The sequence below is a fragment of the Phocoena sinus genome, chromosome 8 (genome assembly GCF_008692025.1).
Source record: "Phocoena sinus isolate mPhoSin1 chromosome 8, mPhoSin1.pri, whole genome shotgun sequence".
Taxonomy (NCBI): domain Eukaryota; kingdom Metazoa; phylum Chordata; class Mammalia; order Artiodactyla; family Phocoenidae; genus Phocoena; species Phocoena sinus.
Genome location: NC_045770.1, coordinates 30,308,794 through 30,380,882, shown reverse-complemented (window position 1 = coordinate 30,380,882; position 72,089 = coordinate 30,308,794). Strand labels below are relative to the sequence as shown.

The 72,089-nt window shown below is 37.6% G+C and overlaps 3 protein-coding genes across 3 annotated transcripts; 1 reads left to right on the top strand and 2 right to left on the bottom strand.

Annotated features, from left to right (window-relative positions):
- Positions 1-3,047: 3,047 nt before the first annotated feature.
- Positions 3,048-9,837, bottom strand: LOC116758766 (stromelysin-1-like). Its single transcript, XM_032641924.1, has 10 exons — positions 9,677-9,837; positions 8,657-8,901; positions 8,418-8,566; positions 8,164-8,292; positions 7,618-7,782; positions 7,287-7,431; positions 6,258-6,391; positions 5,587-5,746; positions 4,381-4,484; positions 3,048-3,450 (listed from the first exon to the last, which is right to left on the bottom strand). Exons 1-10 carry the CDS (start codon positions 9,785-9,787, stop codon positions 3,350-3,352), a joined length of 1,443 nt encoding a protein of 480 aa, XP_032497815.1. The 5' UTR covers positions 9,788-9,837; the 3' UTR covers positions 3,048-3,349.
- A 6,735-nt stretch (positions 9,838-16,572) lies between these two features.
- LOC116758767 (nucleoside diphosphate-linked moiety X motif 6-like) lies at positions 16,573-21,402 on the top strand. The gene is made up of 2 exons (XM_032641925.1): positions 16,573-16,621; positions 20,742-21,402. Exons 1-2 carry the CDS (start codon positions 16,576-16,578, stop codon positions 21,137-21,139), a joined length of 444 nt encoding a protein of 147 aa, XP_032497816.1. The 5' UTR covers positions 16,573-16,575; the 3' UTR covers positions 21,140-21,402.
- A 204-nt stretch (positions 21,403-21,606) lies between these two features.
- Positions 21,607-34,824, bottom strand: LOC116758288 (fibroblast growth factor 2-like). Its single transcript, XM_032641127.1, is given in 4 exon segments — positions 21,607-22,368; positions 32,858-33,058; positions 33,570-33,641; positions 34,696-34,824. Coding segments are annotated over 4 exon segments (1,164 nt in total).
- Between the last annotated feature and the right edge of the window lie 37,265 nt (positions 34,825-72,089).

The window sequence follows — 72,089 nt, the reverse complement described above, 5'->3', positions numbered from 1 at the left end:
CGTGAGATCTCCAGAACTTACTTCCCTACCACAACTGAAAATTTTTAAGCTCTGACCAAAAACTCCCCTAATTCCTCTACTCACCTAGCCCCTATCCACTATTCTACTCTTTGATTTTATGAATTGTGTTTTGTTTTTTTTTAAGTTCATGTATCAGTGAAATTATGCAGTTTTTAACCTCTCTGTGTCCGGTTTATTGCACTTAGCATAATGGCCCTCAAGTTTCATCCATGTTGTTGCAAATGGTAGGATTTCCCTTTTTTTTTTTTTTTCACTAGGGCTTAATAATGATCCATTTGTATACATGCCCCATTTCTTTATCCATTCATCCATCAACAGACACTCTACGTTGTTTCCATGTCCTGGTTATTGTAATGTTGTAGTGAAGATGGGAATGTAGCTATCTCTTCAAGAATCTGATTTCATTCCTCTGGATATACACCCAGAAGTTGTATTGTTGGATCATATGGTAGTTCTATTGTTAACTTTCTGAGGAATTGCCTGTAACTGTTCTCCATAGTTGGCTGCCACCAATTTACACTCCTACCAACAGTGCACCCAGGATTCCCTCTTATCCACATCCTCACCAACACTTATCTTTTGTCTTCTTTGATAAACTCTTTTATCTTTCTAAGCCAGTTGGAACTTTTTGCTACCTGTTAGCCAAAAGTATCCTCGGCATCAATATTTCAATTCACTTCAATCAGAATTCAACTCCACCACTCCACCAATACTGCCTGTTGTAAATAGCATCCAATGGCCCACACACTGGAGAATCCAAACGAGTTTCCCTGCTCCTCCATCTCTGCTCAGACTTTTGAAGTTTAAACTTCGACAGATATGCAAGTGTGTTCAATGAAATTCATTGTATCATTGGGAATAACAATAAAATATTTTAAGTAACCTACTGAATACTGAAAATAATACTGATACACACAATTTTTTTGACTTAATTTTCATTATTTTTATTTCAAGTATATTACATATTTTTCAAGTATATGTTTTAAATATTATTAAATTATTTTAATATATTTTTATTTTAAATATATTTAATTTATTATTTTAATTTTTAAATTTTATTTCTTTGATGTATACATTTATTTAATCACTAATTTAGTGACCAATAGGAGACTGAATAAATAAATTATATATTTATTTCATAGAATGGAGCCAGTGAAATGTATTAATGTGGAATTGTTGCCAAACTATAGTAAGTGAAAATAGCAAAGAGCAGAGCAGTGTAAATTTACATGCTACCATTTTAACTTAAAAAGATAATATAATATTACTGTTTGTATATGTATAAAATAGCTCTGAAAGGATTCCTAGAAATCTACTTGGCTGCTCTGAGGAAAGGAATTAAATAGTGATGAAATGGGTGTGAGGAAAATTAACTTTTTATACAAAATGTTTTTTACTTTTTGAATTTGTGCCGTGGCTACATAGTACCTATCAAAAAAAAAATAAACCAAATAATTTAGTTAACTTTTAAAATAAATAAGTGTTCAATCCCCTGCAAAATATTGTTATTTATTAGGGTTCCATCTTAAAATCTCTCATATGGTGTGTCTTATACTCATGGTTTTAAGAACAATCTAAATGCCGAAAAATCCCATATGTTTATATCTTCTCTCTCTTTTAAAAATATTGAGATATAATTGACATATAGCATTGTATTATTTTTGGGTATACAGCATAATGATTTGCTATATGTATACATTGCAAAATAATTACCACAATAAGTTTAATTAACATCCATCACCAAACATAATTACTATATCTTCTCTTTTGAGTTCTAGACTAACTTACCTCATGGTCTTACTTGGAAATCTCTCAGACATTTCAAAAATTGGCAAAAATGAGCAATTCATCCTAACTCTTACCCTTTCCTCACAAACCTGCTTCTCTTCAGGTCTTCCCCCATCAACCCTTATGCTCAAGGAAGCTATCTGGGAATTATTTTGGCAACTTTTCCTCTCTTAAACTCCATATCTAAGCCATCATAGAGTTCTGTTGTCAATCATTTTATATATATATATATATATATATATATATATATATATATATATATATAATGTATTCCTGTCTCTGACTCTCCACTGTGACCACTTTAGTCCAAACCATCATCTTCTCACCTAGTTTTCACGTCTTCCTTCAAAACCTTCTCCAATGCCATTCCCCCAAAACTTCTTCTAAAACCACCCAGATCAAAGTAGATCCTCCTATTATTCTATCAAAGAAGCCTAATTTTTTTCCTTTATAACTCTTACTAAAATTACACTTACATGTTCATGTTTGTCACTATTTGCATATATTCTTTCTTGCTGGATTATAACCTCAGTGAGGCAGGGACTGTGTCCATTTTCTCAGGCTCCTATGCCCACAACCTAACACAATGCCTGACACATGGAATATGATTAAAAGATTATTCTCAAATGAATTAATAATTTACAGCATGAATGAGCTCTTACTGTGTAGCAGATGCCATGCTACATTTATTACTTAGGAGTGACAAACCAATTTTAGGATATGCAGTTGTCCATGGGCTTGTGGGCATGGACAGATACAAAATGAGTACAGGAGGATATTTTCGTGTGTGAATAGGGGGAATATGAGCACATTTGTTTGCTAGGGCAGGGAAAGGGACTCCATTGATAGAATATATAAGTAAAAGCAAAAGATGAACAACAGGTTTATTTCCCCACCTGAATAATGAAGTGTGTGAACTAGGTGATTTGCTATAATTATAGGATTCTGCTTCACAACTTTTTTCAGAGCCTGCCCTATAAGGTGACAACTTCCCTAGATCTTTCTCCTTAGGTATGTCAGGAACACATATGATGCCTGGTTGGTGGAAATAGCATCTCTTTTGTAGGGTACCTGGGGAGGGCAAGTGGCAGATTGTTTCCAGTTCTGGATGAGCCCATTGTGGGGCTCCAGCTGTGGAGATCCTAATCCTGTCACCTCTACTGTTTCCTGCTCAGTCCACAATGCTCCCACTAGTGAGGACAACTAGTCCTTGAAACAAACAGAACAATAAAATAAAATAACTGACAACTCCTCTTTATTAAATAATAAGAAAATATTCTCTATAAAGTCACTTGTGTGTTGCCCAAGTGCTTCTTCCTTCCCCGTGAGAGGCTACCCCATGTGAGCAAAGTGCAAACACACAGCCCATTTGAATGCCCTGTAATTTGTGAAGCTAAAGGGCAAGACACACCAGCTCACACTCTCATTCTCAGTCACTGCACACACAGGAGAAAATGAACCATTTCAATTCACAGAGACTTAGGTGAAGAGTTATCAGCTTCATTTAGAATTCCCATGTTATGCCTTCTAAGCATCTCTCCTAACAATTCAACCAGCTGTTACTCTTCAAAACATGTGTCACTTTCTTTGCATTTGGGTCAAACTCCAACTGCGAAGATCCACTGAAGAAATAGTAAAACCCTGCAAATACAGACAGGGGAAATAGTGAGATATTTTTTCTAATAAATAAATTTGGCAAAGTACAAAACTCATATTAATAGATACCTAAAAGCAGAAAGTGTTTATAGAATTATACTACTTGGCAGGGACTATGTTAAACATTTTACATGATGTTTTTTCATTTATTTCTGCAACAATCCTAAGAGGCATGTATATCTAACTCCGTTTTACAGATGAGGAAGTTGAGGTTCAGACAAATTTAGATGCTTGCCCAAGGTCACTCAACAAGGAAAGAATGGAGATGGCACTCAACTTCAGCTCTGTCTGACAGCAAAATCATGCTCTGAGTTATTAGGTTATTCTGCTTGCAGTCAGATAAAATTCTCTGCATCTTTGGAAACTGTGGTATCTTTAAGCTTTTCTTTCCCAATACTCCTCCTCCCCTTTCCTCATGAGGCAGCCTGAGGGGCATTTCTGGCCTCAGAGAGGCACAGGGACTCTTTCAGAGCCTGATGATCCTTTATGGCTCTGCCATCATGGTGCTTAGATTACCTTTCAATAAAGATCATCTATCCCTCCACCCATCTATCCCTGAGGAGGAAAAAATCTTTTTTTAGACTTTGGGCTCATGGAAATTTAAATATTGGCAACTGACTGACTACCCAGGAAAGACAGAGAAAATCTCCCTGGGAATTAGTAGCAGCAGTGGGATAGAGAAAGTCAGCTGGTCAGTGGTAAACTTGGCCATACCACTTGAGGTAATTTTTATGTAGCTTATTATATGAGGTAGTCATATAATTGATATGAAATTCATAAGTTGAAATTTAGGGTTGAGAGGAGGATCCTGGTTAAAGAAAACTGTTATGAAATATTATTTCAATTTTCCTCTTCCCTCTGATACTATAGACTGTTTCAAGTGCCCCACTGCCAATAAAATAAGTGTCCTCTTACCAAATGCTTCAAAAACAGCATCCACCTCTAGGTCAACCCCTGGGAAGTCTTCCACTATTTGCTTGGGAAAGCCTGGCTCCATGGATTGTCTCTTCTCATCAAATCTGCACCGAGTAAAAGAAACAAAGCTCAGGATTGCATGGAGGTCATGTTACCAAAATTCATAAATCATGTTAGGTTTAATGTGGAATTCTAACAAACTTTCCAAGTACTGCAAATAAATGTCAGACATGTTTAGTGCTACAGAAATGTGTGACTTTAATGGTACTGCAAACTTAGATTTTAAAATCTCTACCAGAAACAGAGGTAACATCCTGATCTAGCAGATGCTGTTTGTTACCATATTTCTTAGGTCTGGACAGAAAGAATCTTAATCATCCTTCTATCACAAAGATATGAACATAAAGTGAATTCAATCATTCATCTAAAATACAAATTTGAAGTTCTCTATCATACTTTGTACATATATGTTGTCCCTACCCTGCACATCTGGATTTCCTATGGCAGTCTCCTATGAAAAGGGATTGGGACAAGAAGCAAAGCACAGTAAGTGCATCTTTGATTGTTGGCTGGACCTTGGTTGGTCCACCCAGATCTCAGAGTCTGGGCAGATAGCTCAAAAATTAGCCCCTCTGAGAGCCTTATACAGCTAGACTGTTATTACCTGTCATCCTCTTAGGCAGAGGTAATGAATGGGTTAGGCTAAGGGAAACCCTTGAGAATCACATAGTACAGTTGGGAAATCAAGACAAACACTAACAATGAGTGGACTATAAGACAAAGGGAAAGGAATGATTTCTCCTTGGCCTGGATTTGCAGGGCTTCTTTCAAAAAAGAAAAGCCCAGTTGGGTTTGGAATGCAGCAGGGAAAGCTTCATGGAAGTAGTGGGACTTGAGCCAGGACTTGGAGGATGGGCAGGGTTTGTGTAGGTGGAGGAGAAAGGAGCACACTCCAGGCGGATGGGGCTATAGCACAAAGGGAAGCTCCAGCTTATTGTACATGGGACTCAAAACAGGAGAGCTTAAGAAATGCCTGTTATCAGGCACTGCTATATTTGAAAGTAAGCACTTCCCCACAGTTGTCTAAAGCCCCACCACTCCTACTGTGAGGGACTCAGGTCTAAGAGTAAGGCGGGGGATTTCCTTAGAGAAAGAAAATAATTTCCCTAATTAGGATCATACAAAGTCATTCCAATCAAATTTTACCTCCAGTATTTGTCCTCTACAAAGAAGTATGTTTTCTTCCTTTCCTTATCAGAAAAGGCTGCATCTATTTTCCTTATTGTTGAAGGAAAACCCAGGGTATGGATGTTTCTTGGGTAACCTGCTAGCACCTCGTTTGCTCTGATGGCCCAGAACTGATTTCCTGTGTTTTTTTAAAAAAAAAATCACAATCACATTGAATCTATAACAGATATCTTTGGTTTTAGAAATACTTCTTAGCACCTTTGATTTTCATAGTAAAAAAGAAGCCAGGGGGCTACCCTGGTGGCGCAGTGGTTGAGAGTCCGCCTGCCAATGCAGGGGACACGGGTTCGTGCCCCGGTCCAGGAAGATCCCACATGCCGCGGAGCGACTAGGCCTGTGAGCCATGGCTGCTGAGCCTGCGCGTCCGGAGCCTGTGTTCCGCAATGGGAGAGGCCGCAACAGTGAGAGGGCCGCGTACCGCAAAAAAAGAAAAAAAAAAAAAAGGAAACCAGAATTTTAGTCACCAGCTCAAAATAGACATTAAACAAAAATTTGCAACTTGAATGAATGAACACAGACCAAATGAGGGAATTTACAACTCTGGGCAATTTCCCAGTTAAAGTCTTAATCAATTTTCTAGTGAGAGGCTTTATTTCAGCAAGTTAAAGAAATTATTATATAACAATTACCTTTAAAAATGAAAACCCTGTCTTTGCTAATAACTTCATATGCAGCATCTATGCCTGAAGGAAGAGATGGCCAAAACAAAGAGATCAAATGAAATTCAGGTACAAATGTCCTGGAGGATTTGCGCCAAAAATGTCTGAAAAACATGTAAAAAGAAATGAAAATTGAAAGAAGTCTTTCACCTTTCAGCATATTTTCTTCATTGTCCTGTCTCACCCATCTTCCCCCATTCCCACATCCTCTAGGCTCAATGACAGACTGAAATCAGGCATGTTGTCACTGGGGAAAAATCCTTCCTTTTTTTTCCAGAAGATTGCACTGGACCTGTTGCCATAGGATTCCAGAGTACTGTCTTCTGTGAAAGGAAAGTTATCTTACAATGCAAATTAATCAGCTGACTGTAACCTTTAAATACCTACAATTCATGCAAAACAGTATATATATTATACCATCATTTATATTTTCAAAAAGATAGGCAGATGTGTGTGTATGTATACATGCATGTAAGTATATTTTTATATATACACAGAACAATTCTGGAAGGATATTTAAGAGTTCATCACTATGGATGAAGATAGGGAGAAGTGAGGAACTAAGAGTCAATGATGTGGTGATGACTTTCTTTTAACTTTCTTTCCACTTGTGCAGTTTTATCATGTGCATTTTTATCCAGCAGTGAGTAAATTAATTGATTAAATGTAATGGTATCCTGGTATCATTTTTAAAGGAAGTAAAGATAAAATTCTGATTCTAAAGTTCTAATTGTGACTTTTGAAAAGCAACTGTAACTTATAACACTTGGGAATGACAATTACAGGGTTAAAATCAAATCATCCTAAGTCTTTGAAAATGAACTTGACAATTTTAGGAAAATATGGAACGTGAAGCATCAGAAAGATTCCAAGTTCAGAGCAAAATTTTTTGTTTTAAATATTTAAAAATCCTTATCACGTTTCTGTTTGTTTTCCTCTCTAAGCATTGTATAGATACATAAAAAGAATAGATAGGAAAATATAGTTTTCTGGTCTGACCTGTCTTTAAAGAACAGAGTTTCTCCCCTCAGAGTGCTGACTGCATCAAAGGACAAAGCAGGATCACATGTGGCTGGTGTGCCAGGTTCTGGAGGTACAGATTCTGTGGGCACCACAGGGTCATCTCGAGAAGCTGTGGGAGGTCCTAAAGGGAACAGATATGAGGATGCAAACATTAGAAGAAATGTGAGTCTTCTGTCAATTTATATCCTTTCCAAACATTCTCAAAGTGCTTTGAGTTAAATTACAAATGCTTTATGCAGCATTTTGAAGCTTTCCTGAAGACCATCATTGCAAAGTTACAATACCTAATTTTTCCAGCATCACTTACCATACAGGGACTGAATGCCATTCACATCATCTTGAGAAAGGTGGAACCGAGCCAGGTCTGTGAATGTGTTGTAGACTGGATACATCAAAGCTTCACTGTTGGTCGAGTGTTGGAGACCCAGGGAATGGCCAAGTTCATGGGCAGCAACGAGGAATAAATTGATCTCTATTTAAGAAATCATAAGTAATAGTTACTCATTCCTTAAATACATGTACATTACACAGATCAGCTGTGTATTATATTTGTTTACTTCCTGGAAGCACACAGTGCTTCACCCCCTCTTTTTTTTGTTTTGGTTAATTGATCAATTGACTGAGTACACTTAATGGAAAGCCAAGTGTTTTTCAAGGCTCATTCTTGAAATCAGTCTCTGGGACAAAGTACCAGCCATATCCAATTACTCCCATCTCCAGCCTGATTCTGCTGATTCTTGACCCACTGGGAAATCCATAACACCCCATTTCTTCAGTATTCTTAGCTATTAAGAGTTCTCCAAGTTAAAACAAAAATCCACACTGAAATCATTCTGAGAGATGTATAACTAACCTGATGTATCCTTTGTCCATTTTTCATCATCATCAAAGTGAACATCTCCAGCAATCCCTCCTGACCCAGGTGCATAGGCGTGAGCCAAAACACTTCCAGGTCCATCAAAAGGGCTAAAGTCTCCATGTTCTAAGAGAGAAAAAAAAAATTATTGGCAAGATTAGTAATTAGGATCTCTCTGGGATCTTTTCTAATGAAACAACAACAGATAAAATTTTGCATGGGTTTTTTTTTTTCTTGTTTCTGTTTTTTACCTCGAACTGCAAAAATGATCTTTATGTCTGCCTCTCCTTCATTGATCCTGGAGAATGTTAATGGAGTCACCTTCGCCCAGACTGTCAGAGCTCTCTCAATGGCAGAATCAACAGCATCTCTTGGCAAATCCAGTGTATAATTCACAATCCTGTATGAAAAAAAATTGAAGATACTATTTCTCCTGTGACAGTGATTTATAAATCTCAGTATTATGTCAAAATCTCTTTGGACCCATTACCTGTAAGTGAGGTGAGTTTTCCTCCACTTGGGCATGCCAGGAAAGGTGCTGAAGTGACCAACGTCAGGAATCCCACATCTGGGCTTGCGTATCACCTCCAGAGTGTCAGAGTCCAGCTTCCCCGTCACCTCCAACCCCAGGAACCTCTGCATTTCTTGTATTTTTTTAACAACAGGAACACTGTCCTTTCTTCTAACAAACGGTTTCACATCCTTTTCAAGGTTGTAGTAGTTTTCGAGGTATCGCTAGCAGAAACATAAGTATAGTTTTTAGGTCATTCTTATGATTTTTAGTGGTTTATGGTAAACTTGTACAGTTGCTCACTTAATTTATTTGAAATATTCCTCTAGTTTATTGAAATCAAAGTAAGTGTCATATTTGTTTAATTCTTCAATTGCAGACTCTTCCTCACTTTCGTCTTATCTTTGTAACAGAATATCTCTGCAGCTTATTTTACTACCAAAGCAATGAAAATTGCAATGAACTGGAAAACCAAGATAATTATCCGGGGAACTTAATGGAGAAAAACAAAACAAACTTCCTTGTGCCTAATTGTATATTTCAGCTACATTTATTCAATTTTCCACTTTATGCTTCTCACAAGGACCTGGCTTAAGAAAAAAAACTTAGACAAATCTCTATGTCTAAACATGACACCAGCAATAAAAATATCCATCTAACTTTATATTGGATTAAAATACCTACAGAAGTCCCAAAGCAAGATATATTTCATACACTCTCCACTTGTTAATCATGTGTCTTAAGCAGTGCTGTCAAAGCAGCGCTGCTTTGATCTTAGGAAATTACCTAATATCTCTGGCTTTTGTTTCTCTGGCATAAAAAAGAGGAGTCCAAATAGATGATACTGAGACCCTCACCACATACAACACTCTATAACTCTCTGCCTTTGAACTTCCTATACATTAAGTTCAAACAATTCTGTGAGTTTTATAAATAGAAAGCAGAGAAGGTTTCCACTTGGCCCTGTCAGGGAGCGTGAGGGCTGGGTCCCTTAATTACCTGAACAAGGTTCATGCTGTCATCCTCGTCCTTTGCAGCTCTGTCCAATGGATAGGCTGAGCAAACTGCCACAGATAGCAATAGCAGAACTGGAAGATTCCTCATTTCCATTGACTTTTCACAGCTCTCTGTTGTCTTAATGCCTTGCTCTCTGTGTATCTTCTTCTAGATTAACGGTCTGGAGTCCGACTTTTATAGGGTGACAATGTTTGTTTAGATCACCCACACACAGCTTGACTCATGATTGCTTTCCTATGAATGGCAGCAGGCCCATTTTCAAAAATTCCAAATTCAAAATAGGATGATACAACCCACTTTACTAATTTCTCTCAACCTTTCCAATTTTGCAAGTCTAAAGAGTGATTAATCTCCAGGAAATTCTTCCTGTCTTGGTAAGAAGAAAGCTGGGGCATTTTCTTTATTCTGGAAAAAAAAAGTGACTGGAATTTACTAGGTAGTTTATGTTTGTGGATTTGAGAAGTAGGCTGACATGGTAAAAAAGTCAGAATTCTTTTAAATGTAATTTTATTTTAAGAAGAACATACTTAAAATCAAATGTAATAAGATATAAGTAAATGCAAATCTGTACATAAATAGCTACAGTCTATACTATTAAATTCTGTAAAAACAGAAGAAATACTATCTAGAATAAAATTGAAAGGGAAATTCACTTTTTGAGCCTTGACTTGAAATACCTACTGTCACATTCTGCTTGGACTTGTTAGTCCTTGAGGAGGAGATGCTCATGGGAAGGATGCTCATTCCTCAAGATTTTGAGGAAGAAAGACACATATCCATTTTCTTTTGGTTGGTCTTAATTCTGTACCCAATTTATTAATGGGTGATGGACCTGTAATAGCTACTCCACAAATACTCAAAGAATTGATATGAATTACTTTGTTCATTAGACTGAAATTCTCCTCTGTCTTATCTTCTACTCTTTTCTTATTCTCTTTCAATCTCTTTTCTTTCTCCCTAAATTCAAATTTGTAGATATTTTAAAGTTAAAAACAAGCCATCCTAAATTCTTGTCCCTTGCTTATCATTCTTCTCTTCTCTTCTCCTCCTTTTTTTTCCTTTTTCTTTTTTTTTTTTAACATCTTTATTGGGGTATAATTGCTTTACAATGGTGTGTTATTTTCTGCTTTATAACAAAGTGAATCAGTTATACATTTACATATGTTCCCATATGTCTTCCCTCTTGCATCTCCCTCCCTCCCACTCTCCCTATCCCACCCCTCCAGGCTGTCAAAAAGCACCGAGCTAATATCCCTGTGCCATGCGGCTGCTTCCCACTAGCTATCTACCTTACTAGGTTTGTTAGTGTGTATATGTCCATGACTCTCTCTCGCCCTGTCAAAGCTCACCCTGCCCCCTCCCCATATCCTCAAGTCCGTTCTCCAGTAGGTCTGCTTCTTTATTCCTGTCTTACCCCTAGGTTCTTCATGACTTTTTTTTTTCCTTAAATTCCATATATATGTGTTAGCATATGGTATTTGTCTTTTTCTTTCTGACTTACTTCACTCTGTATGACAGACTCTAGGTCTATCCATCTCATTACAAATAGCTCAATTTCGTTTCTTTTTAAGGCTGAGTAATATTCCATTGTATATATGTGCCACATCTTCTTTATCCATTCATCAGATGATGGGCACTTAGGTTGTTTCCATCTCTGGGCTATTGTAAATAGAGCTGCAATGAACATTTCGGTACATGATTGTCTTTGAATTTTGGTTTTCTCAGGGTATATGCCCAGTAGTGGGATTGCTGGGTCATATGGTAATTCTATTTGTAGTTTTTTAAGGAACCTCCATACTGTCCTCCATAGTGGCTGAACCAATTCACATTCCCACCAGCAGTGCAAGAGTGTTCCCTTTTCTCCACACCCTTTCCAGCATTTATGGTTTCTAGATTTTTTGATGATGGCCATTCTGACTGGTGTGAGATGATATCTCATTGTAGTTTTGATTTGCATTTCTCTAATGATTAATGATGTTGAGCATTCTTTCATGTGTTTGTTGGCATTCTGTATATCTTCTTTGGAGAAATGTCTATTTAGGTCTTCTGCCTATTTTCGGATTGGGTTGTTTGTTTTTTTGTAATTGAGCTGCATGAGCTGCTTGTAAATTTTGGAGGTTAATCCTTTGTCAGTTGCTTCATTTGCAAATGTTTTCTCCCATTCTGAGGGTTGTCTTTTGGTCTTGGTTATGGTTTCCTTTGCTGTGTAAAAGCTTTGAAGTTTCATTAGGTCCCATTTGTTTATTTTTGTTTTTATTTCCATTACTCTAGGAGGTGGGTCAGAAAGGATCTTGCTGTGATTTATGTCATAGAGTGTTCTTCCTATGTTTTCCTCTAAGAGTTTGATAGTTTCTGGCCTTACACTTAGGTCTTTAATACATTTTGAGCTTATTTTTGTGTATGGTGTTAGGGAGTGATCTAATCTCATACTTTTACATGTACCTGTCCAGTTTTCCCAGCACCATTTATTGAAGAGGCTGTCCTTTCTCCACTGTACTTTCCTGCCACCTTTATGAAAGATAAGGTGTCCATATGTGCGTGGGTTTATCTCTGGGCTTTCTATCCTGTTCCATTGATCTATCTTTCTGTTTCTGTGCCAGTACCATACTGTCTTGATTACTGTAGCTTTGTAGTATAGTCTGAAGTCAGGGAGCCTGATTCCTCCAGCTCCTTTTTTCGTTATCAAGATTGCTTTGGCTATTCGGGGTCTTTTGTGTTTCCATACAAATTGCGAAATTTTTTGTTCTAGTTCTGTGAAAATTGCCAGTGGTAGTTTGATAGGGATTGCATTGAATCTGTAGATTGCTTTGGGTAGTAGAGTCATTTTCACAATGTTGATTCTTCCCATCCAAGAACATGGTATATCTCTCCATCTATTTCTATCATCTTTAATTTCTTTCATCAGTGTCTTATAATTTTCTGCATACAGGTCTTTCGTCTCCTTAGGAAGGTTTATTCCTAGATATTTTGTTCTTTTTGTTGCAATGGTAAATGGGAGTGTTTTCTTGATTTCACTTTCAGATTTTTCATCATTAGTATATAGGAATGCCAGAGATTTCTGTGCATTAATTTTGTATCCTGCTACTTTACCAAATTCATTGATTAGCTCTAGTAGTTTTCTGGTAGCATCTTTAGGATTCTCTATGTATAGTATCATGTCATCTGCAAACAGTGACAGCTTGACTTCTTCTTTTCTGATTTGGATTCCTTTTATTTCCTTTTCTTCTCTGATTGCTGTGGCTGAAACTTCCAAAACTATGTTGAATAAGAGTGGTGAGAGTGGGCAACCTTGTCTTGTTCCTGATCTTAGTGGAAATGCTTTCAGTTTTTCACCATTGAGGATGATGTTTGCTGTGGGCTTGTCATATATGGCCTTTATTATGTTGAGGAAAGTTCCCTCTATGCCTACATTCTGGAGGGTTTTTATCATAAATGGGTGTTGAATTTTTTCGAAAGCTTTCTCTGCATCTATTGAGATGATCATATGGTTTTTCTCCTTCAGTTTGTTAATATGGTTTATCACATTGATAGATTTGCGTATATTGAAGAATCCTTACATTCCTAGAATAAACCCCACTGGATCATGGTGTATGATCCTTTCAATATGCTGTTGGATTCTGTTTGCTAGTATTTTGTTGAGGATTTTTTCATCTATGCTCATCAGTGATACTGGCCTGTAGTTTTCTTTCTTTGTGACATCCTTGTCTGGTTTTGGTATCAAGGGGATGGTGGCCTCGTAGAAGGAATTTGGGAGTGTTCCTCCCTCTGCTATATTTTGGAAGAGTTTGAGAAGGATAGGTGTTAGCTCTTCTCTAAACGTTTGGTAGAATTCACCTGTGAAGCCATCTGGTCCTGGGCTTTTGTTTGTTGGAAGATTTTTAATCACAGTTTCCATTTCAGTGCTTGTGATTGGTCTGTTCATATTTTCTATTTCTTCCTGATTCAGTCTTGGCAGGTTGTGCATTTCTAAGAATTTGTCCATTTCTTCCAGGTTGTCCATTTTATTGGCATAGAGTTGCTTGTAGTAATCTCTCATGATTTTTTTTATTTCTGCAGTGTCAGTTGTTACTTCTCCTTTTTCATTTCTAATTCTATTGATTTGAGTCTTCTCCCTTTTTTTCTTGATGAGTCTGGCTAGTGGTTTATCTATTTTGTTTATCTTCTCAAAGAACCAGCTTTTAGTTTTATTGATCTTTGCTATCGTTTCCTTCATTCCTTTTTCATTTATTTCTGATCTGATTTTTATGATTTCTTTCCTTCTGCTAGCTTTGGGGTTTTTTTGTTCTTCTTTCTCTAATTGTTTGAGGTGCGAGGTTAGGTTGTTTATTCGAGATGTTTCCTGCTTCTTAAGGTGGGCTTGTATTGCTATAAACTTCCCCCTTAGAACTGCTTTTGCTGCATCCCATAGGTTTTGGGTCGTTTTGTCTCCATTGTCATTTGTTTCTAGGTATTTTTAATTTCCTCTTTGATTTCTTCAGTGATCACTTCATTATTAAGTAGTGTATTGTTTAGCCTTCATGTGTTTGTATTTTTTTACAGATCTTTTCCTGTAATTGATATCTAGTCTCATGGCATTGTGGTCAGAAAAGATACTTGATACAATTTCAATTTTCTTAAATTTACCAAGGCTTGATTTGTGACCCAAGATATGATCTATCTTGGAGAATGTTCCATGAGCACTTGAGAAAAATGTGTATTCTGTTGTTTTTGGATGGAGTGTCCTATAAATATCAATTAAGTCCATCTTGTTTAATGTATCATTTAAAGCTTGTGTTTCCTTATTTATTTTCATTTTGGATGATCTGTCCATGGGTGAAAGTGGGGTGTTAAAGTCCCCTACTATGAATGTGTTACTGTCGATCTCCCCTTTTATGGCTGTTAGTATTTGCCTTATGTATTGAGGTGCTCCTATGTTGGGTGCATAAATATTTACAATTGTTATATCTTCTTCTTGGATAGATCCCTTGATCATTATGTAGTGTCCTTCTTTGTCCCTTTTAATAGTCCTTATTTTAAAGTCTATTTTGTCTGATATGAGAATTACTACTCCAGCTTTCTTTTGGTTTCCATTTGCATGGAATATCTTTTTCCATCCCCTTACTTTCAGTCTGTATGTGTCTCTAGGTCTGAAGTGGGTCTCTTGTAGACAGCATATATAAGGGTCTTGTTTTTGTATCCATTCAGCCAATCTGTGTCTTTTGGTGGGAGCATTTAGTCCACTTACATTTAAGGTAATTATCGATATGTATGTTCCTATTCTCATTTTCTAAATTGTTTTTGGTTCGTTATTATAGGTCTTTTCCTTCTCTTGTGTTTCTTGTCTAGAGAATTTCTTTTAGCATTTGTTGTAAAGCTGGTTTGGTGGTGCTGAACTCTCTCAGCTTTTGCTTGTCTGTAAAGTTTTTAATTTCTCCATCAAATCTGAATGAGATCCTTGCTGGGTAGAGTAGTCTTGGTTGCAGGTTTTTCTCCTTCATCACTTTCAGTATGTCCTGCCACTCCCTTCTGGCTTGTAGGGTTTCTGCTGAGAGATCAGCTGTTAACCTTATGGGGATTCCCTTGTGTGTTATTTGTTGTTTTTCCCTTGCTGCTTTTAATATGCTTTCTTTGTATTTAATTTTTGACAGTTTGATTAATATGTGTCTTGGCGTATTTCTCCTTGTATTTATCCTGTATGGGACTCTCTGTGCTTCCTGGACTTGATTAACTATTTCCTTTCCCATATTAGGGAAGTTTTCAACTATAATCTCTTCAAATATTTTCTCAGTCCCTTTCTTTCTTTCTTCTTCTTCTGGAACCCCTATAATTCGAATGTTGGTGCGTTTCATGTTGTCCCAGAGGTCTCTGAGACTGTCCTCAGTTCTTTTCATTCTTTTTTCTTTATTCTGCTCTGCAGTAGTTATTTCCACTATTTTATCTTCCAGGTCACTTATCCGTTCTTCTGCCTCAGTTATTCTGCTATTAATCCCATCTAGAGTACTTTTAATTTCATTTATTGCGTTGTTCATCGTTGCTTGTTTCATCTTTATTTCTTCTAGGTCCTTGTTAACTGAATCTTGCATTTTGTCAATTCTATTTCCAAGATTTCAGATCATCCTTACTATCATTATTCTGAATTCTTTTTCAGGTAGACTGCCTATTTCCTCTTCATTTGTTAGGTCTGGTAGGTTTTTATCTTGCTCCTTCATCTGCTGTGTGTTTTTCTGTCTTCTCATTTTGCTTATCTTACTGTGTTTGGGGTCTCCTTTTTGCCGGCTGCACGTTCATAGTTCCCGTTGTTTTTGGTGACTGTCCCCAGTGGCTAAGGTTTCAGTGGGTTGTGTAGGCTTCCTGGTGGAGGGGACTAGTGCCTGTGTTGTGGTGGATGAGGCTGGATGTTGTCTCTCTAGTGGGCAGGTTCACGTCTGGTGGTGTGTTTTGGGGTGTCTGTGGCCTTATTATGATTTTAGGCAGCCTCTCTGCTAATGGGTGGGGTTGTGTTCCTGTTTTGCTAGTTGTTTGGCATAGGTTGTCCAGCACCGTCGCTTGCTGGTCATTGAGTGAAGCTGGGTGCTGGTGTTAAGATGGAGGTCTCTGGGAGATTTCCGCCATTTAATATTATGTGGAGCTGGCACTCATACAGAACTTATCACATTAACCAAACAAAACCACTTCTAGTTCCTGAAGAAAAAGGTGGGACAAGTTTTCCCAAGTCACCAGTTATCCCTAAAAAGAAGGGAGGCGTGAGGAAGGAAACTGAAAAAAATTTGCGTATAATTAACCAAAAAATAAATTCTCAACCACCTTGACTAATTATGAGTAAATTTTGTGGCATCCGTGTGTGTTTGTGAATAAAAGGTATGTTAACTTTATTTTTTGATTTTATACGGCAGTTGAAAAATATGTGGAAGTTTCCAGGAGGCCTGTCAGAGCCTGGAGAAGATATTGGGGTGTACATTACATATCTTTAATTGACTTGAAAATGTTGAGGAAATTCATATGTTTACTTTCTTGCTGTAGAGCTGAGAATAAGATTTTAACTTTTCTAATTGGTTTAGGCTAAGTCAGAAAATTTCAGTGAAGTTACTTCAGGGATGATATAAAATTAGCAGCAAAACTTCTAATATTACAACTTATTTCATTGTTATAAATAATACCATTAGGAGCATAACACCTGTTTTTCTGCTTAGGACTGCTTCTAGATTAATTTGCTTGAAAATGAGAAGCTTTGGATGTACATCAGTCAAGTTTAGCATTAAGGGTTATTTTGAATATAACTAAAATTGTTGGAATTAAACTATGATAAAACAAATTCTTAAGCATTCTATCACACAAGGATGAAGAGTAACTTTTAAATGAATTGTGAAATAAGAATTATTTATAAAGTCAATTATAGAACAGTGGTGACATAATTCTTCTGTTTATGAAAATTTTATCTACTGTTTATTTTGGATAGTCAGAAAGCCAAAGCATAGTAAAATGTCTCAAATGAGAAAGTCTGAAATGAGAGATAACTTCCTAAAACAATTTACTGAGCTCATTATGTCAGGATTTTACAGGAAGGAAAGAATAGAAACTGAGTTTTCCTACCTATTCCTTAAACCATTGGGTCAAGTGCAGTCCCTATCATAATAAATCAACTCATTTCATATCAGTATTATTTGTCTATGACTTTTTCCTCAATATGTATGTCCCCTAGTCTCTTTAGCCATCATTTATATGAAGGCAATGTCCTAAATTATTTTTAAGTATTTTTTAAGTATTTTAAATATATATATATATATATACTTGAAACGATTTTTTTTAATGTTCCACAAATTAAAAATGCCGTATACATAGTAGAGAATCAACTCCTAATATCCTATAAGTAAATTCACTACATTCAGATATATCCATAGCAAATTTTGTTTTTTAGGTACTTACTGACCTTTTGCTTAGAGTTTGCTAGGCCTTCTGTTGAAATAAAAGGGATTTTGTAGTGGTGCAAGTGTTGAAAGAGAAAGGTATTTATTCTAGAGCTCCTGATTATCTCACACTATCCTTATGTGATATGACATCATGTGAACAAGTTAAGTTTATGTTTTACATCCTCATCCAGTTGATACTGGGCAAACAGCAGTCTACAGGAGAAGGTTTGTGTAGCTTCCTCTTCTGAGTCTTGCCTTCTCAAATGAATTGACTTTTCTCATTTGAGTTTTTATGGATAGTCTGAGTTTCAGATATATTTAAATGGAGAAACACATTTCCAAGCCAAATGTGTATAATTGTAGGTTTGAGTATACTCCAGAACACTTCAAGTCCATATTATTAGGAATTCACTACTTTTTTTGTGTGTTTGTGGTTGTCACAACAACCCACCTATTCAGAGATTGTATATACACCTCACCATGTGGAAGAAAGAAAAAAGCAGCAATTGGCATTCACCACACTACCTAGGAGTAGTATAAATTGAAGTTTTGCCTCAGAACTGATAAAACCCTGAAAGCAGCTAGAAATGATAACTGACAGTAGAGATCTGGAAGATTATGTATAGAGGGCATTTTTATTTTGTAACAGTACAATAATAGATTATTCTTAATGATGAAGCCAGATCATCCAGGAATTATTTAAATTATTTTCTTTAAGCTCTGTTTTTAGGAAAGTATGTAATATACTTTAGGTATACTGCCATCACAAATGTGCAAACATTCATATTGGCTCTTAAGCAGTAAACAGTAGTTAACTGAGAAGCACATTTGTTTGGAATCATTCATTCTTTGATACTACTAGGTAAATGAAGCACTATTGTCCGTAGTGCTTAAAAAAAAAAAAGGAAAAACATTAAGGGGGCGTATACAAAATAGAATGCAATCCTTAGGTTTTCATATAATATAATACCCTAAGAGTACAATACATGTACAAGGTTAAAAATGGAGAAGCTGCCTTACTGAAAAAGAATCTCATTACCACTGACAGGAAGAGCATCCCTGCATAGCCAAAGGTCTTTAAAGCAGGGGGGTCTGATCAGAATTCATCAGTGTACCAGAGTCAGAGGGAAACAAACACCAGAAAAACCCATATTCTGCACAGTTTTTCCTTTTATTTCAATCTAATCCTATTAAATATTAGAAAACAGAAATAACAAATATAAATTCCATTTCATTACTGTCCTTTAACTAAACAAAGCACTATAACGTTTTTAAACATATCTTTCAACCAGCAAAAATAAAAACAAAACCCTCTTGGTTTTTCCTATGTTCTTCAAACCTATAAAACAGTTATTTCAATTTAGCTTACAGTACATTAAAATAATAAAGGTACACGAGAATAAAGCACTTTATCTAGATAGAAAAATTCATGGTAAAATCTTTGGAGAAGAGATTTCAATCTTAAGATGGAAGGGGTTCTTCTAGATACAAAAGCGCTTATTTGCCCATTCAGTTTTTAGTCTAGTCAATATCATGGATTCAAATTAAACGGATCAAACTACCCAGGCAGCACCAATTTTGAATCAACTGCTGTGGTGACTGCTGAGCAGGGCAGATTTCGCTCACCAGCCCTGTCCTGTGCTTCCATAACACACCAACAGGCCAGACTCAGGAACTAAATGCCAAACTCTTGATTAGTGTTGCTAAAAGCTAAACAAGACCCCCATGGTCATCTTTCAAAGTGTTTAAAGAATAAAAATAAACATTTAAACAATTAAGTCAGATCAGCAAATGACATGTAAAATTTAAGACTACTGCCACAATCTTTAACAAATTTAATAACAAACATGTATACTACTAAAAATTAGCTTTCTTATTAAGGCAAGTTTTCCTTTTCTTAACATATAAATTCTTCTTTTATGTTTTCAGTTTAAAAATATAATTTCTAACCATATTTGACCTAAGGCAAATCTCAATTATAAGGGAGGTCCACATATAATTCAAGTATGGCAGACAAACGTCTTATATATTAAACACTTTTCCTGTGCATATTTCCAGAGCTGTTTATCAGAAAAAACATTTGAGACATTTTTTTTTCTTTCAACGACTTGCTCCTCCTTGCCTATTCCTCACTAGTAGGACTACTAAGAAGACAAATATAATTGACAATTTGACAAACAAGAAAATGGAGGCATTAAAGGGTAGTTGAACAAAAATTTGTACCTGTGGCAATTGTGAAGCTTCCCAGCAAATAGGCAAGGAAGGCAGCTTTTTTAGGGGCTTCTCATAAACACTTTGGGAGACAATGACAGAGCATGATAAAATTAGAGAAATCCCATGTAGGAGTTTCATCTGGGTATTTAGAAAAAGCAGCCACAAAAATAAGTTATAGGCAATAAAAATCCTGTCCCAGAAATTTGCATATTATTGAAAAATCAACCTTATAAAATGTGAAAACCCTAGTTGTATTATAAAATTCTGTAAATTGCAAGTTTTTTGAAAACTTCTGATGAAACGACTACAGCATTTTGCTGTTGGAGGAATGAATCCAAGTTCTTTGAAATGCAGGAAACAAAGAAAATGCCAAAAATTAACCATGGTGAGATTCCACTCACAGCTCTATGACTTCAGAGGCTTGACAGTCCCAGCAGAGACCAGGGGAGAGTTGAATCATTTCATAGTTCAGTACCTTCTGTAGCTCTCCAGACTTTTATAAAGAAGAGTGGATCACTTTTTCTCAATTCTGATGTTTATAAATTTAGGCAGTTTTGATGGGTAATCAGGAACAGGATAATAATGAAAAAATACGTAGGAATATTAACTGCAGCTTTGCAACCTATGTTTTCGCCTCTGGGGAAATAAAGCAGGAAGAATTTTTTAAAATGTGACTCCTAAAATATATATATATATAAGTGGGTAAGCCTGCAAGTAGCAGCCAAAGAAATATTCAGTATTTCAAAAGCTTCTTAGATATACATTGGTAAGAAAATACTTCGGTACTTCAGGATGTCCAGTAAGGCAAAGAGTTTACATTGAAAACTTTATTTTCTTAGGGTAAAGTTGTGCTTTTTGAGCATTTAGAAAATGCTTCTTGAAAATCTTTGATGATTAAATTCCTAAAAATGTGATCCTTATTGATTTGTACATTTTCTTCTATGTAGGAGATACAGCAGTTCGAGAAGTTTTTGAAGAGACTGGTATAAAGTCAGAATTCAGGTCCCTCCTGAGTATTCGGCAACAGCACACCCATCCTGGAGCTTTTGGAAAGTCAGATATGTATATTATCTGCCGCCTAAAGCCATATTCATTCACCATAAATTTTTGCCAGCGTGAATGCTTAAGGTGTGAGTGGATGGGTCTCAGCGACCTAGTCAAGACTGAAAATACAACTCCGATCACCAGCAGAGTTGCTAGGCTGCTGCTGTATGGATACAGAGAAGGGTTTGACAAGATTGATCTGACCATGGAAGAACTTCCAGCAGTTTACACAGGCTTGTTCTATAAAATCTATCACAAGGAACTGCCAGACAGTTATAAAACTATGACAGGCATGGATTAGATTTATATTTACATGGTTTTAAAATGTTTAAATTGTACCTGTAGATTAATGTGTGCCGTATTATAAGAAGTAGTGGACATTTGGGTTAACTAAATATCTGACTCAAATTTTCTAATGTCTATGATTTCCGTGAAGAAAACTTGTTTGTACGTATGCACATTTTAAAAGCCTCTTTTCAAATGAAGCAAATGTATGAAAAAGATTGTAGCTGTAAGTAAGCTTCACTGGATAAAGGCAAATTCTATATAAAAAGTGGAAGTCTATGCATTTTCCAGGAATTTTTGTTGTTGTTGTTTTACTAAGGCAATGGTTAAATATTTTACTGTTAGATAAAAGGTTATCTGACCAGTTACGTAAACTGAGCAGATAGCTGTATACATTTTTCTTTTCCTTTCATCAACAAATTTCTAAAATATACCTCTTCTTTCATGAGGTATATGAAATGAGATCAGATGCTGCCATTAAGATCAGCTCTTAGCAGACATTGGAAGAAAAAGTATAGCTTTCTGCCCAGGTCCTGTTTTGGGTCCAAGTTTATACTGCCCAGTTCGCTTCAGTGCCACATACCAACTGGAGTATTTCCTTGACCGGTAAGTATTGTAGTTATTAGATTCCAGTCGTTCAAAAAAGAAACACTCGTCTGTAACACATTTAGAAGCCAGTAATCTTCCATCTTCCTTCATAGCAAGGTAACGGTTCGCACACACTCCTTTGATAGACACAACCCCTCTCTCTTCTGCTCGAAGTTGTAGTTTGACGTGAGGGTCGCTCTTCTCGCGGACCCCGTCCACTCGGCCGTCGGGGTGGATGCGCAGGAAGAAGCCCCCGTTTTTGCAGTACAGCCGCTTCGGGTCCTTGAAGTGGCTGGGCGGGAAGGCGCCGCTGCCGCCGTCCTCCGGCAGGGCGGGCAGCGTGGTGATGCTCCCGGCTGCCATGGCCCCGCCAGCGCCCTGCCGGGGTCCCCGAGCCCCTGGAGCCGCACGGGGAGTCGCCGCGCCCCGGCCCCGGCCTCGGACGCGCTCCGGGGCGCGGCCCCGGCCCCGGCCCCCCAGCCTCCCTCCCCGCGGCACGAGGCCGCGCCCGCGGGCCCCCAGCCTCAAACTGTTCCGCCGCTTCCCTCTCCGTCGGCCCTAGAGCGCGGGGAGCCGAGCGGCCCGGGAGCTGGGAGTGAGGGCTGGGTGTCTCCTCGGCCGCCGCTCTCGGGAGGGCCGCCTCCCGAAGCTGCAGCGCTAGGGATCCTTTTGCAACCGCCGGCACAGCGTCCGCTGGTCTGGCCTCCGCTGGTCTGGCCTCCTTTTTCTTTTCCTTCCCTTCCCTTTCCTACCTTTTCTTTCTTTTTCTTTGTCAACTGGAGTACTGCTCACATCACTTGTGTGAAATAAGTGCTTGTAAGGAAGACCCTAAACCTTCCCAGAGGAAGAAACTTTGTTAAACACTTTACATACAATCCTCCTGCCACCTGCCACCCACCTATCTCCCCACCAACCTCACTTCCTATATCCTTAGAAAAATAAATTAAAAAAGAAATTCAAAAGGGATGCAAGTGGGAGGAAGAAAAACTTACACTTATTAAACATTTACTAAGTGCACAAACTTTTATTTATCACCACACTTTATTTTTTTCTTTGTTTGCTTGCCTATTTGTTTACTAAAGAGCAGAATATCCTGGGAGTGAGAATTAAATAAAATGATGAATAAAAATGTGCATTCAATGAACATTTAATAAGTGTATGTTTTGATTTCTCCCACTTGCATCCCTTTTGCATTTTCCTTTTTTGCTTTAATTTTTGTGCATTTTTTAAAGAAATATTGGAGATGTTTCACTCAATATTTATAGAAGATGTAATAGAATTCCTCAGTGGTTGTAACCTGTAGCTGTAGGTTTCCAGATGCCTAATGACCACTTGGCAGGGTGTTATATGGTACATTTAAGCATCCATTTTTAGGCTAGATTCTGTTCAAAGACACTCAAAACTAGAGTTCTATATTCCTTAGTGTCTTGTTTCATTTTGACTGAGATAAAGGTAAAATACTTGTTTACACTGATGTCAGGGAAGCTAAGGGGGTTGGAGTGGTAAGGGCTTGCACCAGATACAAATTCCAGGAAGAAACAATGAAGTCAGGCAGAAAAGGTAGTGAGAAATTAAAAGCAGAAGAGCTGTGACATCCACAATTGTCAATTCCTTCTAAGTTAAGGGTTTTTCTTTGTAAATTTTCTCTGCTAGCATAATTTATAAAACATTTTTTAAATTTAGAGGGAAACGACAGATTTTATGTTTATTTTCCCAACTGTTCAAAAGTGATTGACAAAAGAGGCCATATTTTTCCTGAGAAAAACACAAGTTTTCCAATGCAGAACTTTGTCATCTTTTAAAACAGACTTCTCTGAAAGGTGTTCCTTGAGCCCCAAGAAGAGTTCATTACTTATTTCTTAACAGTATCTGTACCTGCCTGATTTTTCATACTGAACTGTAGTGTAATGGTTTACTTATCTGCCTCCCCATATTACTGTAAATTCTTGAGGGTAGGGACTGTTTCCCATTTATTTCTGTACTCCTAATACTTAGGGTGGGGCCTTGCATACAGCAGGAACCTCAAAATTGGGTAGAGAATTAATTAATATATTAATTATGAATGAAAGGCTCACAGCAAAAGTCAAAGAGGTAAATGAAAAATCAAAAATTTCACAAATGATGCATATCTAAATTCCCAGATCTTACATGTCATATTTACTAAATACCCTAATAACTGATTTATTTTATTTTCATAGAAAAAGTTTCAAGCTATCATCTTGTCTCTCTAATAAGAGAATAAATAAAAGACTTATATATTTAAAATCCTTACTCCTATATCTATTGAACACCCAAACTAAGACTGGAATCAAGGAGTTTTCTGACAATGAATGAGATAGTTTGAATTTTGTGGATTAAATTTTAAAAGGGAACAGATTAATGCAAAAGAATAGGCAAATTACAGAGTAACTGAGTGGAGGAAGGAAGGGAGGGAAGAGGAAGGAAGGAAAGAGGAAGGAAAGACAAAATGGAGGAAGGAAGAGGGGAGGGAAAGAGAAAGGGAAAGGGAAATAAGGAAAAAAAGAAGGAAAAAGAGTAAGAAAGAGTAAATATTGGCTTGGCCAAAAAGTTCGTTCGGGTTTTTCTGTCGAAATTTTTGGCTAACCCAATGCATCAAATGTAGAGGGGAGTTATGAACACTAGGGAAAAAAAATGGGCTTTTTCTGCACAGGAAGGAAAATGACTGTTCCACAGAACAATCATTTGTCATATGGTGAAATATATACAAGGGTCAGAATGAGTGCTTTTGTAAATCTAACCTCCAGGGATCAGAGGTCTAGAAGTAAACTTAAATCTGATCCAAACTTAGATTCAAAAGCAGGCAGTTAGTCCAAGTAACATTCTGTTTCATAACTTTTCACTTTTGTCTTCCTGTTTATCATGATTCTCCATGACTAATCAGATGATCATTAGCAATGATCATGATCGTTGCTACCTCCAGCTGATATATCATTCTTTTAGCTATTCATTAATTTCTCAAGTGTCTGAGTCTTAAATGCTTCAGAATAAACAAAGTAAGACTGTAGATTTGGAGATAATATTTAAAAGAGAAATATAGAAAAAAAGTGACCAAATTAACTACTTAAAAATAGGAAAGAAGGAAGGATGAGATGACAGAATGAAAGAATGAATACAGGAGAAAAGGGTATAATCTAGTAGAGGAGATGACCTCTGCATAAGATTTTATAAGAAATAAAGAAAGAAGCTGTACAGGAAATATGCAGAAGGAAAGCTGTTTAGTTTAGAAAAAGCCCAAGGTAAAGCCACAAATAAGTGAAGCCTGAAATGATTTGGACATAGAGGAAAATCCAGGAACGGGATAAACAACCATACAGAGTCAAGAAAATTTAGTCTATATGTAAAATGGCAAAGGGTTAATTTTTTATTGAAGTGAAAAATGTGTGAAGGGGAATAATGAAAAATGAAAAATAAAGTTATGGGAAGCCAGATTGAAGCTCATCGTGGAAGGCCATTAGCCTGCAACTAATATGTTTAGTTTATTTTACAGCAAGTCCCCTACATATGAACCTTCAGGCTGTGAACTTTCAAAGATGCGAACGTACATTCCATCAACGTCCGGCGTGAGTGAAATTTCAACTTGCCCTCCATCTCCTATTGCTGACCATCTTTCAGCTCTACCGTCTCCCACTTCCTCTCCCTCCTCCAGTCAGTAACTCTTCTTGCCCATTCACTCGAAGCCAGCCCCTGTATGCCAGCTGTTGTACTGTACTACTGTACTTTCCAAGGTACTGTACTGTAAGATTAAAAATGTTTTCTTTATTTTTTGTGTTTGTTTGTTTTTTATGTATTATTTGTGTGAAAAGAATTATAAACTTATTACAGTACAGTACTATATAGCTGGCTGTGTTAGTTGGGTACCTAGGCTAACTTTGTTGGACTTATGAACAAGTTGGACTTATGAACGCACTCTCGGAATGGAACTCGTTAGTATGTAAGGGGAATTACTGTAGATGTTTAGTTGATTTTGTTGGTGATGGAAAGCCATGTTTCTACAAAATACATTCAATTAAATTTTTTACATTTCAATAAAATTTTGTATTTTTACTCTAGAAAATTTAAAATATAAAAAAAGTTAGAGGAAAATAAATCATTTACATTCAAGCTGCTAGGAGAAAAACACTATTAACACTTTACTGTACTTTTGATTTTTTAATACCTGTGTATACATTTTTACATCATGCTGATCATGGAAAATTTATAAAATGTTATCTATTTTTTTCCACAAAACTGAATCTCATCAGCCAAAAATAAGTACTAATAAGGTGATATATTCCCTCTGCATAAAATAAAACATGTTGCCTATGGGTTTTTTAAAATGTACATTTTTCATGGTTGAAATAAGATCATATATGCTAATTTTTATGTCTGTTTTCCACAGAAACATTCAAACATTTTAGTTGGAATGTGAACTACAGTAGAAATAGGGAATTGAGAACAGATAATACTTGCACGTGGAATGACTATCTTTTTCATTTATAAAAGCCTAATGACTCAGATTACTCAACAGGAGTGGTAAATGTGTTGAAATCCATCATTCAAATTCCTTGGCAATGACAATGGCCATTATGTGACTCCAGGCAACTCTGATTTTATGGAAAGAAGGAGAGCATTTTGTAATATTTTGGCATAATTATTTCAATTTTGCAAACAAAGTTTTTAGTGGTACTCCAATGGGCAGTATATTTCATCTGATTGTAGGATATAAAATGTTGCTTGAGAAACACTTTTTCTCATATGATGATTAGAGTAGAAGCAGAAGAGAAATAAGTGTGAGAAGCATCATGGACCAAGCATAACCCCATACTGCCAAATCCACCTAAGTCACCTTTCAGTTAGAAAACTGCAAACAAACCGAGAAAAGATAGCTCTGTTAAACTTTTTAGAGCCTGAACTATGCATTCTGGAATTGTTCATTTTGAGTCAGTTGGCAATTGTATGTCTTTATGTAATTTTCCAAGGGTGGTTCAGGAGAAATTTACTGATTCTACCATATCTGAGCATCTCTTTTGTTAACCTCTCTTATGGAAGATATCTTGGATGGGTATGCAACTCTACGGTCACAATTTCTTTTCTCTCTTCCAGAATCAACAACCATCCGATAGAGATGTGGCTTCAGTGTTTTCTCATTCATAGAAAAATAAATGTCCTTGTCTCTGATCAGACATTTGAGGAAAAAAATATATTTCTAGTTCTTTCAAATGACCATAAGTTCCTGAGATTTCATATGATAAACATAGATAAGGAATCTTTTGTTTTATCCAATATAGCTTCCCTGTCCTTATAAACAGTGGGAAAATGTATTCTAAAACGGCAACTTTGTTTTCAATGTTATAACTTCTTTTTTTCCTTGCATTTTATGTGCTATAGTGCAAGTTTGGGAAAGACTACTTCAGTGGCTACTAGCCAGCGTCTTCTTTTTTTAAAGAACTATTAAATATACATATATATAATTTTCTAATTATATATAGTTTTGTGTTTTACATTTAGGTCTGTGATTCATTTTGAGCTAATTTTTGTGAAGAGTGTAAGACTGTATCTCAATTCAGTTTTTTCCATGTGCATGTCCAGTTGTCCCAGCACCATTTGTTGAAAATACTATCTTTGCTCCATTGCATTGCCTTTGATCCTTTGTCAAAGATCAGTTGACTATATTTATGTGAATCTATATCTGGGCTCTCTATTCTGTTTCATTGATCTATTTGTCTATTCTTTTGCCCATACCGCACTGAGTTGATTACTGTAGCAAATTGTTCTCCTTCAACACAGTGTTGGCTATTCTGATCTTCTGCCTCTCCATATAAACTTTAGTATTAGTTTGTTATACCCAAAAAATAACTTGCTGGGATTTTGATTGAGGCCATTTGTTTTCTTAGACTGAAAATTTTCCCATTTAATGTTTTTTGTAAGATAAGTGAAAACATTGGAACCTTGCTTCTATGAGATTTATCTGGCAGTAGTGATTGAGGCGGATTAGAATAAAAATAAGGTAAAGTTGACTGGTTTATTATAATTATCTAAGTGAGCTGTAAGGGGAATCTGAAGGATTGCAGATATAAGTAAAAAGAATTGAGAATGGAAAGAGATGACACAGACAGAAAAGGGACAGGAAGGATTAAAAAGGCATGGATGCCAATAATCTTGCAAAATGGGAAGAATTGAAACTAGCTCATCTACAGTTGAGATTGAGTTCCTTTCTTTGTGACTTGGCAGGTCTCTCCCTGGTGTGGAAAAAAACAAAGACCAACCAAATGCGACCAAGCAATTGCTATTTATCCAGAGCTTGCTGTAGCAAGGGAGTCAAGCCACCAAAACGTGTGTTTTCGCAGAGACTCAAAGCAGATAGACACATGGGAAACATTACAGTGGGGAAAAGGGAACGTTTTGTGTATATCCTGATTGAAAGCTATTGATCTGGGGACGCTGTAGGCGGGCTAACTAGAAGTGCGTATCCTGTGAAATTGGTTAGAAAATCCAATTGGATCCTCAGTTGGTAATGAGACAAAAATAAGCCCATCAGTTTCTCAGAAAATCTTAGCCATTTTAGATTGATTGTCACAGAAGTTATTGTTTAGCATCCTGAATTGTCACTAGAGATATCATTCTAGCTTCCTGCACTTACAACAAGCTGGCTTCCTGGGTTGTTTATTGAAGATAAGGAGATTGGTTCCCTGGGCAAGTTGCTACAGGTTGTGGGTCAAAGTTCTATTTTTATATATAGTACAATCATTGTCTGTTTGTCTATTCAGTCTCTCACTGGAAAAGTCTCTACTCCATGCCTTATGCACCTCTGAAATAGATGAAAGTTTGGGGTATTTACACTTAGCTGAATTAATTTTTCTTTTGTTATCCATATATTTTTTTGCTTAAATTCTGGAATTTATAAGTGCTTTATTCTGAGGGTTAGGTCAAATATCTGTAACCATTGATACTCATTGCCCTGACAAATCTGTGTAATGATCCCAGGCACTGCTTTGCCATGGCTGAGACACTTCACCTTCTTATGAGTCATGATTTGTTAATGTTGACACATATTTTTGGATGGGTCATATTATGTAGGAAGGACAAAATGAAATTGTATTGTATAACTAAATTAGAGTTGGATATGTACCAAGGCAGAGCTAACTCACATAAACCTAGAGAACAGGTGTTGATGTGCCAGCTTACTCTCCATTATTAGAATAATGGAAAAAAAGATTCTGAACTTTCATTATTTTATATACTTTTAGGTAACTAGTGTCTCTTACTCTTCTCAGAGTGTGTAGTATTGTCAAACAGGTATGTATCAGAACTCTCTTTTAAGAAAGGAGAAAGCCACTATATATTGATTATCTACTATGAACCCAGCATGTTATATTATGTGTAATCTTTACACCCACATTACAAGGTAAATATCAGTATCCTCAGTTCACAGATGAAAAAATGGAGTTCAGAAAAGTTAAAACATTTGTTCAAGTTCACATACACAGTGAGTAGCAGAGATAATGCACATGTTGTTCAGTCAAAACCTATAAATCAAATAGAAACAAGAGTTTGTAATGTCTTCAGACTAAATTCAATCTCTGCATTTCATTTATTTATAACACCGTCTTAGCCTGGACCTAACCCTTTCCAAAAATTTTCTCTCTCAAATATTCATATTTTCAAAAACTAAATACTGGATATGTCTATTATCCCAGCGTATGTCTCGTAGTCTTCAATATTAGGGCCTCCTATCATGAATTTCTGACGTTCTGACTTCCCTCTCCTCTTTCTAAGTCCAGTCTTTCCTGTCAATTATCTTTCACTTGTGCTGTCCATATGCAACCCAGTTAGGACAAATGTCTATGAACAGTGATTATGTGTTATTGAGATTAAAAAATCCAAAGTATCCTCAGTCAGCAAGGTTGGTCAAAGCTCCAATTCCAGAAAACATTAGTAAAAATCTTGCTAACCATGAATTCCTAAGTGCTCATTAAAAAATCCAACTCTAAGGTTCTAAGCATAAACACACAATTCAGTACCTTTGTGGCCCCAAACACGTTTCACAATCCTTCCTTCCTCTGAAAATCATATTTTATGCAATTATAAGATTGCAACATACTGTTCCAAGTCATGAGTTTAGAGGAAAAGTGGAAAAACTTCTCAAATTTCCACCCTTACTTATATTCACATCTCCCTCAAGATATTTTATTGTCAATTTGACTGCTCCATAAAAGCACAGAATTAGAGTAAGATTTTTTGCTGTTGATAATTTATTAACTCTTTTATCTTGCCCCTAATAGTTGAGCCAAATTGTATCAGATCATGCTCCTTATTAGTTGAAAGACTATCAGTCAATAGAGTCAAAGTGGGATAGTAGAAACAGCTTGAGTTTGGGTGAAACAGTCCTCAGTTAGAATCTTAATATGGACTTACTAGGTCTGTGACACCAAATAAATTATTTACCTTCTCTGTGTCCTTTTTTCTTTATTCTTAAAATAGCAATAAAAATGTCTATCCCACCCCTGCCCACCCGTGGGCTGACACCAGCCCAGAGGGCCCATGGACCCCAGCTTGTGCAGCTAGCTCCACAGGGACATGCTTCCACCCTCTAGCAGGCCCACAGCCACTGCATGAGACAGGACCTAGCAGCCATTTTGGCCAGCTCCACCTTCCAGTGTGCATACTGTAGTTGGGCCAGCCACAAAAGAAGGGGGCACACAACTCAATTAGGGCACACTTCTACAGCATATAGCTTTAATAACCAGAGGGGAACATATTGCTGACCCCCATAGGACATGCCCTACATAACACCACTTTTCCAAGATCTGGAAATTACTGACCTACCTAATACATAGAAGTAAACACAAAGAAATAGGCAAAATGAGGAGACAGAGGAAAATGTTCCAAACAAAATAACAATATCTTTTAAAAAGTGAAGATAAGCTATCTATCCATTAAAGAGTTCTAGGCAATGGTCATAAAATGTTCACTAAACTCGAAAGAAGAATGGATGAAAACAGTATGAATTTCAACAAAGAATTAGAAAATAAAAAACAAACAGAACTGAAGAATACAATAACTGAAATTTTAAAATATGATAGAAGGAATCAACGGTAGATTAGTTGAGACTAACCAGAATAAGTTTCTCCTGTCAGATGAAGAGATTACAAACCCCAAATACCCTTAGATAAAATTTAGACAAATTTAACATCTCTACTAAGGATTTGAGGCTCAGCAAGGACCTAATCCTACATCATTTGTCTTTTGATAATGAAAAAGTTCACTTCTCAATCAAGGATTTCATAAGCTTAGGCCACGTGTCAGACTAAAACAAATAGCCTTTCTGGTCTATAAAAATATCTCCATCCAATGTATGCAATATCAACAAGAGAGGGGGGAATGCTAAGTAGAACATATTCTTGATGACTTTCTCTTCATTTACTTTCCACATGAGTCAGTCATATAATCTAGAATTTCTAATAGAAAGATTAGGAAGGCTTCTGATATGATGGTTTGAATTTTCTGGTGGATAGTGACTTCTCTAAATAACAGGGGATACTAGTTACCCTCATCCCCTGTCTGGGATGGGTGATGAATTACAGCTCCTCTGTAAATACACACAGGTATTTACATTGATCTTTAAAAAGATCATTGCTAAATGATCAATTGTGCATTCTGAAAATTTTATCCCAGAATCACAAGAGACTACGTGACCTTATAAACTTGTGTTTCTTTATAAGGATCTCTAAATTCTCTATAATATAATTTCATCTTTATGTGTCACTATGAATCTAAGAGATTGTCAGCATACAATGAATCATGAAAATGATCACCTCTATCCTAGGATTGTTGGCATACACAGAATTAGTATCTGTGTTTGCTCAAGTTTATGGATTGTACTGCCAAAAACTGATTCCCTAAATAATGGCTTTTTTATTTCCATACTATGGTTCTTAAGGTTCCTGAATTTATACTAATAAATTAATTTGTCTTCATAGATTCTTAGAACTGACCTTTAAAATAATCTAGTCCAATATGCTCCATTTATAGACAGTGAAATTGAAACAGTGTTAAATTTTTATTTAGTGGCAAAAATTTTAATCAGAAGAAGTTTTCCTATCTTATAATCCTTTCTTAGAATGTAGCCTTTCAAAAACAAGATATAACTTAGAATTTGTTAGGATTTTCCTATTGTTTTGGGGTTTGGGGAAACTACATTTGTAGCTTTTAGTCCAGATTTCAGCCTCATCAAAATGTGCATCTCCTCCAATACCAGGTCCAGGTCCAAGAGCATGGGTTAAGATTCCCCCTCTGTCATCAAAAGAACTGAAGTCTCCATGTGCTTATTAAAAGAAAAAAAAAAGAAAATTAGTACATCTATACATGCTATAGGTCATGCCAAATGAAACAGATGAGGTAAGTCCAAGTTCTCTACCTCCAAATGCAAATTGTGTCATGATGTCAGCCTTGCCTGCATTAATCTTTCTGAATTTCAGTGGGGTCACATCACTCCATACTTGAAAATCTTTCTGGAAGGCATAGTCAACATCCTCAGGCTTCATGTCAGGAGTGTAGTTGCTAATTCTTTACCAGCAGAACAAAAGAAACAAAAATACATGGAAACCATGTGTTAATTTTGTCTTATTACAATACTTCATTTCTGCTAACATCATTTGAGAATGAAGTGTTTCATAAATCAATAGACCAGATGAGAAAAACTTGCTTCATTAGCTACAGAAATATGTATCCTTAGACACCTTAGTCCTTAAACAGAATCTAACTTGATTTCTACTCATTTATGATTTACAGGTCATCATTATGAAGGATTTACATTTGTAGAAGCTTATGCTTTTTGCCCCTGCTCCCAGACTTCTGCATTTATTCATCTAAGTAGTCTATAAAATTTTCTCTTGCCTCTTATTTATCATAGATTCAGCTTTATTCTCCTTTTATTTACAGCCTTTCTACTATGCTCTGGACTTACAAGCCCAACAAATCCATTGAGTGAACAATCCTCCCTCTAGAGACACTATTACACAGGAATAGTGTTAACAATTGAGGGAGGCTTCCTGTAGACCTGGGAGAAATTAGAAAAATACTTGGCTATGATGTTATACCTGTAGGTGATAAAACGGTTCTTCTAGACTGGCCTCCCTGGCATTACTCTGAAATTATGAACACCGGGGACTCCACATCGAGGTCTGTGCATCATGTCCAGAGTAGATGTGTCCAGTTGCCCAGTCACTTTTAGCCCCAAGAACTGCTGCATTTCCTGGATTTTATCTTCTATGAAGTTCCTATTGACTTTCATTTTTGTCATTGGAGTTGTTTTCATCTCAAGGCTATAAAAGTTTACCAAGTACCTCTGGAAAAAATATATTTATTAATACATTATTTTATGTGGAAAGGTTTCTGTTGGCGCTCTGTGTTTATAACTCAAATGCACACTGATGCTTTTTTAAGGCAAGGGTTTTGGCCATTTGGGAGAGTTACTCAGTTTTCTTCCTGAATCTCTCACATATATAGATGTCATTAAACTTTTGCTTAATTTTTCTCCTGTTAATCTGTCTCATGTCAATTTAATTTTTAGACCAGCCAGAAGAATCTAGAAAAGTAGAGGAAAATTTCTTTTCCCAGACATTTTTTTCTTACATACCTCTTTGGCAAAAATAAATAAGTAGGTAAATAAATACATACATATATAAATGAATAAATAAATAAATAAAAATAAAACAACAACATCAAAAAACCATACTAAAAGCAAATAGCCTCCGGAAGCAGTTTTCAACTAGTACTTTTAAAGATAAAATTGGTTAATGCAATAAATGTTAAAGACAAAAATCAGGCTAGATAAATTCTATAGTGTCAATACTTACCTGAGCAAATACCACATCATTTTCTTCAGAGCTTGAATAGTCAGTCAGGGGAGCAGCTCCAGAAGCAGTGACCTGCAGAACCAGTATCAATAAAAGAAACTTCATTCTACACCTCTTCTGAAGAGCTTAACCCAATTTATCCTGTTCCTTTTCAGTAGAAGTTCCTTAAATGTCTCTCTTTATATAGCTCTTAGGCCAGGCTCTGTAAATACGAAATCCATTGCATGACTCACAGTTGATATCATCCTTTGATTTATCTCAAAAAAATACAAGCACATGTATGACCTTATTCTACAACCAACAGTGGGTCAGTTAATATCTAACCCATCAATGGGTCAATTAGCATCAAACTCATCCCTCACTCAGACAACTCAGAGTATATTTCTTCAAAATAAATAAGCCACAACTTCCATCTACCTTATAGAATAAACCATTATATGAGAAATATTAAGCACATAAAATATGAAAATAACTTAAAAATACATTTTTAGGAAGTTCAGGATCTGAACTTTCACTATAATACTTTCCTTATATTTATTATAAGTGAAATAAGTTTTAAAAAAAACTAAATCTAAGAAGTTAGATAAAGTTCTTTTGTTAGAATAGAAAAATAATCTCTAAGCTGAATTTAGCTCCCTAGAGAACTGTAATATAGAGATTCCCTGTTTAGAAAGGAAAAGTTTATAACAGCATGATGTTTTATGTTTGTTCTCTGTATTGTGGAGGCTTAGATCCTGTTTCTATAATTTGAGATCTTCAGGCATCTAAACTGAGGCCTAATCCCAACTGCATAGCTGGGTAGAGAGATTCCAGAGGCAAATTTCCTTTCCTCCTTCATGTTGGTAGCATGAAGGTCAACACTTCAACTTTGGGAGGTAGCAAAATTTGCCTCTGGAATCTATCTGCCTCCCGATCAGCTCAGCCTCCTCCCTAATGGTCCGATTAACACAGAATCTGTCTTTCAGTCAATAGAGAATGTTTGAAGACTGAAAGCATTTAAGACTCAAGGAATAAATTACAAAGACAGAAATGCAAGCAATAGGGCTCCCTTCTGATTCTATGTGAAGAGTCTGGGGGGGCGGTGCACAAAACAGTGTGTTATGATTCAGTCATTACTCTGACCCACCTTCAAGGCCTGGGAAATGCTGGCTGCTCCCCAGGATTTTCCTGAGGCTGGGGCTCCAAGGTGAATGATTTCCTTCTTAAGTAGGAAGGAAAGGGGGTCGTCTGCATTGCACCTGGTATCTACCTCCATACTCTGCCTTTTTCAAGCTCTGTGATTTAACCTCTAGGATTTTTAGGTATTTCATTTGAAAATGGGAATGATAACTTTTACTTCCTCATACTTTTATGATGATTAAATGAAGTGATGTGTAATAAGTACAGCACATATTACAGGTGCTCATTAATATTTATTCTTTTCCCCTTGGCCTCAAAGGACAACGTCATGCACTGTAAGTTTGCAACCAGATGTGACTCTAGGATTTATGAAGAGGAAGATAATATAGAAGAATTGTAAGGTAATCCTTTCAAATATTGAATTTAACTAGAGAATTATAAGAGGAGTATGACAGTTTGGCTATAAATCATGGAAAATGGGATTTATTAGAAAATATGGGAGGAGTTGGTTCTCCAACAGCAGAACAATGCCAAGTGAGAACAGGGACAGTCAGTGTTGCCCCCCACTGTATACCTTGTGCCTAAAACTACCTTAAACTTAGTAGGTGCTCAATAAATATATGTGAATGAATCTAGTTGGAGAATAGGGCCTAAAGACATCAGTAGTAAACTTCCTTTATGGGAGCAATCATTACACAAGAGACTGTGCTCCTAAACCTCTCTGAAAGCATACAGAACTGTTCTTATCCACAACAGGAAAGAATCTGGTTCTTGGAAGACTTTCAAGCAGTCTAGAAAGTATAGGATGTAAGATGCATGGTTAAAGCTTCCCAAGATACAAAGGAAGTGAAAGAATGTCCTCATTGTCAGGTTGCTAAAAAATAGAAAGTGACACCCCAATTTTAATGGTCTCTGGGTCTTTGCTTATCAAATGTCTCAAATGGGTAATTTGGGTCCCTTTGGGCAGAGAACATTGCAGTCAGTGGTCGTAAATTGAGGGTCTAGGGTCAAGTTGATCTGCTTTAGAATCTTAGCTCCATCACTTTATGACCTTGAGCAATCATTGTCATCTCTTTAAGACTTAATTTCTTCATTTGTAAAATTGGAACAATAATAGCAGCTATCTCAAGAGTTGTTATAAGAATTACAGGGGAATATATATAGTCTAGTGGGGAAATTATATAGCCTAGTGCCTGACACACCTTAAAGATTCAGTGATTTGGTATCTTCCTTCCTTTACTGCACTCTTATGTAAGACATTTAAAAGAGGCTGGTAATGAGGATGAGAAAGGGAGATCAGCTACATGCCCAGACCAAGCTCCTGTGGTAGAAGGAGCTACAATAAGATTATGATCTAGGCCCAGGATAGAAGCCGAGTCCCATCAGAGACATGGCTTCCAGGGGACACACTGAGTGAAGTGATAATCAAGGGGTCATTGGCAATGCTTTAGGTGAAAACGAGCATATCTATGAAAGTGCAGAAAGTAGCCTAGATCAGAGTTTCTCACAAGGGAGGACTTGCACTGAGTTTCCTTATTAAAAGGCAGATTTTATAACCCAAATCTTCCAAAAGTATCTAAAGCTCTATTATATTGTTTCCTTCTTGACAAACACTGGCACATTCTAAGTTATATCCCTGATTTAATCACCTTCAGCTGGTTGTTGTCATGCTTGAGGTACAGAGGCAAATCAAAACATGGTCATCAGTAAGGACCAAGAAGGAGAAATGTTCCCCAAATATATAAATAAATCCCTTAGCTGACCTCTTCACCAATAGTCTGTTCATGCAGGAAGAAAATTTCAGCTAGTTAAACCTCTCCTTTTATGGATGAAGAAATGGGAGTCTGGAAAAGGGAAATGAATTGCCTAATAAGACCTCTGGGAGTTCTCCTGACTCTTTCCTGACTTATTGCTACAATATACATTATTTTGTCCCATATCACTTTGATTTTTCTTCAGATTTCTTTTTATGGGTAACTTACTACTGCAAACACTATAAAAATGATACTATAGTACCCTCAATCTTTTTAGTTAAAGTCAGGTTGTCCCCTTTGCCATTGTAGGGGCCAGAAGTAACCAGACAGTCCTGGGAATGTTGTAGGTGAATCTGGATCCTCAGGGCAGTGGCAGTACTGGTCTTCTCTCTGGAGACTCACCTTCTGTACATCTCTTCCCTGCCTTGGTCTGGGCATTGTCCTGCTGTGAAGGTGCCTTTGTTGCCAAGGCTCCCAGGAATTGGCCCAGAGCACCTCTGAAAAGCATAATGTTTAGAGTCACCCTACTCAGTTGTATGGACTTAGACAAGTTAACTTTCCCATGCCTCAGTTTCTTTATATGTAAAATGGGAATAGTATTGAAGTTTTGTAAAGAATAAATGACATAATCCATTAAAGCACCTACTTTCCTATGATGAGAACTCCATAAATGTTCATTCTTTGCCTTCTCCTTTTACCACTGTCTCTGTATGTTGGTCATGCCATGGTTGGTCTAGACCAGCTAACTTTTTCCATATAGGAGGAAAGTTAGCCTGAGTGTTTTCAACCAGAAGTGCATCTACACCCAGCAAAGAAGCACAAACAGGCTGGAGAAGTGCTCGTGTTGATGGTGGAGATGGCTCTTAGAGTCTTCTCCCACCTTCTTCCAGAATCAACTGGAACTTGACCCTACATGGAACTGCTACATGGTTGTCCATAAGGTAGATTGTTGGAGTAACTGGTTAGAAACCCACTGCCTTCCAAACTAGTTCTCAGCCCACAATTGTGTCAGTGGGTTCCCTAACCCCATGACATTCTTCCCAAGGGGGAAGGTGCAGAACACTGGTGAAAACATGGAATGTATAGGGTTTGGCAGTGAGGTCGATCACACTGGGTGCAGCCCAGAGAAGTAGAAGGAGGAAATAGGGACGGTAATTGTAGCAGTGGCTCCTTTTTCTTGTCCCTTTTCTTCCCCCAGCAAATGGTTCTCCCTCAAACAACTATAAAATAAGACAAAAATGCAACAGGAAGCAGGTGTCCTATGTGTACATCCCAAGGTAGAGACAACGTGATGATATACACATATGTATTGTTAGTCAATTGTCTATTTTCCTGGGCTTTCCAACAACAAAGTAAGTGCCTAAGGGTAGAGATAATGACTCAGATAACTCTGAACTGGTTTGACTTTGAAGCTGGGTTTAACAGGAAGAGCAAAGCTTTGGAAACAGACTTGGCCTCAAACTTCAGCTATGTTACCTACCAATTGTGTGGCTTTGGGCAAGGTATTTAAGTTCATTTTCCCCATCCATAAGTGACCATTTGAAGGATTAAAACAGATGATGCATGAAACTGCTCAGCACTATGCCTGGCACATTAACAGCCTGTCCATAAATGTTGGTTCTCTTTCTTTGGTGACACCTAGAGCAGTGTTTCTCAACATTTCTTTCATTATTGCCTCCAAAAATGAGGCATTTTAGACATTTCCCCTATGAAATTTCAATATCAGAGATATATACCTGTTTATGTACAGTATGCATATCTGTCCTTTATACATAAAAAATAAGATGCTTTTGTCCCCAGTAAGCAATTTCCACCCACCTGGGAGTGATATCACCCCCACTAAGAATATATGTCCTATAGTAGTGTGTATTCTACATTGCTGGGTTAGTAAATGACCCATGCCACCAGTTCTGCCTGTTCTGACATGGCATTTCACCAGAAGGCTGATAAAAAGTACATATTCTGGAAGACATCCATAAAGCCAAGAGATCTGGATTTCAGAGACACTGTTTAGATCATAGAACTATTTAGATCATAGAGGTAAGCCTGTTGAACTTTGTGTCAGTGAAAAATAGTGACATTCTCACAAAGGATTGACCAAATGTGTTTGTGGGTTAGACCAGCTCACAGAGAAAACAAATCAATGGCTAGAAAGAAGAGAACAAATCAAAGAGAATATGCATAGTTCTTTTCAAGAGTGAGGCAAGAGAAGTCTTAAATCACTGAATTATTTTTTCCTTTATTTCTCTACTTTCCTTCAAGCTGCTAGCCAACTCTGTTTCTTGCCTCAACATTTGTTACCCTGAGTACATTATTCACATTCTGACTTCTTTCTTAGCACTTAAATCACTAAACTGGCTATGGTTTGAGAATAGAGGGGTTTTTCCTAAACTGAGTCAATGCTGGAAATGATGGGGTGATCTATAGGTTCTTTGTGTCATGAAGAACTGGGCTTCACTTCACAGCAGCACTACAAGGATATGATGCATTATATCTGACACAGCTGCACTCAGATTCTTATAAGCTACATATACAGGCTACATAACATGCTCCTTTCTACATAAGGGGTGTACTACGTTGTTGTTGCTGTTATGATGATGATGATTATCATACTTTAAGTATAATTGTCTAAATGTTTTGTCACACTTTTCCACAAAGTGTATAAATTTTATGTTTTAACAATCATTGTGGACCCTTTTTGAGACTTCAAAGAACACAAAGCAATATTATTACTAGACAGTCAATCAATAGGTGTTTGACTTTAAATGATTCATAATAAAAACATGGAGGTGATACCACTGGACCCAGCACAGGCATGGCTCACATTTCTGCAGTAGGCAGTCTCTTTTCTATGCATGTACTCAAATCAGGGGTAATCTAGGGCATATTTATGAAATAATTAAATGCTCCCTAAAACCCAAGACTTAGCTAAAGCTGTTAAGGTGCACATAAGAAAAACCAGAAGAGGTTTTTCCTTTCATCTTGTTTATGTCCTGAGTGCTTGGCTTTATGATCAGTGAGCATATTGTCTCTGATCTCTGCCAGCCGAAGGACGTAGGTACTTCCTTCTGCAGCATACATCTGGCAGGCAGACAAATAGGTTGAGGATCCAAGAATAGGCAGTTGGTCAGAAGTACAGGTAATAACTTGGGTTTGTGGCTGACATCTAAGCATTCTTTGTCTGACTATGCCAGCCATCAGGGGAGTTTGTCATAGGGGTCCCGTCCATAAGGGGCCTTTATCATCTCAACCTTGTTGCTTTGTTAGTCCTGACACTACAGCATCCTTACTGCCTATGCAGCAAAGATCTTTGCTTTCCTATGCTATTTTGGGGAGTAAACTTTCTGGATCCTATGGGATACCTCTTTTGTCTTTGGTTAAGCCATAAAAAGCCTTATTGGTCTGAATTGCTATTAAGATCCTGCTCTTCAATAACCAGACCCTTTGAATTGGAAAAACTTTAAATTGGTAAATTTTTAGAGAGCTCTCATCATAAACAACTGTTGTATTGGTACCTATGGAAAGATCAAATTAAAAGGTGGATACAAAGAAATGTAATGGCTAATCTTAAGAACTCCTTTAAAAAAAGAAAAACCAATTCACGAAGCCTAATTGAATTTTTGGTCTTAGCTTCCCCTACTGGGTCTTACAGGTACTAACGAAAACATTAGGTTAATTAAAAAGATAACGGGACAAAGCTGATGGGAAATCAAGGGACTCTTCCCAACAAAGTGGAAATTTTTTTTTTTTTTTTTGCGGTACATGGGTCTCTCACTGCTGTGGCCTCTCCCGCTGCGGAGCACAGGTTCCGGACACGCAGGCTCCCGGACCGGGACACGAACCTGCGTCCCCTGCATCGGCAGGAGGACTCGCAACCACTGCACCACCAGGGAAGCCCCAAAGTGGAAAAATTTTAAGGGTTATTAAGAAATAAGATAAATAAAGCACATATTGCAAGATGTGGCCCAAAGAAGAATCAGAAAGGAAAGAGTCATGGCACTCATCCCAGCAGGGTGGAAGTCTTTAGATGGTTATTAAGAAATGGGATAAGTACAATAGACATTGATGGGGTTTAAATAAAGGTTTTAATACAGTACTACCTAAGGTTGGGTGGGCCAAAGTGACCCTTTATTTGTCCCCGCAACATTAAAGGGCCCCAAACAAGTTCACTTTATCTACCCCAGTTTGGAGAAATTTTAGAAGCTGGAAGGCAAAAATTACAATGAAAAACCTGACCTGTGATTGCTTGGAGACAACAGGCCAATTAACAAAGTTAAAGATTGACAAAAGGGCCTAGGTCCCTTGGCCCTTCTCACTGGGACCGAAGGCTTTTTACATAAGGAATGGGTAAAATGGCTGAGGGATGGAGAGAAGTTTTAAGGACTTCTTGATGTGGGAGACTTATGAGCTGTGGTACCAAAATCCACTGGTGGAACCCTGATTTAAGCTACAGTTAGATTGAGAAAAAGTCAAAGTGCAAGGGTTGATAGGATTATAAAGGCTGAAATGTTTGAGTAGATGTTATGTGAAAAGGTTATGTCAACATTGCCTGAGTATTTTATGGGAATGGATGTTATATCTAGCTGGGAATGCTTCCCCTACTCAGAATTGTAGGACTGAGATTTGTTGATAAGGAATGTAAATGCAACCCACAATCGTCTGAATCTAAGCCTGGTTAATTTGGTCAGTAGAACTTGAACATCTCCTCCTCACCTCCTCACCACCCCACCACCCCCGCCGGACAAAAAAAAAATAGAGGAAAAGGGGCTTTTAAAACACAAATGCTAAATCACAACTTCCTTAAGATTGCTTGACAAAGACAAATATAAATCTTAAAAGTATTCCCCACAAATAATAAGACTTTAGCAATCCGAGTGAGTAAACTTAATTTATTCCAATTATTGCTCACAAACTAGTAATTTTTGTATTGCACCTGATTCATGGGTAAAGTTTTTAAATAAGAACTGAGTCTCTGTTTGTGTCTGTATGTGTGCATATATGCTATAGATATGGTAATTTTCTACCTCTGAATGGGAATGACAAAATTAATTTATTAAAAAAACTATTTAATTGGCTAAAACAAGCAAGATCTTAAAAAAATGTTCTCAAAAATATAAACCCAAATGTTTTTCAAGCTCACATGATCTAAGATTAATCTTTAGTAAATAAACACTTGTTGGTTTAATTAAAATAGGCATGTCTTTAAAGTTATCAACATTAAATATAAAACTTTTACTTTACTTAGGTTTACCAAGAATTAAATAAGTTTATGTTATCTCTGTTACAAAGCTTGTCAGCAAGTAAAATAGCTTGGGATGGTGACTGACTTTGTCTAATATCTCATGAAATTTTCATGAGTAATCTAAACATAATTGTTGGGAACAAATGATTTAGATAGACATAAATGGAACAGGACTTAAAAAATGCTTTCCAAATCTTTTGGTAACATAAAACTTTAGAGTTTTGCTAACCAAGTTAAGGAAGGTAAATGATGGGAATTCATTGACTATCTAGATAATTTCCAGATAAGATAAAATACTGAACATTAATTGCTAAACAAGTCTTTTACCTATTTTTGTCTTATTAGAGAAAATCTGAAGATGTTTGGGTCTTATAGTAAACACGTTTTTTACCACATTGAAGAAAATATGTGCTGAGGAAATGTATGCTTCCAAAAATTGTGAAATGTTTTCATAAGTTTGCTAATCAAAAACTACTGGTATAACAAACAGTTTACAATTGCTTACCTCTTAGTTTTCACTAGATATTAGGGTTTCTAAGTGTTAAGAATTCTAATTAATGTAATTAAAACTACTAAAATTAATAAGAAAACCATTTTCATGTGCAAGGAAATTTTTTAAAAGTTATAAGGAATGGAAATGTATTTTGTTAAGGGAAAAGAAAGTAATTTTGTCCTAAAGAAGTTGAGATAGAGGTAAAAATAGAGATAGAGATATATAGAAAGAAAGAGAGTGAGAGAGCATGGGACAAAATCTGGATGTTAAAAAAAAGAAAAGAAAAAGGATGTTATAGAAGGTTTGTGGAAAAGGAACCCTGCAAAAAGAGTTTTGTGTGTGGTTAGGACTAGCTACACTTAGAATGAATTTGAGTGAATGAATTTTAATATCAAATGTAAGCTGACACAAAACTAGAATTTAATTTTCTCTCTTGTTAAGAGGACAAAGTTTTCTAGAAATATTGATCTCCTTTTGATAAAAGATTATAAAAGTTTTCTTTACCTTTTAAGTAATCTATTGTAACTTTTTGTATTTGCCTTTTAAATCTTTTATTATCACTTTGGTTAAGTGAAAAACTATGTATTGTTTCACAGTGACCTATGATCGTATTTGACCAGATGTTTTAAAACATTTTGATACCTTTGATAAACTTCCCCAAATCAGAATTTTTTAATAAATTTATTTATTTTATTTACTTATCTTTGGCTGCATTGGGTCTTCGTTACTCTGCACGGGCTTTCTCTAGTTGTGGTGAGCAGGAGCTGCTCTTCATTACGGTGTGTGCCCTTCTCATTGCGGTGGCTTCTCTTGTTGTGGAGCATGGGCTCTAGGGTGCACGGGCTTCAGTAGCTGTGGCTCACGGGCTCAGTAGTTGTGGCTCGCAGACTCTAGAGCACAGGCTCAGTAGTTGTGACACACAAGCTTAGCTGCTCTGCGGCATGTGGGATCTTCTCAGACCCGGGATCGAACCCATGTCCCCTGCATTGGCAGGCAGATTCTTAACCACTGGGCCACCAGGGAAGCCCACCCAAATCAAATTTTAAATGAAGTCCTTTTAACCTCCGGCTAACTTTGTAATTTTTCAGAGGGTCCCTGAAAAATCTCAAAGAGAGATATTAAACATTATTTTCAAGAAATAGATGATTCTGGAAGTTTTTTTATTGTTGTTGTTACCTCTCTCTTAACCACCTACAAGGATTTAGATAAGAGTCTATTTCTGGAATAGAGATATCACCAGATTTATCTGCAAAGATTATGGACTAGGTGTGGTGGGGGACTCTCTGCAGGACCTAGGGGTCAGAGTCCACTCTGTGTTCCACTGTCTCTGCATGGCTCAACAAACATTTGCTTTTCCATCTCCATGTGAATTGGCTTCCTCCCCCTGTGAAGTCCCAAACTACTACCCTCAACATTCTCTTTTGTTTTTAGCTGAAGATGGTATTTAAGGTGAGGATTTTGGCCATTTTGGCAGGTTACTCAGTTTTCCTGGGTCTCTCCCATGTATACATGTTATTAACTTTGTTTGATTTTTATCCTGTTAATGTGTCTTATGTCAGTTTAATCCTTAGATGAGTCCGAAGAATCAAGAAGAGAAGAGGAAATTTTCTTCCTCCCTTACAAGGGCAATCCACAGAAGGGAGGGTCAAAAGAAGGAAACACACACACACACAGGAGCAGAATGAAGCCACTTGGACTTTGCTTTGCAAAATTGGAAGTGGGCTTCTCTTTTCTGCAGACAGGTTGCCTAACATATCTCATACAAATACAGATGAAGAGGGGAGGCCCTTCTTAGCACCAAGGAAATGAATGAACTCAAGTTTCATGTCTGTGTTTCATTATGAATAACAAAGCTCTTGGGATTTTCCAACACAAGTCAGCCTTAAGAAGATCCACTCTGTGGAGACAGCAAGGAACTTCCTCCTTTCTAATACCAAGTTCATCAAATGATTAATAAGCCCTGCAAAAAAAAACTTAATCATGCTTAGAATTCATTTTATAAATACAAAACATCTTACAGTGAGTGACAACAATGTCTAAATGTCTGTGTTTGGGCATAATTCAAGCAAGTCCTTCATGTCTTTAGTCATATTCTTGTCTGATTTTGGAAAGACTCTGATCCTGCTTTTCTTCAATCCAAGTGCAGCCTGTCTTCCAGGACCAAGTTCTGGTAACACAACACCCATGAAGTCCATTTTTTTGCTTCAAGCCCTATGCAAGCAGCTAACAGGCACTGTATTTTCTGCTTCAGCTTTTGTGACCCTGAGCAGATTGTTTGCATTCTGATATCTTTCCCAGAACCTAAATCCACTGAAGGAAACCAGAATATGTCACCCTAAAATATGTCTCTTTGAGATAAAAATTATTTTGAGCTGAAGACAATTATGAAACAGCAAATGCAAAAAACAAAAACAAATAAACAAAAACTCCCTTTTTGCCCAAAGACAAGATATAATTTTTTTTTTTAACTGCAGATAGACTTTTAGCCCAGAGGAGGCACCAGTAGAATCCATAAACTAATCTTACTCCATTAGTTTCTTCCTATATATTTACCTTCTCACAGTTTGTCACCCTTGGAAACCTAAAACTTCTATCCTTTTCTTGTCATTTCTCTACAAATTTATTGTTCTTTGTTGAAAATGCTATTCAAACTGGATTTCTAAGTCACTTTTTTGGGTTACTTTTCATTTAGATTCCTCCCTCATAATGCGGACTATATGCATTTAGTAAACTGTTTTCTCTTGTTAATCTGCCTTTTAGTTAGAGTTCCAGCTGAAAACCTAAGATGAGTTGTGGTGAGTTGTGCCTCTCTTACACCACTAAAGTGGATTTTGTGGGTTTCCTTCTTCTCAGTGTCTTCACTGGTGCTAACCACATTGACACCTACCCACACACCATATCCTTGTTGAACCTGCCAAAACTAAGATGTGTGGTTTAGAGATGACAATTTATGTGCTTTCTATGTCTAATTTCTGAGAATAATTAATTTAATTGCTACTAGAATTATACACTGAGAATGAGAATTGCCACCTGAAATAAAAATAAGCAAAATTTTTTCCTTTTATCACAATGAAATTTTCAAAAAGTTTAATATATAAATAATACATGGCAGTTATAAAAGTATTTGAACCACAAAAGATATAGGAAAATTAGTAAGGAATCAGCTTTGTAAAACATGAAGAACAGAATAAAATATCCATGAATATTTCAACCACCATTACAGCATCATTCTTTTATGTGCCTTTTTATGCATATATGAACATACAGTTAATTTCAGATAAGTGCAATTTTGATTATGTACACCTTCCTTTTTCAAAATAGTGGGTCTTTTTGTTGTCGTTTGTTCATTTGTTTTGTGTGCATCCATTTCACTTTTTCTCTCTCCACTGAATAACTCACCCCATCCTGCTCTGTGATTTCCCTTCTTTAATAATCTGGTATACAGTTTTCTATCTTTTTTCTCCTTTTTTATATTGTATGTACACACACACGCATATACATATACACATATGCAAGGGAGGAGGTTTGTCATGATTTGTTTTATAAAATGGAATTATACTACATACATTTCTCTGAATCTTGCTTTTCTCACTTAATAATCACATCATAGAAAACCATCCAAATCATCCAAAATAGATCTAACTTGTTCTATAAAAATCGCTTTATTGTATTGCATAGTTTAAACATACCACAATTTTCAGGGATTTCCTTACTGATGGGTATATATACTGTCTTCAGTTTTTTATTCCACAACAGTGGAAAGGGAATCTTACGTCTACTCTACATTAACACTTTTCTTCCCTTATCTTTGCAGATTTGTTAATTTTCTGTTTGCTCTTCTCTGTATCATTGTCTGGTAACTTGAATGGAGCAGTGGTTCAGAACCTTTTAGAGATTATGCGTCCTTGAAAAAATCTCATGAAAATGATAATACCTCCCCAGAAAAACATACTTACACTTTTAAAAAATGCTTATAATTTTAGGGGCCAGAGGAAGAATTCCTGAATTTGAGAAAAATTCCATACAAAAAAGTCACAAAGGAGATTCTCTCATGGTAGCAATCATCCCCCAAATCTCCAGACCTCTTCCTCCAGATGATGACTTGTAACAGATTATGGACTTGTTGGGGAGGAAAAATGTTCCTTCTACCCATCTAGGTTCTTCTGGCTGATCTAAGAATTAAACTGACATGAGACTGATTAACAGGAGAAAATCAAACAAAGTTTAACAACATGTATACATGGGAGAAACCCAGAAGAACTGAGTAACTCACCAAAATGGCCAAAACCCTCACTTTATTTATTTTTTTATATTTGAATATTATTTTATTTATTTTTTGTACAGCAGGTTCTTATTAGCTATCTATTTTATACATATTAGTGTATACATGTCAATCCCAATCTCTCAGTTCATCCCACCCCCCACCCTCCCACCACTTTCCCCCATTGGTGTCCATACATTTGTTCTCTACATCTGTGTCTCAATTTCTGCCCTGCAAACTCGTTCATCTGTACGATTTTTCTAGGTTCCACATATATGTGTTAATATATGATATTTGTTTTTCACTTTCTGGCTTACTTCACTCTGTATGACAGTCTCTAGATCCATCCACGTCTCTGTAAATGACCCAATTTCGTTCATTTTTATGGCTGAGTAATATTCCATTGCATATATCTGCCACATCTTCTTTATCCATTCGTCTGTCGATGGGCATTTAGGTTGCTTCCATGACCTGGCTATTGTAAATAGTGCTGTAATGAACATTGGGGTGCATGTGTCTTTTTGAATTATGGTTTTCTCTGGGTATATGCCCAGTAGTGGGATTACTGGGTCATATGGTAATTCTATTTTTAGTTTTTTAAGGAACCTCCATACTGTTCTCCATAGTGGCTGTATCAATTTACATTCCCACTAACAGTGCAAGAGGGTTCCCTTTTCTCCACATCCTCTCCAGCATTTGTTGTTTGTAGATTTTCTGATGATGCTCATTCTAACTGGTGTGAGGTGATACCTCATTGTAGTTTTGATTTACATTTCTCTAATAATTAGTGATGTTGAGCAGCTTTTCATATGCTTCTTGGCCATCTGTATGTCTTCTTTGGAGAAATGTCTATTTAGGTCTTCTGCCCATTTTTTGATTGGATTGTTTGTTTTTTTTAATATTGAGCTTCATGAGTTATTTATATATTTTGGAGATTAATCCTTTGTCCATTGATTTGTTTGCAAATATTTTCTCCCATTCTGGGGTTGTCTTTTCATCTTGATTGTAGGTTCCTTTGCTTTGCAAAAGCAAAGCCCTCACTCTAAATACTTAATAATCTTAACACTTAATACTTAAATAAATCTTCAGCTAAAGACAAAGCAGAATTTTAAGGTAGTGGTTTGGGACTTCAAAGGAGAGGAAGGCAATTGACATGAAGGAAAAGCAATTGTTTAGTAAACAAATGTTTGCTGGGCCATGTAGAGAGGAATTTTAACAGACTTTGCTAGGCTCTTACCTGTTTACCTCACTTAGCGCATATTATACTATAGTTACCTATGGTGATAGCTCCCTTCCTGGAACAGGTCTTCTATCTAAATTCTTTTAAGCAGTTAGGGTGAACGTCAAAGGTTCTACCTGAGCCTTTTGGGCCTTGATTGCTTTCAGCTCACAATAATCCACATGCCAAAGAGGCACATCTTGGGGTGGCAAATCTTGCTGCCCTACAGACTTGTAACACAGTAAAGGCAGGCAGCTGAGAAGGCAATGTTCCCAACCTTCTCTATAGAAGTACAAGGTACCATATGGCCACTGGACAAATGTTCTTTTACATACTGACTTGGGTAAGTTTGGGGCTAATGTGGAGGTACTGTCTTTCATGCAACCTAATTTTAAGTGCGTATCATTCACTTATCACTTTATTCTCATAAACTTGCCATTCGCCATTGTTAATGTTGTCTTCGTTCCATTCTTATAGGAATAATAGGTATAGTATATAATTCCTTAGACCCCAGATCTTTTACGAACAATTTTATCACATTCTCAGACTGATGGGTGGGAGACCAGAAGCCTTTCTGAGTGCCAGACCCTGTTTCTGTTGTAACAATAAAGAAATGGGTAGGAGCTGCTGCAGTTAGGGAAATGGACTCCATGTGTCTCCTCTCTTATGTCAGTTTCCCCTTTCTCATCTCTCCCTTAAAGTTTAGAGGTTAGCCCAAGGCCATAGGACATCAGAGATAGACAAGGTCCCATGTTCTACTGAGCCACGGCTGGAAACTTACCACCCAATGGCACAGATGGTATCACATTTGGAGTATCTTTTACATTTAACCATATGTAGTTTTTTTTTTTGATGTATATTTGATTTAAAATATTATATTAGTTTCAGGTGTACAGCAAAGTGATTCAGTTATTTTTTCAGATTATATTTCATTATTGGTTATTACAAGATATTGAATATAATTCACTGTGCTATACAGTAAATCCTTGTTGCTTATTTATTTTATGTATAGTAGTTTGTATCTCTTAATCCCATACTCCTAATCCGTCCCTCCCTCACTGCCTCTCCCTTTTGGTAACCACAGTCTGTTAAAAATCATATGTAGCGCTTTTTTTTTCATATGTAGTTTTAAATAACAAATTCCTCTTGTTTAAGTGATATGATGGGACTATTACTTTACATTTAAGAAATACATAAAGAAGAAAATACAACCTGCATGGGTCTAAGTTGGCATGGTATTCACTGAAACTACAGCCTCCTCATCTCCCTTAGAGATGGGATCCCTAAGGTCACCAAATAAACACACCAAAGTGCAGTCTCAAGCCAGGGCTATATGTGAAGTGAAGAAGGCACCAAAGAGCAGAGATGATTAAGGTCAAGTTGGGCACCTGAGACAAGGAGAGAGGAGCCAGGGGAAGCTTTAGAGCTAATGACCATGCAGATTCTACTGTTAGATGAACCTGGATCAGGTTTCCTTAGGCACCAAACTAGGGAGAATGAAAATCTCAGGGAAAACCATTTTAAGAAAAGCAAGTTAATGCCATGTGCTGCTGACAGCAGAATGTCTCAATTCCCCAAAATTCTGTGACAGAAGATGGCACACATGAAAATAGACATGGATTGGATTTTAATGAGTCAACCAAATATTACTAAGACTGGTACCAAAAAATAAACCCAAATTCCCTACCATAATCATCCCATGGGAAAATCTACTGTTTTGATATTTCATATTGCTGTTTGACTTACCCCTCTATTTTTCTGTGGGGAAAATCTTTGCAGTGAGCAAATACTGTGATTTCAGCTGCAAGTTCCTTTATTATCATTGGCACCTCAGCAGCAGTGTTTGGCTGTCTTTCAATCATGACAGGGATCCCTTCACATTTTCCTTGTTACTTAAGAGTACCAGGGCCTGGATGGCTTTGGCTCCTCCTAGAGCCTCTTCTGCTCTTCAGCCTTTGGCATGCCTGACCCAGTAGCATCTGCCTTTGACTTTACTGGGATCTCAGAGCTAGAAAATCTTGTGATGGTGTAAAAGAGGAAAGTCACTGGAGAAAGTGAGGAGCTTTTCTTTTTTTTTTTTTGGCTGCATTGGGTCTTCGTTGCTGTGCGCGGGCTTTCTCTAGTTGCGGCGAGCGGGGGCTACTATTCATTGCGGTGCGCGGGCTTCTCAATTTGGTGTCTTCTCTTGTTGCAGAGCATGGGCTCTAGAGGGTGAGGGCTTCAGTAGATGCGGCGTGTGCGCTCAGTAGTTGCAGCACGTGGCTCAGTAGTTGTGGCACACAGGCTTAGTTGCTCTGCGGGATGTGGGATCTTCCCAGACCAGGGTTCAAACCCGTGTCTCCTGTATTGGCAGGCAGATTCTTAACCACTGCATCACCAGGGAAGCCCCGAGGAACATTTCTGTATGAAAGCGTTCTGTATGGCAAGCACTAGGCCAGACACTTTATACACATTATTTCCTTCAACTCCATAATGACTCTAAGATGTTCGTATTATTCCTACTTTTTAGATGAGGAACAAGAAGCTCAGAGAGTTTTAATAATTTGCCTGTAGCTGACCAGCTAGTTAAGGAAATAATGGAATTTGAATGTGGTATGTCCACATTCACTAATGCCAGGGTTTGAGGCCTTGGGAGAGCTCCCCACAGCCTACCCTAATATCATATCCTGAAACAGCCATTGTTCTCTCTGTCAGAAAGAAACAGAGAATTGGTTTTTTGTTTTGTTTTATTGTTGTTTTTTAGAAGAAACTGTATCTGGAGCAATTTTCCTTTTAAATAAACTTTTAATTGATATATATATATAGTATAAATACAGAAAAGTATGCAAATTATAAATGTTGATATTAAACTATTTTCATGAAATGAACACACTTATGTAACCATAAATGGGTCATATTATTTATTTAGTGTTTTTTCTTCAGGAGTTTCTTAAATTTTCTGTGGTTTTTCTAGCTATTAACTATTAGTGTAATTTTTATTAGGGAACGTCTCTTCAGAGAGAGAAACTAATTCCCAATTTTCATCAAGAAGACACCAACCAAACACCAGCCATTGCATAATCAGGGTTTTTTACACCTCTCTCTGAAGCAATTATCTTCTTTCTTTGCTGTCCCATAAGACCCCAGCTCACTACTGTTAAAACAAAATTCAACAGAGTAAATGTGAAGATCTAATTGGCTTTATTCAGTAATTCATGAATTGAGGGGCATCTCATCCTGCAGCTAGAAGGGCACTTACAGGGGTTGTGCAAAATGGAAGGTTTTCAGGGGAAGAAGGGTGGGGCAAGGAAGCTATTAGCAAAAGAAAAAAGGATTATTTTTAGGTCATGACATCTTTTTGGAGGGAAGGGAATAACAAGAGTTTTATCATGCAGGTTGACTCTTCTTCCTCTGGAGGATGGAGAGGGCCTACATGACAACACCTCACATCTAACTATAGTTTCAACCTCTCCCAGAAATGTAATCTTAATCAAGCAGTCTGGAATTTTCTGTGTTGACCAGAAAATTCCAGACTGCTTGATTAAGATTACATTTCTGGGAGAGGTTGAAACTATAATTAGATTAGGTATTACACCTAGGTTTAACACAAGTGATGCCATTTTGGGGCCTGTGGTTTTCTTTTTAACACTGCTGTGTGACAGCCTTGAATATGCTTTATTCTTGTCATTACGTAAATACATTCAGGGGATTAAAGGAATACATGTGTCTTTTGAAACCTCTTCAAACAATTGTTTAATTTTTTATGATTGATCTCCCAGTCTAAAGCTGCCTCAATGGTACCACAATTTCCACCACCAGAACTGAAGCAACAGGATGGCCAGGGTTTTTGGTGTTTTGTTCATTTATGTACCCCAGTAACTAGACTAGTGTCTGGCATAGAATTAGGTACCCAATAAATATGTGATGAATGAACAAATGAGTGCATAAAATAGATAACTAATATGGACCTACTGTAGAGCACAGGGAGCTCTACTCAATACCCTGTAATGGCAATATGAAAAAAGAATCTGTATATGTATATGTATAACTGATTCACTTTGCTCTACACCTGAAACTAACACAACATTGTAAATCAACTATACTCCAATAAAAATTAAAAGAAAAAAAATAGAATACCTCCATTCATCCAATCTCAAAATCTTCCATTTATTTAACCTGCAAGTCATCTGACTCTCTTCCTCTACTCTATTCCCCACTCACCACCACCTTTAATAATTTCCAAGCCCTGTCATTCATACACTTCTTATCACATTCATTTAGCTCTTCTTTTTCTAGTCCCATCTAGTCTATACATTTGTGATCTTATACCTGGAATCTAAATTCTTTTCTAATTAGTCTTTTAATCCATTCTCTATGTAAGACACATTGTTGCCAGAAATTTTTTCTACATTTTATGTTTTGCATAGTATTCCTGTTCTCAAAAATTCATTCATAAACTAAAAGGAATTATCTCAGAACAGAGGAATTACAAATGATTTTTACTTCCTTCTTTTTATGTTTCTATAGTTTCCAAATTTTGCAGAAATTTTAAATTCAAAATTCCAATCCATATTATTTTGCAAAGATAAAATTCTTTCAGAAATTAATTCCACAAATATTTACCATGTACTAGGCATGGTTTTAGGCTCTAGTTCTCAAGGGGCTCACAGTATTATAAGAGAGAAAGAGAACAAAACAAATAACTACAATCAACTGAGAAGGATATGCCCTGGGTAAGCTGTCCCTGGGGGCCTTACAGGGATCAAGGAATGACAAGGCAGTCTGGAAGCCTGGGTCAGGTAAGCACACAGGAGGGGCACACACCCTTTCCTCTGGGTCAGAAAAGATTTCCCAAAGGAAGTCTCAGAGGAGACTGTAGGTCATCTGACTCTCTTAGACCAGGTGAGAGTAGAGAAGGGAAGCAAGGAGTGAGCAAGGTGAAGCAGCCAGAGAATGTACAAAGCCAAAAAGAATAGGAATATCTGGGGAAGAGGGTGTGTGTGTGTGTATGTATGTGTGTGTTGGGGAGAGACGACATCTCTAGAGATGGAACTTGTCTGGGAGGGGAAATTTCCCCCTCTACACATTTTGAGTTCTTGTGGCTGGACTAATAATAAAATTGGCACGAGATTAACAGCAGAAAAAGAAACAAATTTAATTTATTGCTTTATTTATTACTCCAATTTGAAACAATCTCACATCGCTTTTGGGGGATTTGATTCTGTTCTGTCCTATCCAGAAGGCAATGATAATGTGAGGCTGGAATGAAAAATAAGGAGTCTGGGCTTGGAGAGTGATGGTTGATAATGAGTGGAAGCCACCAAGTTAGAAGACAAGCTTGCAAAACTTCTTAGAGGTATAGGGCAGTACTTGAGCAATTGCTCTAGAGTACTGGTTCTCAAAGTGTGGCCCCAGACCAACAGCAGCAGCCTGTCCTAAGAATCCGATAGCTATGCAAAATTTTGGCTCCTTCCCCAGACCTACTCAATCAGAAACTCTAGGGTGGGCCCAGCAACAGTGCTTTGGGAACCACTGCCCTAGAGTTTAAAGGGAGACTCTACCAAAGATCTGCACTAAAATCTGATTTTAATTACTTCTTCTTCCTGCTTCATGCTTCCTGGAAACAAAGATAAAAACAAATAAAAAACCAGGCGTTTCTGAGACCTATGAATGGTTGATTTAAAGAAGGTTCAGAGGAATAGGGAAGATGGCGGAAGAGTAAGACGCGGAGATCATCTTCCTCCTCACAGATACACCAGAAATACATATACACGTGGAACAACTCTTACAGAACACCTACTGAACACTGGCAGAAGACCTCCCAAAAGGCAAGAAACTCCCCACGTACCTGAGTAGGGCAAAAGAAAAAAGAAAAAACAGAGTCAAAAGGATAGGGACGGGACCTGCACCAGTGGGAGGGAGCTGTGAAGGAGGAAAAGTTTCCACATACTAGGAAGCCCCTTCGTGGGCAGAGACTGCGGGAGGCGGAGGGGGGAGCTTTGAGGCCGCGGAGGAGAGCACAGCAACAGGGCTGCAGAAGGCAAAGCGGGGAGATTGCCGCACAGAGGATCAGTGCCGACCGGCACTCACCAGCCCGAGAGGCTTGTTTGCCCAACCGCCAGGGTGGGTGGAGCTGGGAGCTGAGGCTTGGGCTTCGGTCGGAGGCAGGGAGAGGACTGGGGTTGGTGGCGTGAACACAGCCTGCAGGGGGTTACTGCACCACGGCTAGCCGGGAGGGAGTCTGGGGAAAAGTCTGGACTTGCCAAAGAGGCAAGAGACTTTTTCTTCCCTCTTTATTTCCTGGTGCGCGAGGAGAGGAGATTAAGAGCGCTGCTTAAAGGGGCGCCAGAGACCAGCGTGAGCCGCGGCTAAAAGCGCGGACCACAGAGACGGGCATGAGACGCTAAGCCTGCTTCTGCCGCCACCACCAAGAAGCCTGTGTGCGAGCACAGGTCACTAACCACACCTCCCTTCCAGGGAGCCTGTGCAGCCCACCACTGCCAGGGTCCTGGGACCCAGGGACAACTTCCCCGGGAGAACGCACGGCGCACCTCAGGCTGGTGCAACGTCCTGCCAGGCTCTGCCGCCGAATGCTCACCCCGCATCCGCACCCCTCCCTACTCCCCGCCTGAGTGAGCCAGGGTCCCTGAAACAGCTGCTCCTTTAACCCCGTACTGTCTGAGCGAAGAACAGATGTCCTCTGGCGACCTACACGCAGAGGCGGGGCCAAATCCAAAGCTGAGCCCCGGGAGTGTTGCGAACAAAGAAGAGAAAGGGAAATCCCTCCCAGCAGCCTCAGAAGCAGTGGATTAAAGCTCCACAATCAACTTGATGTATCCTGCATCTGTGGAATACATGAATAGACAACGAATCATCCCAAATTGAGGAGGTGGACTTTGAGAGCAAGATTTATTATTTTTTCCCCTTTTCCTCTTTTCATGAGTGTGTATGTGTATGCTTCTGTGTGAGATTTTGTCTACACAGCTTTGCTTCCATCAGTTGTCCTAGGGTTCTATCCGTCCGTTTTCGTTTTTTTCCTTTAAAAAATTTTTTTCTTAATAATTATTTCTTATTTTAATAACTTTATTTTATTTTATCTTACTTTATTTTATCATCTTTCTTTTTCTTTTCTTCCTTCTTTCCCTCCTTCCTTTCTTTCTTTCTTCTTTCTTTCCTTTCTTTCTTTCCTCCTTCCTTCCCTCCCTCCTTCCTTCCCTCCCTCCCACCCTCCCACACTCCCTCCCTCCCACACTCCCTCCCTCCCTCCTTTCTTTCTTCCTTTCTTTCTTTCGTTCTTTCTTCCTTCCTTTCTTTTTTTCTTTCTTTCCTTCTTTCTTTCTTTCTACTTTTTCTCCCTTTTATTCTGAGCTCTGTGGATGAAAGGCTCTTGGTGCTCCAGCCAGGAGTCAGTGCTGTGCCTCTGAGGTGGGAGAGACAACTTCAGGACACTGGTCCACAAGAGACCTCCTGGCTCCACATAATAACAAATGGTGAAAATCTCCCAGAGTTCTACATCTCAACACCAGCACCCAGCTTAACTCAACGACCAGCAAGCTACAGTGCAGGACACCCTATGCCAAACAACTAGCAAGACAGGAACACAACACTACCCATTAGCAGAGAGGCTGCCTAAAATCATAATAAGTCCACAGACACCCCAAAACACACCACCAGATGTGGACCTGCCCACCAGAAAGACAAGATCCAGCCTCATCCACCAGAACACAGGCACTAGTCCCCTCCACCAGGAAGCCTACACAACCCACTGAAACAACATTAGCCACTGGGGACAGACACTAAAACCAGCGGGAACTATGAAACTGCAGCCTGCAAAAAGGAGACCCCAAACACAGTAAGATAAGCAGAATGAGAAGACAGAAAAACACACAGCAGATGAAGGAGCAAGATAAAAACCTACCAGACCTAACAAATGAAGAGGAAATAGTCTACCTGAAAAAGAATTCAGAATAATGATAGTAAAGATGATCCAAAATCTTGGAACTAGAATAGACAAAATGCAAGAAATATTTAACAAGTACCTAGAAGAACTAAAGATGAAACAAGCAACAATGAACAACACAATAAATGAAATTAAAAATACTCTAGATGGGATCAATAGCAGAATAACTGAGGCAGAAGAATGGATAAGTGACCTGGAAGATAAAATAGTGGAAATAACTACTGCAGAGCAGAATAAAGAAAAAAGAATGAAAAGAATTGAGGACAGTCTCAGAGACCTATGGGACAACATTAAATGCAACAACATCCAAATTATAGGGGCTCCAGAAGAAGAGAAAAAGAAATAGACTGAGCAAATATTTGAAGAGATTATAGTTGAAAACTTCCCTAATATGGGAAAGGAGATAGTTAATCAAGTCCAGGAAGCACAGAGAGTCCCATACAGGATAAATCCAAGGAGAAACATGCCAAGACACATATTAATCAAACTGTCAAAAATTAAATACAAAGAAAACATATTAAAAGCAGCAAGGGAAAAACAACAAATAACACACAAGGGAATCCCCATAAGGTTAACAGCTGACCTTTCAGCAGAAACTCTGCAAGCCAGAAGGGAATGGCAGGACATACTGAAAGTGATGAAGGAGAAAAACCTACAACCAAGATTACTCTACCCAACAAGGATCTCATTCAGATTTGATGGAGAAGTTAAAATCTTTACAGACAAGCAAAAGGTGAGAGAGTTCAGCACCACTAAACCAGCTTTACAACAAATGCTAAAGGACCTTCTCTAGGCAAGAAACACAAGAGAAGGAAAAGACCTACAATAACAAACCCAAAACAATTAAGAAAATGGGAATAGGAACATACATATTGATAATTACCTTAAATGTAAATGGATTAAATGCTCCAACCAAAAGACATAGACTGGCTGAATGGATACAAAAACATGACCCATATATGTGCTGTCTACAAGAAACCCACTTCAGACTTAGAGACACATACAGACTGAAAGTGAGGGGATGGAACAAGATATTCCATGCAAATGGAAACCAAAAGAAAGCTAGAGTAGCAATTCTCATATCAGACAAAATAGACTTTAAAATAAAGACTATTAGAAGAGACAAAGAAGGACACTACATAATGATCAAGGGATCGATCCAAGAAGAAGATATAAAAATTGTAAATATTTCTGCACCCAACATAAGAGCACCTCAATACATAAGGCAAATACTAACAACAATAAAATGGGAAATTGACAGTAACACATTCATAGTAAGGGACGTTAACACCCCACTTTAACCAATGGACAGATCACCCAAAATGAAAATAAATAAGGAAACACAGGCTTTAAATGATACATTAAACTTGATGGACTTAATTGATATTTATAGGACATTCCATCCAAAAACAACAGAATACACATTTTTCTCAAGTGCTTATGCAACATTCTCCAGGATAGAATGTACCTTAGGTCACAAATCAAGCCTTGGTATATTTAATAAAATTAAAATTGTATCAAGTATCTTTTCCAACCACAACGCTATGAGACTAGATATCAATTACAGGAAACGATCAGTAAAAAATACAAACACATGGAGGCTAAAGAATACACTGCTTAATAATGAAGTGATCACTGAAGAAATCAAAGAAGAAATAAAAAAATACCTCCTACAAACAAATGACAATGGAGGCACAACTACCCAAAACCTATTGGATGCAGCAAAAGCAGTTCTAAGAGGGAAGTTAATAGCAATACAATCGTACCTTAAGAAACAGGAAACATGTCGAATAAACAACTTATTCTTGCACTTAAAGCAATTAGAAAAAAAAAAAACCCAAATATAAAAAGCAGAAAAAGTATAAAAATCAGATCAGAAATAAATGAAAAAGAAATGAAGGAAACGGTAGCAAAGATCAATAAAACTAAAAGCCGTTTTCTTGAGAAGATAAACAAAATTGACAAACCATAAGCCAGACTCATCAAGAAAAAAAGGGAGAAGACTCAAATCAATAGAATTAGAAATGAAAAAGGAGAAGTAACAAATGGCACTGCAGAAATACAAAAGATCATGAGAGATTACTACAGGCAACTCTACGCCAAGAAAACGGACAACCTGGAAGAAATGGACAAATTCTTAGAAATGCATAACCTGCCAAGACCGAATCAGGAAGAAATAGAAAATATGAACAGACCAATCACAAGCACTGAAATTGAGAGTATGATTAAAAATCTTCCAACAAACAAAAGCCCAGGACCAGATGGCTTTACAGGCGAAAACTATCAAACATTTAGAGAAGAACTAACAGCTATCCTTCTCAAACTCTTCAAAAATATAGCAGAGGGAGGAACACTCCCAAATTCCTTCTATGAGGCCACCATCACCTTGATACCAAAACCAGACAAGGGTGTCACAAAGAAAGAAAACTACAGACCAATATCACTGATGAACATAGATGCAAAAATCCTCAACAAAATACTAGCAAACAGAATCCAACAGCACATTAAAAGGACCATACACCATGATCAAGTGGGGTTTATTCCAGGAATGCAAGGATTCTTCAATATACGCAAATCAAACAACATAATACACCATTTTAACGAACTGAAGGAGAAAAACCATATGATCATCTCAATAGATGCAGAGAAAGCTTTCGAAAAAATTCAACACCCATTTATGATAAAAACCCTGCCGAAAGTAGGCATAGAGGGAATTTTCCTCAACATAATAAAGGCCATATATGACAAGCCCACAGCAAACATCATCCTCAATGGTGAAAAACTGAAAACATTTCCACTAAGATCAGGTCCAAGACAAGGTTGCCCACTCTCATCACTCTTATTCAATATAGTTTTGGAAGTTTTACCCACAGCAATCAGAGAAGAAAAGGAAACAAAGGGAATCCAAATCAGAAAAGATGAAGTAAAGCTGTCACCGTTTGCAGATGACATGACACTATACATAGAGAATCCTAAAGATGCTACCAGAGAACTACCAGAGCTAATCAATGAATTTGGTAAAGTAGCAGGATACAAAACTAATGCACAGAAATCTCTGGCATTCCTATATACTAATGATGAAAAATCTGAAAGTGAAATCAAGAAAACACGCCCATTTACCATTGCAACAAAAAGAATAAAATATCTAGGAATAAACCTACCTAAGGAGACAAAAGACCTGTTTGCAGAAAATTATAAGACACTGATGAAAGTAATTAAAGATGATACAAATAGATGGAGAGATATACTATGTTCTTGGATGGGAAGAATCAACATTGTGAAAATGACTCTACTACCCAAAGCAATCTACAGATTCAATAAATTCCCTATCAAACTACCACTGGCATTTTTGACAGAACAAGAACAAAAAAATTCACAATTTGTGTGGAAACACAAAAGACCCCGAATAGACAAAGCAATCTTGAGAATGAAAAACGGAGCTGGAGGAATCAGGGTCCCTGACTTCAGACTATACTACAGAGCTACAGTAATCACGACAGTATGGTACTGGCACAGAAACAGAAATATAGATCAATGGAAGAGGAGAGAAAGCCCAGAGATAAACCCACACACATAGTGTCACCTTGTCTGTGATAAAGGAGGCAGAAATGTACAGTGGAGAAAGGACAGCCTCCTGAATAAGTGGTGCTGGAAAAACTGGACAGGTATATGTAAAAGTATGAGATTAGATCACTCCCTAACACCATACACAAAAATAAACTCAAAATGGAATAAAGACCTAAATGTAAGGCCAGAAACTATCAAACTCTTAGAGGAAAACATAGGCAGAACACTCTATGACATAAATCACAACAAGATCCTTTTTTACCCACCTCCCAGAGAGTTGGTAATAAAAACCAAAATAAACAAATGGGACCTAATGATACTTCAAAGCTTTTGCACAGCAAAGGAAACCATAAACAAGACCAAAAGACAACCCTCAGAATGGGAGAAAACATTTGCAAATGAAGCAACTGACAAAGGATTAATCTCCAAAATTTATATGCAGCTCATGCAGCTCAATACCAAAAAAAAAAAAAGCCAATCCAAATATGGGCAGAAGATCAAAATAGATATTTTTCCAAAGAAGATATACAGACTGCCAACAAACACATGAAAGAATGCTCAAGATAACTAATCATTAGAGAAATGCAAATCAAAACTACAATGAGGTATCACCTCACACCAGTCAGAATGGCCATAATCAAAAAATCTAGAAACAATAAATGCTGGAGAAGGTGTGGAGAAAAGGGAACACTCTTGCACTGCTAGTGGGAATGTGAATTGGTACAGCCACTATGGAGAACAGTATGGAGGTTCCTTGAAAAACTACAAATAGAACTACCATATGACCCAGCAATCCCACTACTGGTCATATACCCTGAGAAAACCATAATTCAAAAAGTCATGTACCAAAATGTTCATTGCAGCTGCATTTACAATAGCCAGGAGATGGAAACAATCTAAGTGTCTATCATTGGATGAATGGATAAAGAAGATGTGGCACGTATATATGATGGAATATTACTCAGCCATAAACAGAAACGAAATTGAGCTATTTTTAATGACGTGGATGGACCTAGAGTCTGTCATACAGAGTGAAGTAAATCAGAAAGAGAAAGACTAATGCCATATGCTAACACATATATATGGAATGTAAGAAAAGAAAACGTCATGAAGAACCTAGGGGTAAGACAGTAATAAAGACACAGACCTACTAGAGAATGGACTGGAGGATATAGGGAGGGGGAAGAGTAAGCTGTGACAAAGTGAGAGAGTGGCATGGACATATATACACTACCAAACATAAAATAGTTCGCTAGTGGGAAGCAGCCACATAGCACAGGGAGATCAGCTCGGTGCTTTGTGGCCACCTAGAGGGGTGGGATAGGGAGGGTGGGAGGGAGATGCAAGAGGGAGGAGATATGGGAACATATGTATATGTGTGACTGATTCACTTTGTTGTGGAGCAGAAGCCACACCATTGTAAAGCAATTATACTGCAATAAAGATGTAAAAAATTTAAAAAATAAACAACAACAACAAAAAAACAGTAATAAGCATTTTGAATTTAAAGTAAACTATTTTTTTCAACAAATTAGGCTATTGTCTCAATGGGAAGAAGCTTTTTGATAATTGGATGTCTTGGCTGTATCACTTTTATGATAAAAAATGGTATAGTGTTTTAGGTATCTTTTGCCAAGTAAATAACTACAGAGTAATAATGAGATGGAAGGGACTGCTTGGGAAATTATTCTTCAAAATACAAATGCTTTCAGGTAACATCCTTTTAATAAATTAAGTGGCAAAAAAAGGAACATATATATCACTGTGGCTGAATAAGTTGCATAATTTTCAAGGTCCAAACAAGAAAATAAAAAAGAGATGAGTGGCCAAAAAAAAAAAAAAAATGAATAAATGAAGAAAATATGCTATATAAATAAAATGGAATATTATTTAGCCTTAAAAAGCAGAAAATCTTGTCATACACTACAACCGGAAGGAACCTTGAGGATATTATGCTATTTGAATAAGCCAATTGCAGAAGGACAAATATTGTATGACACCGTTTAAATGAGGTATCAAAAAATAATCAAAGGGCCTTCCTTGGTGGTGCAGTGGTGAAGAATCCACCTGCCATTGCATGGCACACAGGTTCAGTCCCTGGTCCAGGAAGATCCCACATGCTTTGGAGCAACTAAGCCCGTTCACCAAAACTACTGAGCCTGCGCTCTAGAGCCCATGTGCCACAACTATTAAGCCCATGTGCTGCAACTACAGAAGCTTGTGCGCCTACAGCCTGTGCTCCACAACAAGAGAAGCCACCGCAAAGAGAAGTCCACTCACTGCAACAAAGAGTAGCCCCCGCTCGCCACAACTGGAGAAAAGTCCACAACAAAGACCCAACACAGCCAAAAAAAAAAAAAAAAAACTGAAGTCGGAAGGAGAATGTACAATGGTGGTTTCCAGGGGTTTGGGTGAGGGGTAAATAAAGAATATCTGTTTAATGGGTACAGTGTTTCAGTTACACAGGATGAAAAAGTTCTAAAAATCGGCTATACAACAATGTAGATACAGTACTGTACACTAAAAAAATTGTTAAAAGGATACATTGCATGTTATATGTTTTTTCTACAATAAAAATTGTCATCCTAATGGGTGTGATGTGATGTCTCACTGTAGTTTTGATTTGCATTTCACTAGTAATTAATAATGTTGATTACTCATTGATTATTAATAAGCCTCTTTTCAAATATCTGTTGGCTATTTGTATGCCTTCTTTGGAGAAATGTCTATTCAAGTTCATTTCCCATTTTTAAAAATATTTTATTGAAGTATAGTTGATTTACAATGTTGTGTTAGTTCCAAGGCTACAGCAAAGTGATTCAGTTATACATATGCATATGTCCATTCTTTTTCAGATTCTTTTCCCATATAGGTTATTACAGAAAATTGAGTAGAGTTCCCTGTGTTCCACTTTTTAATTGGGTTATTCCTTGTGTGTGTGTATATTCTCCCCCCTATAGAACATTTTTGTCTTTAGAAATATTAACTGCCACAACAATATTTTTTCTTTCCCTGTGGGGCAGAATCTATCCATTCTATCCAGAGTATTTCAAACCCTTCCTCCTGGTATGAAATACAATCTAAATCCGAGTTTTGAAGCTACATGTAACAACAAAGCATCACTTCAAAAGTCTGGGTCAAGCAAGTTCCAGGACTGGACACCCCATGCCAAACAACTAGCAAGACAGGGACACAAACCCACCCATTAGCAGAGAGGCTGCCTAAAATCATACTAAGTTCACAAACACCCCAAAACACACCACTGGTCACGGTCCTGCCCAACAGAAAGACAAGATTCAGACTCATCCACCAGAACACAGGCACCAGTCTCCTCCACGAGGAAGCCTACACAACCCACTGAAGCAAATTTACTCACTGCGGGAAGACACCAAAAACAACGGGAACTATGAACCTGCAGCCTGCAAACAGGAGAGCCCAAACACAGTAAGTTGAGCAAAATGAGAAGACAGAAAAATATGCAAAAGATGAAGGAGCAAGGTAAAAACCCACCAGACCAAACAAATGAAGAGGAAATAGGCAGTCTACAAGAAAAAGAATTCAGAGTAATGATAGTAAAGATGATCCAAAATCTTGGAAATAGAATGGAGAAAATACAAGGTATGATTAACAAGGACCTAGAAGAACTAAAAAGCAAACAAACAATGATGAACAACACAATAAATGAGCTCAAAAATTCTCTAGAAGGAATCAAAAGCAGAATAACTGGGGCAGAAGAATGGATAAGTGACCTGGAAAATAAAATAGGGGAAATAACTGTTGCAGAGCAGAATAAAGAAAAAAGAATGAAAAGAATTGAGGACAATTTCAGAGACCTCTGGGACAACATTAAACTCACCAACTTTCGAATTATAGGAGTCCCAGAAGAAGAGAGAAAGAAAGGGACTGAGATAATATTTGAAGCGATTATCATTGAAAACTTCCCTAATATGGGAAAGGAAATAATTAATCAACTCCAGGAAGTACAGAGAGTCCCATACAGGATAAATCCGAGGAGAAACATGCCAAGACACATTTAACCAAACTATCAAAAATTAAATACAAAGAAAAAATATTAAAAGCAGCAAGGGAAAAACAACAAATTACATACAAGGGAATTCCCATAAGGTTTACAACTGATATTTCAGCAGAAACTCCGCAAGTCAAAAGGGAGTGGCAGGACATATTTAACGTGATGAAAAGGAAGAATCTACAACCAAGATTACTCTACACAGCAAAGATCTCATTTAGATTCGATGGAGAAATTAAAACCTTTACAGACAAGCAAAGGCTAAGAGATTTCAGCACCACCAAGCCAGCTTTACAACAAATGCTAAACGAACTTCTCTAGGCAGGAAACACAAGAGAAGGAACAGACCTACAATAACAAACCCAAAACAATTAAGAAAATGGTAATAAAAACATACATATTGATAGTTACCTTAAATGTAAATGGATTAAATGCTCCAACCAAAAGACATAGACTGGCTGAATGGATACAAAAATAAGACCCATATGTATGCTCTCTATAAGAGTCCCACTTCAGACCTAGGGACACGTACAGACTGAAAGTGAGGGGATGGAAAAACAAATTCCATGCAAATGGAAATCAAAAGAAAGATGGAGTAGCAATTCTCATATCAGACAAAATACACTTTAAAATAAAGACTATTAGAAAAGACAAAGAAGGACACTACATAATGATCAAGGGATCAATCCAAGAAGAAGATATGACAATTGTAAATATTTATGCACCCAACATCAGAGCACCTCAATACATAAGGCAAATGCTAACAGCATAAATAAAAGGGGATTTCGACAGTAACACAACTATACTAGGGATTTTAACACCCCACTTACACCAATGGACAGATAATCAGACAGAAAATAAACAAGGAAACACAAGGTTTAAATGACACAATAGACCAGGTAGACTTAATTGATATTTATAGGACATTCCACCCAAAAACAGCAAAATATACTTTCTTCTCAAGTGCACCCAGAACATTCTCCAGGATAGATCACATCTTGGGTCACAGATCAAGCCTTGGTAAATTTAAGAAAACTGAAATCATATCAACCATCTTTTCTGACCACAACATTATGAGATTAGAAATCAGTTACAGGAAAAAAACATGTGAAAAATACAAACAAATGGATGCTAAACAATATGCTAGTAAATAACAAAGAGCTCACTGAAGAAATCAAAGAGGAAATCAGAAAATACCTAAAAACAAATGACAATGAAACCACAATGACCCAAAACCTAAGGGATGCAGCAAAATCAATTCTAGGAGGGAAGCTTCTAGCAATACAATACCACCTCAAGAAACAAGAAATATCTCAAGTAAAAAATCTAACCTTACACCTAAAGCAATTAGAGAAAAAGCAACAACAAAAAAAAAACCCCCAAAGTTAGTAGAAGGAAAGAAATCAGAAATATCAGATCAGAAATAAATGAAAAAGAAATGAAGGAAACAATAGCAAAGATCAGCAAAACTAAAAGGTGGTTCTTTGAGAAGATAAAAAAAATTGATAAACCACTAGCCAGACTCATCAAGAGAAAAAGAGAGAAGACTCAAATCAATAGGATTAGACATGAAAAAGGAGAAGTAACAACTGGCACTGAAGAAATACAGAGGTTCATGACAGATTACTATAAGCAACTCTATGCCAATAAAATGGACAACCTGGAAGAAATGCACAAATTCTTCGAAAAACACAACGTTCTGAGACTGAACCAGGAATTGAAAACATGAACAGACAAATCACAAGCACTGAAATTGAGACTGTGATTAAAAATGTTCCAACAAACAAAAGCACAGAACCAGATGCCTTCATAGGTGAATTCTATCAAACATTTAGAGAAGAGCTAATACCTATCCTTCTCAAACTCTTTCATAATATAGCAGAGGGAGGAATACTCCCTAACTCATTCTACGAGGCCACCATCACCCTGATACCAGCACCAGAAAAAGATGTCACAAAGAAAGAAAACTACAGGCCAATATCACTGATGAACATAGATGAAAAATCCTCAACAAAATACTAGCAAACAGAATCCAGCAGCACATGAAAAGGATCACACACCATGACCAAGTGGGGTTTATCCCAGAAATGCAACGATTCTTCAATACACACAAATCAATCAATGTGATAAACAATATTAACAAATTGAAGAAGAAAATCCATATGATCATCTCAATAGATGCAGAGAAAGCTTTTGACAAAATTCAACACCCATTTATCTTAAAAACCCTCCAAAAAGTAGGCATAGAAGGAAACTTACTTAAAAATAATAAAGGCCATATATTACAAACCAACAGCCAACATCATTTCCAATGGTGAAAAAGTGAAACCATTTCCTCTAAGGTCAGGAACAAGACAAGGTTGTCCACTCTCACCTCTATTATTCAATATAGTTTTGGAAATTTTAGCCACGACAATCAGGGATGAAAAAGAAATAAAAGGAATCCAAATCAGAAAAGAAGTAAAGTTGTCACTGTTTGCAGATGAAATGATACTATACGTAGAGAATCCTAAAGATGCTACCAGAAGACTACTAGAAATAATCAATGAATTTGGTAAAGCAGTAGGATACAAAATTAATGCATGGAAGTCTCTTACATTTCTATACATAAGGATTAAAAATCTGAAAGAGAAATTAAGGAAACTCTCCCATTTACCATTGCAACAAAAAGATTAAAATACCTAGGAATAAACCTACTTAAGGAGACAAAAGAACTGTATGCAGAAAACTATGACACTGCTGAAAGTAATTAAAGATGATACAAAGAGATGGAGAGATATACCATGTTCTTGGATTGGAAGAATCAACATTGTGAAAATGACTATTCTACCCATAGCAATGTACACCTTCACTGCAATCCCTATCAAGCTACCAATGGCATGTTTCACAGAACTAGGACAAAAAATTTCACAATTTGTGTGGAAACACAGAAGACCCCGAATAGCTGAAGCAATCTTGAGAAAGATAAATGGAGCTGGAGGAATCAGTCTCCTGGACTTCAGACTATACTACAAAACTACAGTAATCAAGGCAGTGTGGTACTGGCACAAAAACAGAAATATAGATCAATGGAACAGGATAGAAAGCTCAGAGATAAACCCATAAACATACAGTCATCTTTTCTTTCATAAAGGAGGCCAGAGTATACAATGGAGAAAAGACACCTTCTTCAACAAGTGCTGCTGGGAAAACTGGACAGCTACATGTAGATGAATGAAATTAGAACACTCCCTAACACCATACACGAAAATAAACTCAAAATGGATTAAAGCTGAAATGTAAGGCCAGAAACTATCAAACTCTTAGAGTATAACCTAGGCAGAACACTCTATGACATAAATCACAGCAAGATCCTTTTTGACTCACCTCCTAGATAAATGGAAATACAAACAAAAATAAACAAATGGAACCTAATGAAACTTAAAAGCTTTTGCATAGCAAAGGAAACCATAAACAAGACGAAAAGACAACCCTCAGAATTGGAGAAAATATTTACATACAAAACAAATGACAAAGGATTAATCTCCAAAAATAAAAGCAGCTCATGCAGCTCAACATCAAAAAATCAAACAACCCAATCCAAAAATGGGCCAAAGACCTAAATAGACGTTTCTCCACAGATGGATATACAGATTGCCAACAAACACACGAAAGGCTACTCAACATCACTAATCATTAGAGTAATGCAAATCAAAACTACAATGAGGTATCACCTCACACCAGTCAGAATGGCCATCATCAAAAAATCTACAAACCATAAATGCTGGAGAGGGTGTGGAGAAAAGAGTACCCTCTTGCACTGTTGGTGGGACTGTAAATTGATACAGCCACTATGGAGAACAGTATGGAGGTTCCTTAAAACACTAACAATAGATATAAAGCAGAAACTGACACACCATTGTAAAGCAATTATAATCCAATAAAGATTAAAAAAAAAAAACTAACAATAGAACTACCATATGACCCAGCAGTCCCATTACTGGACATATACCCTGAGAAAACCATAATTCAAAAAGAGTCATGTACCACAATGTTCACTGCAGCACTGTTTACAATAGACAGGACATGGAAGCAACCTAAGTTTCCATCAACAGATGAATGGATAAAGAAGATATGGCACAAATATACAATGGAATAATAGCCATAAAAAGAAACAAAAGTGAGTGATTTGTAGTGACGTGGATGGACCTAGTGTCTGTCATATAGAGTTAAGTAAGTCAGAAAGAGAAAAACAAATACTGTATGCTAACACATATATATGGAATGTAAAAGAAAAAAAATGGTTTTGAAGTACCTAGGGGCAGGACAGGAATAAAGATGCAAACATAGGGAATGGACTTGAGGACACAGGGAGGAGGAAGGGTAAGCTGAGACAAAGTTGGAGAGTGTCATTGACATATATACATAATGAAATGTAAAATAGAAAGCTAGTGGGAAGCAGCCACATATCGATCGGCTTGGTTCTGTGACACCTAGTGGGATGGGATGTGGAGGGTGGGAGGGAGACGCAAGACGGAGGGGTTATGGGGATATATGTATACGTATAGCTGATTTCACTTTGTTATACAGCAGCAACTAACACAACAATGTAAAGGCAATTATACTCTAATAAAGATGTAAATAAATAAATAAGTAAATAAATTAATGGATAGATAGATAAATAAATAAATTAAAAGTCTGGGTCATATTGTGCTCTAATAAACATAAGGTATTAGAATAAAAGACATAAACTATTTCATGTTACCTCAAGAAAATTCTTTTCCTCTTTTGCATAAAACCTCCCTCTCTCACACTCAGTCCCTGGTAACCATGGAGCTGATTTGTGTCTCTGTGCTTTTGTTTTTTTTCTAAAATATTGTAGAAATGAATCATGCAGTACCTTTTGCCTTCTCTCACTTTTAAGATTTATCCATTTTGTTACATGTATCAAAAGTGGTTTGTCTTTTTAGTTGCTGAGTAATATTCCAATTTTTTTGACTTTTTCAAGCATTTGGTTGTAATCCCTCATATAATAGTGTACCAAGGATACCTGATAATGATGCTCCTCCCAAATCAAACTCAACACATGAGAAATGGAAGCCATATTGAATCACAAACATGTTGAAAGGGAAGTAAATATCCAAAGCCAGGCAGACTTTCTTGCTGTGTGATTTTGCTTAGATGATTCTGTACACTCTTCTTTTAAGGTCTATGGTGGATTGAGGAGATTATTATTAGAACCAAACTTCTCTCCTCCCAAAACTGGAATAGCACCAATGTGTGTAGTCTGTCATTCAGTGAAATGAATCTCTTGCTCATTTGTGGAGGGGTAAATAAAAGCAAATTGTAAACCTCTCATCCAAAGCACTGGTTTTGAATCCTGATTGAGCATCAAAATTACTGTTAAAAACATGTACATATGCCAATCCCTACCCATGACTTCGGCATTAGAATTCTAAGGTTGATGGTAGAGTGTGAGTCTTTTAAACATGACGATTGGCTCCAATGAATAATCAGAGTTGAGAATCCATGTTTGAAGTTCTCCTTAATTCTGAGAACTTGCATTCTTTGGGGTAGTAGACTTAAATTTCACCTTTTCTCATCTATTTCCCCCTCTTTTCCCAGGATGGGACAAGACTTTTAGACAGTTCATCTGTGGAGAAACCAGTGACATCCACATTCACATTTTCTAGGACTGGGTGTGAGTGCCAGGAGCCATGACTTGAAAGGGTCCTGGGGGCGCCATTTATCCACTCCTGCTGCACTTATGGAGAGGGAAGGCCAGTAAAGAGCCAATGTCAGGCATGAAGAAAGATTGAGGTCAACTTACTGATTTACTTTTAAGGAGAGCACAACACTCAGTGGTAGGAGCCACATAATATTATGAGGGATGGTTAAGTATATGTGACCAAAATACTGGACTGCATAGTGTTTGGGCCAGCTTAATGAGGAGATTATATAAATTCTATAACTAAACTTGTGTATAAATTATGCAAAAATAATCACTAAAATTGCCCAAACTGTTGTGTAATGGAAAGGAATTGATTTGTTTTCCAGGTATAGATGCAGTTTCTTTTTTTCCCAGTCTTAATTTTATGGGGACTTTTACTGACCTTTGTAGAGGAAATGAAACCATTTCCAGACATACAAGACATTTCTGAAACCAGGGTAAATTTACAGTGAAAGAACGGCTCACATCTTTCTAAATAACTTGAAAAACTCTAAGTCATGCACTTAAGTTTGAAGAGTTCTTATTCTCTCTTGCTCTTTTGCAGAAGAGTCAGAATGATTTAATTTAGATCCTCATACATTTTTGTAGCTGATGTACTTTAGGTGGGAATGAGAATAACTACATGAATGACTTAAAAATTAATACAAAGGTAGCAGTCAGTCTAGAAAAATGGTACAGATGAACTGGTTTGCAAAGCAGAAATAGAGACAGATGTAGAGAACAAATGTATGGACACCAAGGGGGGAAAACGGCAGGAGTGGTGGTGGTGGGATGAATTGGGAGATTGGGATTGACATATACACACTAATATGTATAAAACAGGTAATTAATAAGAACCTGCTGTATAAAAAATAAAATAAAATAAAATTCAAAAAAAAGTAGCATTCAGTGATCTGGGTAGCAGTGTGGGATATGGGAAAGAGCATGTATGGGGCATGGAGCTCTGAGTGCCTACTCTGCTCACAGCTTCTTCAGAGCCAATGCCAAATGGTTTCCTCATCCCCAAATCACCACACTTCTGTGTAAAATGTGACCTGTTTCTCTGGCCAACAGATGATTAGCTCAGAGAGGGATACCTCATCCAAGACACTTATTGGTTGGCTGATGGTCTCTAAGCCATGGACATAAAAGGTCTGCTCAACAGAGGGGCTCCATACCAAGTAGTGACTGGCCAACCAGTTGGGTCAGACAGAAGAAGAATCAATATAAGCACACATTAAAAGTTGAGTCACTCCTTGAATAGAAAGTTAAAGTAAGGAGTAACCATGCCCACTTCCAAGGAGAAGCACACAAGAGCCTTCATAGCTAATGAAGCAAGACTGTGCACAGGTCTACTCCAAATATTGGTGGGGGACCAAGAAGGAAGGTTCCAAGTAGAGATCCACTTACTACATGTCTAAATATCTAGACTAGAGGCCAAAGAAGCTGTGGACTCGCACCTCTCCCCACACTCTCTCCACCTTCACTCCCCATCCAGCCCCCATCCCTCAGCAGCCTGTGAACCTGATAGTGCACATCTTCTGGGGCAGGGCAGAAGCTGGGCTCTTGCCAGAACTTCCTGGTCAAGCGCCCTCCCCAGTGCTTTACTTGTCTGATTCAAGATTTCCAGGTAGTTCTAAGCACCTCCCCAGAGGAGCAAAGGAGAAAAGATGTCTGGAGAGCTTCATCTGCAAAGACACCCACTTCATGTGATTTGAGGGAGACATCCTTCTCACCTGACCCTCCCATCACTGACATATATACACTGCCACACCCTCAGTCTTGCCTGTACTGACTTGAAGGGCCAATGCAACTTGTGTATCCTCCTCCCATAATATCGTTCACTCAGGGTGGTAGCAAAATTTCAGAAAAACCTTCTTAAGATATAAAACAGGGGAAAAAAAGCCTTTATTTAGAGTTTTTGATATGCAAGACACTCTAAAGTATGGGGCCCAGTTTGGGAGCCCTTCTTGCCCTGCTTAAAGGGTGGCACTGGCTGTGTGCCCGTGGAGCTTCTGCCTATCTTCCTCATGTCTGCAGGCAAAGGTATCCTCACCAGGAACTCCCAGTATCATGTAACCCAGGGTTTTCCTGTGCTTGGTATTTGAATGAACATAACTGCAGGGAACTAGATCGTGAGGTGTGAGATAAGTCACATTACCTCATTACCTCTTTCCTCTCAGTTTGTGTATAATATGTATGTGTGTGTATACACGTGTGTATACATATATATGTGTATATATATGCATGTGTGTGTGTATATATATATATATATATACATATATATATATATATGAATAAGGCTTTCATTTCCTGCCATAACTGGGCTTAGAGTCTTAGGGGAGAATACAGAAAAAAACCCCACACAATTATAATGCAAAAAGGAGGCTCATGTCCTTAACCCAGACCTAGGGTCAGGGGAGGATTCCCAGATGAAATGACATTTAAAATTAGATCTGAGGGCTTCCCCGGTGGTGCAGTGGTTGAGTCCGCCTGCCAATGCAGGGGACACGGGTTCGTGTCCCGGTCCGGGAAGATCCCACACGCCGCGGAGCGGCTGGGCCCGTAAGCCATGGCCGCTGAGCCTGCGCGTCCGGAGCTTGTGCTCCGCAACGGGAGAGGCCACAACAGTGAGAGGACCGAAAAGAAAAAAATTAGATCTGAAAGTTGAAGAGGAAGTAAACACATATTCTAAGGCCAGAAAGGAAAAAGGGTTTGGTGTCTTCAAGGAAAGAACGATGGTTGAATCAGGGAGGGCAGTGGAAAGGTGGGAGGGGACATAAGGGAATGGAGGGTCACAGAAATGAGAGACAAGGCTAGAGGGTCATGTGGGGGCATGGGGTCAGACCAGGTGATGTCTGTAAGCCCCACTGAGCAGTTGGAATTATTTCCTGAGAGCTAACTGGAACCATTCCTGGGTTTTATGCAAGGGAGTGACACATTGCTAAATAAGGAGGAATTGACCAGACCCCTCTCTCTCCTCCAGGAACAAAAGCCAATGACTACTAGATGACTTTTGCTTCCAGTGTAAGACCATGAATCTTTGTTGTGATGGCCAGTGCATATGATTTGGCCGCTTGGATTCCCAAAAGTATTTGTATTCCATTCATTTCAGACCAGTTTTGCCCATGATGTCTTTTTCCTGTCCCCAGGCCTGCATTCTAGGAACACGAATGACTCACCTGAGATCTCTTTGAAACAAATTTGTCC

Bases quoted from the DNA above. Each gene is read 5' to 3' on its own strand.
- LOC116758766 (XM_032641924.1), bottom strand. From the start codon at position 9,787: ATGGAAATGAGGAATCTTCCAGTTCTGCTATTGCTATCTGTGGCAGTT. The intron at 7,432-7,617 runs GTAAGTGATGCT...TGTTCCCTTTAG, and splicing joins TGGCATTCAGTCCCTGTATG to GACCTCCCACAGCTTCTCGA. The intron at 4,485-5,586 runs GTAAAATTTGAT...TACTCGGTGCAG, and splicing joins GTAGAGGACAAATACTGGAG to ATTTGATGAGAAGAGACAAT.
- LOC116758767 (XM_032641925.1), top strand. From the start codon at position 16,576: ATGTGGAAGTTTCCAGGAGGCCTGTCAGAGCCTGGAGAAGATATTG. The intron at 16,622-20,741 runs GGGTGTACATTA...TCTTCTATGTAG, and splicing joins AGAGCCTGGAGAAGATATTG to GAGATACAGCAGTTCGAGAA.